Below are 72,089 nucleotides of genomic sequence, written 5' to 3' on the forward strand. Positions count from 1 at the left end.
AAGGACAGTCTCTTTTAGCAAATGGTGCTGGGGAAACTGGATCTGCACATGCAGAAGTATGAAACTAGAACCCTACCTTACATTGTACACAAAAATCCACTCAAAATGGATCTGATACCACCAAATTACTAGAGAATATTGAGAAAAATCAGCAAGATATTGGTATAGGAAAACACTTCTTGGAAAAGACCCCAGAAGCATAGGCAATCAAAGTGAAAATCGACAAATGGGATTACATTAAGCTGAGAAGCTTTTGCACTGCAAAAGAAACACTTATAAGGGGCCGGTGTTGTGGCATATTGGCTGAAGTCATCGCCTGCAGTGCCGGCATCCCATGTGGGCAACAGTTCAAGTCCTGGCTGCTCCTCTTCCGATCTAGCTCTCTGCTATGGCCCAGGAAGGCAGTGGAAGATGGCTCGAGTCAATGAGCCCCTGCACTGCATAGGAGACCTGGAAGAAGCTCCTGGATCCTGGCTTTGGATCGGCCCAACTCCGGCCGTTGTGGCCATTTTGGGAGTGAACCAGCAAATGGAATGCCTCTGTCTCTCTGCATCTGCCTCATTCTAATTCTCCCTTTCAAATAAGTAAATAAATTAAAAAAAAAACAGCAAAGTGAAGAGGCAACAAACAGAATGGGAAAAATTATTTGCAAAATATAAAACTGATAAAGAATTAAAAACTAGAGGATATAAAGAGTCAAGAAACTCAAAAATAACAAAACAACCCAGTTAAGTAATAGGCAAAGCACTTAAACAGGCATATGAAACTATCTGTATAAAAGGTAATATCAGAGTTCAGAAATACCATCCCTCACTACAAGTATAGGAGGAGAATGGCAGAAGAAAGAAAAGACTTGCAAAAATTAAGTTTTATAAAATTGAGCAAACGCAAGATTCTTAATTTAGAATATGTGGAAATAATTCAAAATAGTGGTCTTATAAATTTAATTGTTATCAAAATTTATCAAAGAAGGGACACCAAATATTATAAATTATTTGTTTGCCATTCCAGCCAGTCTGCTTGGTTTTTAACTTCCATTTGCATGGAATATCTTTTTCATCCTTTAACTTTCAGACTGTATACCCTTATTGCTGTAGTGTGTTTCTTGTAGGCAGTATACATGGACCCTGGTTTTTTTTAAATTGAGATTTTATTTATTTTTATAACAGAATTACATTTTAATTTTTTTACCTTTTATTTTATTATTTTATAATACCATGTATTAATAATTCCACAGAAAAATTAATAAACATATTAATAAAGTATAAAGACCTTCAATCAAGAAGAGAATTCTCTAACCTTGACAACATGCCCACAAAGGGAGAAAACTTATTTTTGCCAGTAAGGTAAACTCTAGAGACCTGAGATCTAACTGAAGATCACTAACTCCCAACAAGAACTCATTCAAAATGTTCTAACATTTATTGGGTCACTTGGAACCTGAATATTTTCAAATGTTTTTAAGTGTCCATCTATTGAACATAGAGTACTGAAAATCCTGGGCTCAAGTGTCAAAATTAAATAGAGCAGATCTTCAAATTCCATTGCAGATGTTTTTTTTTTTTATTCTTTTCATTGAGTTTCATTTATTTATGAGTGGGGACTGGTTCTGTGGCTCAGCAGGTTAAGCTATCACTTACTGTACTGGCATCCCTTAGCACAGCACCAATTCAAGCTCTCTGCTCCACTTCTGACCAGATTCTGCTAACATGCCTCAGACTGCAGCAAAAGATAGCACAAGTTCTTGGACCACCACCACTGCCATCAGCCTAGCCCAGATACAGCTCTTAGCACCATTTGGGGAGTGAACCATGGAATGAATGATGGAACTATTTATCCCTCCCTCTCACCATCTCTCCTTCCTGCCACACCCATTCTCTTTGTCACTCTGCCTTTCAAATAAATAATCTTCATTTTTTAAAAAAATGAAGAGAGAGAGAGAGATCATACAGGTGCTGGTTCACTCCTCCCAATGACTGCAACAGCCATCCTGCAGGTTTGGGTACAGGCTTCGGGTGGATGGGGAGCACTGTGCTGAGGCTGCACAGAGTAGGTGGCTGAGTCCACAGCATGGGCAGCTGCGATGTGCAGGGAGAGGTGTTTGTCCTTCTTATTCATGAAGACAGTGAAGCTTTTCTCTTCTTTCTTGTCCATACTTGAGAAAATATTTAAAAGCAACTGGAGGCCTGCTCCAGGTTCTTGCTTATACCAATAGAAGTAGTTGAAGGTGCTGTCTGTGTAAGTGCAGTTGATAACACAGCTGTCTCCCTCCTGAACGCTCAGGAAAGAAGGACTCTGCTCTACCGTCTCTCCTCTACGCACACCTGTGCCAAAGAAGAAGTCAGACACGATCATCAAGTCATCATTTCCCAAAATTTTTTTCCACAATGATTTCAGGCAGCCTAGAAAATGCCAGCCTCCACTCAGACTTCTAATGAACATTTGCTAATCGCCCTGATCTCCCAAAGCTCCAAACTCACAATGCAGCTGCAGCCACAAGAATAGGAGGAAAGGTCCAGCAAGAGTCCTCATGGTTCCACCAATCAGGAACTGAAATCTCCAGCCAGGAAAGCTACATCGATTATCAGTTATCTCTTCCTGTCTTCCTAAGACCAGTCGTTTTTCAAACTGGCTAGCAGCAACCTGCTTCTGTCTTTAACCTGCTCTTAGAGAACCCAAGCAAAAAGAGCCAGTCCCACATCGTGCTGCCCTCTTCTGGACAGATCCTCAACTGTTAAACCACTTACCGGATCCTCTCACCCTGATAGGCATCTTTGGAGAACAAGGGAAACAGCAATGAGTCACATAAACCAAGGTCCAAGTGTGTCCCCAATCAGAAATGATGAAGTTTGGCAGAAAGAAACGTGATGAAAATGTGGGGTTCAGGATTCCACTTCATCTTCTCAGCACACTTCGGAGACATTTTAAATGAACTTGAGGGTACTGGTTTGTCAGCAACAGGATTAGTCTACTTGATCAGGAAAATGCTGGCATCCACTGACTACTTCAGAAATAAAGTCCTCCCTCCTCTTACCACTCCTACTTCTTAAACTGGACACAGAATCCCTCAGACAAAACAACCATCTTGATTCAGTCTAATAGGAAATCTCTTTCTACAGGTCACATATGTACGCACAAAGATTGTAATAAAATAGAGAGCTTTGCTAAATATCTCAGATGCACCCCACTGCACTCTCTGCTCCTCCAAGTCTGGCATTGCTCTGACCTTGCCATTCCTAGGAAATAATTCCATGGATCAAAACAGGAAACTTTCCTCATTAAAAATGACTAAATTGTAAAGTAAAAGATTGAACAGAAGGAAAGCTTCCATGAGTAAATTGTATTAGTGTAACCAATGGGAAAAGTATACCTTGTAGACTGTGAGGAGAAACCTGAAGTGGATGTTAGGATTCTTTCTTCTGGAAGAACAGATTGCGTGGGTTATGGATATGTGTTTATCTATTGGCAAGAATTGACAGAAAAGAGTAGAAACCCTCAGAAACATCAAGCTACAGGTAGTTATAATGGGAACAAGCGTACGTCTCTCCCAGGTGTGCTTACACATGATAATGTCAGTGTGAGTGGTCCCGCTTCAAAACTGATTACTGAATAATCTGCAGTAGAATTACTCCCTTCCTGTTGCCTTGACCATTGACAACTCAGGCTTCCCTAGATTTTATTGTCAGTGTCTCAAATCATGGCTTAGAATTTCAACTTATGATTACATCCTTCACTGCTTTAAATTCTCTCCCCAAACTGGGTCTCATTTGTGTTAAAATCTTGGATCTTTGGGTTCATTCCAGCAGGAATAAATCTGGGCAAGTATAAGTCAATGCCTATTAGTGGAACAGACACGTGGGAATGTGACCATGAGAAATCTGCTCTCAAGAGAACCTAATCTCACTCAGTGTTAGAAGCAACAGATCCTCTCCTGTGATTTGAGTCCATACAACTCCTGTAAATATAGGAAATTAATATTATTTCTCATCCACACTATATAGTTTATGTGTCCCAAGATGCTGACTATGCGGAGTCACATTCCTAATATAGAAAGAAATGTATGTGTTTCAAAGTATATGCAGAGGTATATACCAGAAATGCACTTAACAAAATTCCATTGATTAATTGTAATTCAGGATGTGCATTGTGGGACAGCAGTTAAGCTGCTGCTTGAGACATCCCATTTCAGAATGCTTGGGATACAGTCACGTCTCCACTTTCAGTCACTTCCTGCTGATGCACAAACCGGGAGCCTGCAGGCTTGGGTCTCTGTCACCCATGTGGGGGACCAGGATAGAATTCCTGGCTCTTGGTTTTGACCTGCTCCAGCTCTAACTGTTGCGTGTATTTGGAAAATGACCAGAGGATGGAAGATGTCTCTTTCTACCTCCCTTTCTCTGTTGCTCAATCTTTCAAATAAACAATAAAAAATAAAATTATGATTCTTTCACTCATTCTTTTTTTTTAAGATTTATTTATTACTTGAAAGAGTAACACAGAGAGGAGGTTAAATGTTTCTATGATGACATCATTTCTATAATATTAAATCGGGAGGTGGAAGTAGTGAATTTCTTACATCTTGTGTTTTGAGAAGATAGTTTGGATCTGGATATGATGACAAACAGAATCCAAGAACATAGCTACGAGTAGAAAATAGCTCACGAGAGAGAACTGCAGAGTTACAGGGCTTCTTTCAAGTATTCAAGGAGCATGCATGAGGAAGGCCAAACTAATGCCATCCAAAAGAGTTAGAGGAAGCAGAGCATAGCTGGTGCTCACACGGTGGAATGACTAGGCAGGTCCTACTAGCCATACTATAAAAACTTAAAGTTCATGGATAAGTAGGTGGGTAAGCTGAAAGTTCTTGCTGAGAAGCAGGAGATAATTAGCCTAGAAGCAGACCAATGCATAGAGATATATATGTGTTAGGAAAACCAATATGGAAGAAAGATCTAATGGTAGAATACCAGGTATTATCTATTAGGATGAAGACACACAAATAAATTCATTAAATGTAAAGAGTGAACCCAAATGGGAAAAGTTAAACAAAACAAACAAACAAAAAACAGAAGAAATAATGGGGAAATGCTATCTGAAGATCGCATAGTATGAAACATCATTGAACTTTTGTAACAAAACCTAAGCCATAATAGAAAAGACTGGAAAATATGCATACATATTTTTTTAAAATATGCAGAAAAACATTCTCAACAACAAACTAGGTAATCAAATCCAACAACACATCAGAAAGATCACTCACACCACACCACTTGCAAGTTTATCCCTGGTATGCAAGTTTGGCTCAACAAATACATATCAATAAATGTGATACATCACATTACAAATTAAAGAATAAAGGCCAGGATATTATCTCAGTAGATGCAGAAAAAGCATTTGATTAAATACAACATTCTTTCATTGTAAAAACCTAAAGCAAATTGGATATTGAAGGAACATTCTCAGTGCAATCAAGCCAATATATGACAACCGAGGACAGCTTCATAATGAATGGGAGAAGGTTGGAAGCATTTCCACTGAGTTCTGAAATCCAACAAGGATACTCTCTTTCCCCATTGCTATCCATATAGTTCTGGAAGTTTTTTCCAGAGCCATTAGGTAAAAAAAAGAAGTCAAAGGGATACAAATTAGAAAAGAAGAAGTCAAACTGTCCGTGTTTACAGATGACATAACCATGTAGATAGTAGATCCAAAAGGCTCCACTAAGACCATATTGGACTCGTAAGAGAATTTAATAAAGTTGCAGAATATAAAATCAATACACAAAAATCGATAGCCTTTGTATACACAGGCAATGCCATGGCTGAGAAAGAACTTGTAAGATCAGTCCCATTAACAATAGGTACAAAAAATTTAAATACCTGGAATACATTTAACTAAGGATGTGAAATATCTCTACAATAAAAATTTTAAATCTTTAAGAATGAAATAAAAGAAGACACAAAAAATGGAAAAATATTCCATGTTCATAATTGGAAGAATTAATATCATCAAAATGTCCATATTACTGAAAGTAGTTTGTAGATTCAACGTAATCCCAATCAAACTACAAACAACATTCTTCTCATATCTAGAAAAATATGATGCTAAAATTCCTATGGATACAAAACAGACCACAAATAGCTAATACAATCTAAAACAACAAAAAATTTAAAAAAAAAAAAAGAGGCACCACAATACCAGATCTCAAGACATCTTACAGGACAGTTATAATCAAAATAGCCTGGTAATGGCACATAAATAGACTGCAGAACAATTAAACAGATTAGAAACCCCAGAAATTAATCTGCATATCTACAACCAGCTAATCTTTGACAAAGGAGCTAACATCAATCCCTGGAGAAAGGACAGCATCTTCAACAAATGGAGTTGCAAAAACTGGAACTACGCATGCAGAAGTATGATAAAGACCTCTACATACTCCTTTTCAAAAATCAACCCACAATGTGTCAAGAATCTAAATCTTACCTGATGCCATCAAACTACTAGAGGAAAACCTCAGGGAACCCTACAAGACATTTGCATAAACAAAGACTTCTTGGAAAAGACCCCAGAACCACAGGAAATCAAAGCAAAAATAGACAAATGGGATTACATCAAGCTGAGAAGCTTCTGTTAGCAAAGGAAGTACTCAACAAAGTGAAGAGGTCACCAGCAGAATAGGATAAAATATTTGCAAACAATGTAACTGATAAAGGTTGAATATCCAGGATCTACAAAGAGTTCAAGAGGCTCAACAACAACAACAACAACAACAAAAACAATCCAGTTAAGGAATGTACCAAGGACATGAATAGGCATTGTTCTTTTTCCTTTCCTTTTTTAAAGATTTATTTATATATATGAAAGTCAGAGTTACACAGAGAGAGAGAGAGACGGGCAGAGAGAGAGTTCTTCCATTTGGGGGATCACTCCCCAGTTGGCCACAATGGAGAGAGCTGCGCCGACCCGAAGTGGGAGCTAGGAGCTTCTTCCAGGTCTCCCATGCTGGTGCAGGGGATCATGCACTTTAGACATCCTCTACTGCTTTTCCAGGCCATAGCACAGAGCTGGATTGGAAGTGGAGCACTCAGTACTGGAACTCCCAACAATGGGATATCAGCACTGCAGGCAGCAGCTTTACACCACAGCCCCACCCTACTTAATGGTACATTTATATTCAACTTCCAGATTCACAAGTAGATGGGTGTTTGCTTAAGCACAACTACTGAATGGGCTCCTTGGACTAAAATAGGAGATTATTTTCGTGTAATGAGGGTGCCCTCTGAGACCCCATATCTTTGATGCCTACACACTTCTTTTCTGCAAGAGAGATTCCCCCTGCAGTTGAAAGAACAGAACAAGGCACAATATAATTAAAAGAATATGTTCCTTGAGTCAGCACTGTGGTGCACGTGTTAAAGCTACGGTTTGCAGTGCTGGCATCATATATGGGTGCTCGTTCAAGCTCTGCCTGCTCCACTTCCAATCCAGCTCTTGGCTGTGGCCTGAGAAAGCAGTAGAAGATGGCCCAAGTACTTGGGCACCTGCACCAACATGGGAGACCCAGAGGAAGTTCCTGGCTCCTGGCTTCAGCACAGCTCTGGCCATTTTGACCATCTGGGAGTGAACCAGTGAATGGAAGACCACTCGCTCTCACTCTCACTGTCTCTGCCTCTGCCTATCTGTAGCTCTGCCTTTCAAATAAATAAATAAATCATTTTTAAAAAAGAATATGCAGGCCGGCGCCGTGGCTTAACAGGCTAATCCTCCGCCTTGCGGCGCCGGCACACCGGGTTCTAGTCCCGGTCGGGGCGCCAGATTCTATCCCGGTTGCCCCTCTTCCAGGCCAGCTCTCTGCTATGGCCCAGGAAGGCAGTGGAGGATGTCCCAAGTCTTTGGGCCCTGCACCCGCATGGGAGACCAGGAGAAGCACCTGGCTTCTGGCTTCGGATCAGCACGATGTGCCTGCCGCAGCGGCCATTGGAGGGTGAACCAACGGCAAAAAGGAAGACCTTCCTCTCTGTCTCTCTCTCTCACTATCCACTCTGCCTGTCAAAAAATAAATAAATAAATAAAAGAATATGCTCCTAAAAAAAGGAAGAACAAGCTTGAAACCAAAATACCTTTCACCCACAAACAATAAGTTCAGTCGCAGCACAAACCCCAGGGTCATACCCCCACCCACAGCTGGCTTGGGTCTCACACAGAGACAAGGGAAGCTTCCCCTCACAATCTTTCCTGACTGGGCTATTGTCTGTTGTGCCGGGGAGAAGATGGAAAGATTCCTGCAAAGGAAAATCTGGAGAGGAAATGAAGGTCCTGGGATCTGGGGAAAGAGTTTGTGTAGCTCGGGCTGTGAGTAGGGCGACTTGCACCAATGCTGACCTCAATTGGATTGCATCCCTAGTATCCAATTTAATTCATCTTATATTTAGCAAAAATGATGAGATCCTTGCAGATCTCCCAGACTGAGAGATGAGGAGATCTCAGGAGAGACCAGATCCACATTTCTCTTGGCAGAGGAGCCACTGAAAACTTCAGCAGACACCAGGGAACATCTTCAACCTGCTGGAACACTAGAGGCACCTTTACTAAAAGCAGGATCCTCTCAGATAACTGGAACTCGCCTGTTCATCAGATTTCCTCTTCCCACTCCTAGTCTCACTTACTCCAGGGTGCCCGAGCCCTGAGACATCAAAGCTGGAATCTGTTCCTTCCCTGCGAGTGTCCCCAGACACATGATGACGTTGGAGGGAAACCTAGCTCTCCCCTCCCGGGGCTGCCACCCCCAGCCCCAGCTGCACGCCTCTGGGTTTGTGCTCGGCTCCCCCTGTGGTTCCTCTCACTGTGTCTCCCACAGCACAGTAGTACACAGCTGAGTCTGATAACTGCAGTGAGGATTTGTGCAGGTGGAAGGAGTAGTCCTTGTTGACAAGAGTGGCGTGAAAACCTTCATGCTCCATTCTCTGGTTTTCTGCTCCACTTTTCAACAGAAGCTGAGGACCTTGATTGAGATACTGGACGTACCAGAAAAGGACATCCAAATAGTTGGCTTGGTAGTTGCAGTTCAGGGTCAGAGATGAGCCCTCAGAGAGGATAACTGGTCCCTCTGTCTGTGTAACTGAGTATCCATTCGTCCTTCCTAAAATAAGTAAGATGTGTTATTTAGGAATATGTCAACAGGACAGTCCCGGGAGGAAGTGGGGCTAGAGATCTTCACCAAGATCTAGGAACAGAAAATAATTTTAAAAAAACAAACATCACTTACTCACAGTTATCAGCAAGACCACCACAGTCACTGAACAAGACACCAAGAGCATGGCTGGTGAGCTAGGAGTAAGACAAAGTCCTTGGATGCACCCCGGATGTCAGGGTGACTCCAGTTTTAGAACCTGGATTCTGAGAGGATCTCCTGGGAAATCCTTGCTCCTTGGAAAGACAGCCTTCCTGCCCTGCAGCAGTTGCAATAATGAAGAGGGAACAAAATATGCACCTGTCAAACCACTTAGGTCATGTGGAAAATAAGCCTCATCTGAAGAAAGATGCGCCCTCTTGTGGTTAGTCCAAGCATTGGCAGTTTGCATCATGGCTCTCACATTTGACTCCTTTTCTCAGGATATTTAAAGTTAAAAGAGAAGATTTTGAAGTTTTTACCTCAAAGAAATCTTAAACTTTTGATGTGATTGTTGCACTAAGTATACTGCATTATAACATGGAGTACAGCTTTTTTAAAAATTACATTGTATTTTATAAATTTGTATACATGTGTCATTTATAAATAAAATTAAACTCAACTAATAAAAGTAATAGTAAATATAGGCAGAGGCATGAACATCGGGTTTGTGATAAGGGATGAGATTGCAGGCAGGAGTCCTCAGGCTTCCCAAGGCCACTCTGCATGGGATCTGCTTGGCCTGTCATTACCTGTGTTACCAAGATGCCACCCAGTTTATGTTCTCAGATCTCCACACCATGATGCTAGTTCATCCCACAACTATCTGCAACCCAGACAGTTACCTTGGTCTTCTAAACAGGACTTTTGCATGCTCTCCAGTGGACAAAGGGAGCAAGGGGTATCCTGACCTCCTCATCCTTTTCCATCACTGCCTCTTTGAAGGCTGGTGAAGTTGCAACAGGAGGGCACCCCACACACATCAGAGTCAGTGTGAGCAGGATATAATGCCCTCTTTGTTAATTCACAGAGATTTTGTGGTTTATTTATTACTGGAGTATGGTGTAGAGTCATGCTAATTAATAATGCAGAGAGCTGTCTTAGATGCCTGAAGGGACCAGATTCTTCCAGCTGTTCTCTCAGGCATAGAGAGCCAAGCACCCTAGCCAGGTAGTAAACCGTATTGTGACGTTTCACAAACATACAACAATTGTGAATGTGTCCTAAGAAAACTGAAACCACTCATCCAAGACTATATAGCTGATCAGTGACTGAGTCAGGATTTTACACAGAAGTGCTGGCACTGTGGCACAGTGGGTTAAAGTCCTGGTCTGCAGTGCCAGCAACCCATATGGGCACCGGTTTGAGTCTCAGTTGCTCCACTTCCAATCCAGCTCTCTGATATGCCTGGGAAAGCAGTAGAAGATGGCCCCCAAGTCCTTGGTACCCTGCACCCATGTGGGAGACCTAGAAAAACTCCTGGCTCCTGGTTTCAGTTTGGCGCAGCTCTAATTGTTGCAGCCATTTGAGGAGTGAACCAGTGGATAGAAGACCTCTCTCTCTCTCTCTCTCTTTCTCTCTCTGCCTCTGCCTCTTTGTAACTCTGCCTTTACAAATAAATAAAATAAACCTTTAAAATAGAAGAAGTGCTGGACTCTTGGGCCCATCCCCTTGAATGTGTACTGCCAGGTGGTGATTACCTCCCCCCATTTGTTACCAACACAAAAACACTAGCTCCTCCCTGGGAAGTTATTTATTGTAAATTCTGCTACACCCAGTCATGTCTTGGCTCCCTCCTCATCCTCTCCCTGGGTTGTTGATCAATGCCCTGCCATCCTCTCAGTGCCTTTCTTCACGTGACTCTTACCCAGACTCAGATTATCAGCATCTTTCACAGTGCACTGACTCTTGAAAAATGTGATGAAACTCCTGAATGATACCCACACTCTAATAACACAGCAAAGCAGGCTGTCTCAGGGAGTTTATGAACTTAAGAAGCCCATCCACAGTTACCACTGGGCCTCCCCGTATCCCCTTCTGATTGACATGTCCCAGGGCCAGTGACCAGAGTCCATCATTCCCTGATCCCAAATTTCTCTGCTGTGCTGATTGTGATTAGAGTACGGCATTTGCGTGTCCAAATACTGACGGAGTCTATGGTCACAAAAGGCTTCCATAGCCTTGGCAGCCCATGGCAAGAGCCTTGTGTGATCACTGACGTCATAAATAAGAGTGTTAGGCCTCAGAATCAGCCCTTAAGGCATTTGGATCTGGCTGAAGAGGATATGAGAGTATTTTAGGCATGGAAAGCCAAGACACTCTGGGAAAAAAAAAAAAGAAAAGATGAAGAAGAAGACCTAAATGAAGGATCTCTGCGAGTGAGATCCCAGTGGAAAGAACGAGGCCATCAAAGAAGGAGGTACCTTTCTCTGAAGGGAGGAGAGAACTTCCACTTTGACTATGACCCTGTCAGAATAAGATCGAAGTCGGCGAACCCTAAAGGCTTCCATAGCCTCGGCAACTCATGACTAGAGCCTAGGGAGATTACTGACGCCATAAACAAGAGTGTTAAATTGTTAAATCAACATCAAGAGTCACTGTGTACTTACGTCCCATGTGGGATCTGTCCTTAATGGGTTATCCAATGTGAAGTAATGCTATAACTAGTACTGAAACAGTATTTTTACACTTTGTGTTTCTGTGTGGGTGCAAACTGATGAAATCTTTACTTAATATATACTGAATCGATCTTCTGTATATAAAGATAATTGAAAATGAAAAAAAACACCTTGGTGTTAAATTGGAAATTACATAGAAAATTAATCATTTTTTAAAAAAATATCATGCAGGATCTCTGTCATTAATGTGCTGTACACTGTTATTTAATGCTATAACTAGTACTCCAACAGTATTTTTTCACTTTGTGTTGCTATGTGAGGGCAAACTGTTGAAATCTTTATATATACTAAACTGATTTTCTGTATATAAAGAGAATTGAAAATGAATCTTGATGTGAATGGAAAGGGAGAGCGAGTGGGAAAGGGGAGGGTTGCGGGTGGGAGGGAAGTTATGGGGGGAGCCATTGTAATCCATAAGCTGTACTTTGGAAATTTATATTCATTAAATAAAAGATTAAATAAATAAATAAATAAGAGTGTTAATTGTTAAAGGGAGAACAGAAGTCGCTGTGCACTTACTCCCCATGTAGGACCTCCATCCCTAATGAATTGTACTATAAGAATCGACTGCAAATTTTGTTTCGCAAACTGTGCTCTATATGTTGTGTGTGTGTGTGGGTGCAAACTGTTGAAATCTATGCTTAACATGGAATTGGTCTTCTGTATATAAAATCAAGCTAAAAATGAACCATAATAAAGAAGGAAATCAGAAAGGGAGAGGGAGGTAGGATGGGAGTTGGGGTGGGAAGGTGGGTATGGGGGAAAGAACCACTATATTCCTAAAATCTATAAAAATGCATTCATTAAATAAAAACTTTTTAAAAATAAATAAGTCATAAAAAATAAAGTAATACATTTGGACTGGGAGTCCCTAAGACATATAGAGCCCTCAAATTCTCTTGTCTCGTTGTCTAAATTTCTTCCCCTTTCTTCCCACAAACGTTTTCTGTGTACTGCTCCCAAGCCTCAAATATAAGCAGCATAGTGATCGTATCACCACTGGGGCAGTGACTCTACGTGGCATGGAACAAGGAGACACCAACACTAGCCCCAGATGAAGTCAGCCAAAACCCACAGATTCTGCCATTAGGAACCAAACATGCTATGACATGAGGGATCTCTCCTTCTTGATAACAATCGAAAGTCAGTTAAGAAAGGAAGTAATACACAGATAAATGAAATTGATAGAAATGAGTGTTGCTGTGGCAAAAAAAAAAAAGGAAATGACCTAAATGAAAGATCTCTGCAAGTGAGATCCCAGTGGAAAGAACAGGTCATCAAAGAAGGAGGTACCTTTCTCTGAAGGGAGGAGAGAACTTCCACTTTGACTATGACCTTGTCTAAATATGATCAGAGTCGGTGAACTCAAAAGGTCTCCATAGCCTTGGCAACAATGACTGGAGCCTAAGGTGATTACTGATGCCATAAACAAGAGTGTCAATTTGTTGTCAACAACAGGAGTCACTGTTCACCTACTCCTCATGTAGGATCTCTGCCCTTAATGTGCGGTACATCGTGATTTAATGCTATAACTAGTACTCAAACAGCATTTTTCACTTTCTGTTTCTGTGTGCATGCAAACTGTTGAACGGTTTACTTAATATATGATAAATTGATCTTCTGTATATAAAGATAATTGAAAATGAATCTTGATGTTTATGGAAAGGGAGAAGGAGTGGGAGAGGGGACAGTTGCAGGTGGGAGGGAAGTTATGGGGGGGGGAAGCCATTGTAATCCATAAGCTGTACTTTGGAAATTTATATTCATTAAATAAAAGTTAAAAAAACAGGCATCTGAATGACAAAAAAAAAAGAAATGACAGTGTTGGCTACATAATAATAATAAAGATGTCCTCAGCTCACAACATATGCCTGGCATCAATAGCTGTAAGTTCCTGTTTTTAAAATCAGTTACAAAGGGATGCACTCATTGAATCCCACACAGAGAGTAATAAGGGTGTAAATCCATCCTTGTGATACCACTGACTTACAGTATGTAAGTAGCCAGTGCAGAATGATCATCTAGTTACAAGATGAGAAATTATAAAGAAAACAGGTAAGTGTTTATCCCTATCATCATCATCATCATCATCATCATCATTTTTAAAAATATTTTATCAACACAAAGAGAACAGATTTCATGTATTTCATATGTACAATTCCAATAAGATCAGCACTGTGGCTTAGTGGGTTAAGACGCCACCAGTGGTGCCAGCACATTATACAAGCACAAGTTCGTGCCCTCTTCCAATCCAGCTCTCAGCTTATGGCCTGGGAAAGCAGTAGAAGACACACAAGTGCTTGGCCCCTGCTCCCATGTGATAGACACACAAAAATCTCCTGACGCCAGACTTTGGATCAGCTCAGCTCCCTACATTGTGGCTGTTTGGGAAGTGAACCAGAAGATAGAAGACTTCTCTGTCTCTGTCTCTCTCTCTCTGTCTCTCTCTCTCTCTCTCTCTCTCTCTCTGTAACTTTACCTCTCAAATAAATAAATAAAATCTTTTTTAAAAAAATAGTTGGATAGATAGAAGTCACAGGTCCCAGTGTTACATAGCACAGTGTGGCAATTTTTCTCATGGTTATGTGTAATATTCTGTATAAAGAATGAAGAGGGGGCTCCAAAATGGCGGAATAGGGAGGGAGCTCACTGAGAGTCCAGGAAAAGATAGTTTAATAAAAGTGGAGATAGTGAAGTCTCAGGGTTGAGTTTGGGAAAAAACTGCACAGGGAACTGTTCCGGAATTAGAGGGACCTGGTGGATCAACGTGGAGGCCATGGGCACCCATGGCTCAGGAGCCCTGCTGCTGAGAGTCTCCTCCACACCAGCACTGGAAAGAGAAGTGAGGCGGAACCACAGCAGCCTGAGACACTGGCAGAAAAGCAGCAGGAAGAGCCTAGAGGGAACGAGGCTTGAAGCCAGTGGGTAAAGTACACCACATTAACTACAGGAGAGAAAAAAAAATAAAAGGCAAGATATGGAGGATTCTCTCACTCATACACCTTACAAAGGCATGCAAGACAATAGAGCAGGTGCCATTTTAGACATATGTAACAGCTGTGCCAGCTCGGGGCTGCACCCACCCTCAGCCAAATAGAAACACCTGACTCTGGTGGGGAGTAATAACAGGACCTAGTGAATGTGTGGAGCTTATGACCTGGGACTCTAAAAAAAAAAAATGAGGGCGTGTGGGAGAACTCACAGTATGGCTGAGAGGTGAGTAGTCTCGGTGGGAGGCTCACAAACTTGAGTGTCCTTGGCTACCCAGTGAGAGACATTGCAGGGGAATCTGAGCTTACACTGAAAACTGCACAGATCCTTTGTGTGGTCCTTGGGACAGAGCAGATGAATATTATACCCAAAGGGGCTAGCGCTCGGGCACTGATTGCCATCGAGGAGAAGAGCTCAGCTGAGCAGAATTACTACCCTTCTGAATAAAAAGAGAGAGAGAGAGAGAGAGAAGAATTACCACGCCAAACATGGGTGTGTCACCTTTGGCACACGCTTAACCCTGAAGAACTGAACAGAGCTATCTGGCCACACCCACCACAAGCCTCTAGAGATTCACCAAAAGCAGAGAGTCCACTTAATCTAGAGTAATAGTATAATGAGAAAAGTCACCACAACGGGGAAAAAAAAAAAAAGAAGAAACCAAATGATATCACCACAATGCCAAACAACAAACACAAAAACTGAGCAAACAAGAACAAGGAAGACAACATGATGCTCCCAAATGAACAAGACACTCCAATACAAGATTATGAAGATGATGAGATAGAAGAAATGCAAGGTATGGAATTCAAAAAAATTTATGATAAGAACAATTAAAAGTAATCAAAAACAAATGTATGAAGTACAGAAATCCATAAAGGACAGGACAGAAAATCTCTCTCATAAAAATGAAATAAGAAGAAGAAATCAAAATGAAATGAGGAATTTAGTAGAACATGAAATTGAGATATTGAAGAGAAATCAAAATGAAATGAAGAATTCAGTTGAAAGCCTTAAAAACAGAATCAGTGAGGCAGAAGAGAGAATATTGGACTTAGAAGACAGAGAACAGGAAAGGAAACAGGCAAACCAAAGACAAGAAGAGGAAATTAGAAATCTAAAAAATATTGTCGGGAATCTACAGGATACTGTTAAAAAAAACCAACATTTGGGTTCTAGGAGTTCCTGAAGGCATGGAGAGGGAGAAAGGATTAGAAGGCCTTTTTAGTGACATACTAGCAGAAAATTTCCCAGGTTTGGAGAAGGACAGAGACATCCAAGTACAGGAAGCTTATAGAACCCCTAATAAAAATGACCAAAAGAGATCCTCACAACGACACGTCATAATTAAACACACCACAGTGAAACATAAAGAAAAGATCTTAAAATGTGCAAGAGAGAAATGTCAGATTACTCTCAGAGGATCTCCAATTAGACTCACAGCAGACTTCTCATCAGAAACCCTACAAGCTAGAAGGGACTGGTGAGATATAGCCCAGGTACTAAGAGAGAAAAACTGCCAGCCCAGAATATTATATGCAAAGCTCTCATTTATGAATGAAGGTGAAGAAAGACCTTTCACAGCAAACAGAAACTGAAAGAATTTGTCGCCACTCTTCCAGCCCTGCAAAAGATGCTTAAAGATGTGTTACATACAGAAACACAGAAACACGGTAACCAATATGAAAGAAGGTAAAGGAAGAAAACCACACAGCAAAAGATCACAGGAATCTCAAACCATATATTAGAAAAAATCTTTGGCAAATGGCAGGGCAAAGTTACTACTTATCAATAGTCACATTGAATGTTAATGGCTTGAACTATCCAGTTAAAAGACACCGATTGGCTGATTGGGTTAAGGAACAAAACCCATCTATTTGCTGCTTAAAAGAAACACAGCTTTCCAAAAAAGATACATACAGACTGAAAGTGAAAGGCTGGGAAAAGATATACCATGCCAACAGAAATGAAAAAAGAGCTGGCATAGCCATCTTAATATCGGACAACATAAACTTTACCACAAAAACTGATAAGAGAGACAAAGAGGGGCACTATTTAATGATTAAGGGATCAATGCAACAGGAAGATATAATGATTATCAATGTATATGCACCTAATTACAGGGCACGGGTTTATTTAAAAGATTTGTAAAGGGACTTAAAGGGAGACCTAGACCCCAATACAATAGTACTGGGGGACTTCAACACTCCACTCTCAGAGATAGACAGATCAACTGGACAGAAGATTAACAAGGAGACAGAAGACTTAAATGAAACTATAGCCCAAATGGATCTAACAGATATCTACAGAACTTTTCATCCTACACATAAAGCATTTACATTCTTCTCAGCAGTAGATGGAACCTTCTCTAGGATTGACCACATACTAGGCCATAAAGCAAGTCTCAGCAAATTCAAAAGAATTAGAATCATATGATGCAGCTTCTCAGACCATAAAAGAATGAAGTTGGAAATTAGCAACTTGGGAATCCCTAGAGCGCATGCAAACACATGGAGATTGAACAACATGCTCCTGAATGAACAGTGGGTCATAGAAGAAATTAAAAGAGAAATCAAAAATTTTCTGGAAGTAAATGAGGATAACAGCACATGATACCAAAACCTATGGGATACAGCAAAAGCAGGGTTAAGAGGAAAGTTTATAGCTATATAGGTGCCTACATCAAGAAATTGGAAAGGCACCAAATAGATGAGCTTTCAATTCATCTCAAGGATCTAGAAAATCTGCAGCAAACCAGACCCAAATCTAGTAGGAGAAGAGAAATAATTAAAATCAAAGAAGAATTCAACAGGACTGAATTCAAAAAAAACATTACAAAAAATCAGCCAAACAAGGAGCTGTTTTTTTGAAAAAATAAACAAAATTGACACCCCATTGGCCCAACTGATTAAAAAAAGAAAAGACCCAAATCAATAAAATCAGAGATGAAAAAGGAAACGTAACAACAGACACCACAGAAATAAAAAGAATCATCAGAAATTACTATAAGGACTTGTATGCCAGCAAACAGGGAAATTATCAGAAATGGATAGATTCCTGGACACATACAACCTACCTAAATTGAACCATGAAGACATAGAAAACCTAAACAGACCAATAACTGATACAGAAATTGAAACAGTAATAAAGGACCTCCCAACAAAGAAAATCCCAGGACCAGATGGATACACTGCTGTATTCTACCAGACATTTAGAGAAGAACTAACTCCAATTCTTCTCAAACTATTCAGAACAATTGAAAAAGAAGGAATCCTCCCAAATTCTTTCTATGTAGCCAGCATCACCTTAATTCCTAAACATGAAAAAGATGCAGCACTGAAAGAGAATTACAGCAATTTCCCTGATGAACATAGATGCAAAAATCCTCAAAAAAAATTCTGGCCAATAGAATGCAACAACACATCAGAGATCATCCACCCAGACCAAGTGGGATTTATCCCTGGTATGCGTGATTGTTCAATGTTCGCAAAACAATCAACATGATACACTACATTAACAGACTGCAGAAGAAAAACCATATGATTCTCTCAATAGATGCAGAGAAAGCATTTGATAAAATACAACACCCTTTCATGATGAAAACTCTAAGCAAACTGGGTATGGAAGGAACATTCCTCAATACAATCAAAGCAATTATGAAAAACCCAAGGCCAACATCCTTTTGAATGGGGAAAAGTTGGAAGCATTTCCACTGAGATCTGGTACCAGACAGGGATGCCCACTCTCATCACTGCTATTCAATATATGTCTCGAAGTTTTAGCCAGAGCTATTAGGCAAGAAAAAGAAATTAAAGGGATACAAATTGGGAAGGAAGAACTCAAACTATCCCACTTTACAGACGATATGATTCTCTATTTAGAGGATCCAAAGAACTCTACTAAGAGACTATTGGAACTCATAGAAGAGTTTGGCAAAGTTGCAGGATATAAAATCAATGCACAAAAATCAACAGCCTTTGTATATACAGGCAATGCCACGGCTGAGGAAGAACTTCTAAGATCAGTCACATTCACAATAGCTACAAACACAATCAAATACCTTGGAATAAACTTAACCAAAGATGTCAAAGATCTCTACGATGAAAATTACAAAACCTTACAGAAAGAAATAGAAGAGGATACCAAAAAATGGAAAAATCTTCCATGCTCATGGATTGGAAGAATCAATATCATCAAAATGTCCATTCTCCCAAAAGCAATTTATACATTCAATGCAATACCAATGAAGATACCAAAGACATTCTTCTCAGATCTGGAAAAAATGATGCTGAAATTCATATGGAGACAAAGGAGACCTCGAATAGCTAAAGCAATCTTGTACAACAAAAACAAAGCGGAGGCAACACAATAACAGATTTCAGGACATACTACAGGGCAGTTGTTATCAAAACAGCATGGTACTGGACAGAAACAGATGGATAGACCAATGGAACAGAATAGAAACACCAGAAATCAATCCAAACATCTACAGCCAACTCATATTTGATCAAGGATCCAAAACCACTCCCTGGAGTAAGGACAGTCTATTCAATAAATGGTGCTGGGAAAACTGGATTTCCACATGCAGAAGCATGAAGCAACACGCCTACCTTTCACCTTACACAAAAATTCACTCAACATCGATTAAAGACTTAAATCTATGACCCAACACCACCAAATTATTAGAGAGCATTGGAGAAACCCTGCAAGATATAGGCACAGGTAAAGACTTCTTGGAAAATACCCCAGGAACAAAGGCAGTCAAAGAAAAATTAACATTTGGGATTGCATCAAATTGAGAAGTTTCTGTACTTCAAAAGAAACAGTCAGGAAAGTGAAGAGGCAACCGAAAGAATGGGAAAAAAATATTTGCAAATTATGCAACAGATAAAGGGTTGATAACCAGAATCTACAAAGAAATCAAGAAACTCCACAACAACAAAACAAACAACCCACTTAAGAGATGGGCCAAGGACCTCAAGAGACATTTTTCGAAAGAGGAAATCCAAATGGCCAACAGACACATGAAAAAATGTTCAAGATCACTAGCAATCAGGGAAATGCAAATCAAAACCACAATGAGGTTTCACCTCACCCCGGTGAGAATGGCTCACATTCAGAAATCTACCAACAATAGATGCTGGAGACGATGTGGGGAGAAAGGGACACTAACCCACTGTTGGTGGGAATGCAAACTGGTAAATCCACTATGGAAGTCAGTCTGGAGATTCCTCAGAAACCTGAATATAACCCTACCATACAACCCAGCCATACCACTCCTTGGAATTTACCCAAAGGAAATTAATTTGGCAAACAAAAAAGCCATCTGCACCTTAATGTTTATTGAGCTCAATTCACAATAGCTAAGACCTGGAACCAACCCAAATGCCCATCAACAGAAGACTGGATAAAGAAATTATGGGACATGTACTCTATAGAATACTATACAGCAGTCAAAACAATGAAATCCAGTCATTTGCAACAAGATGGAGGAATCTGGAAAACACTATACTGAGTGAATTAAGCCAGTCCCAAAGGGACAAATATCATATGTTCTCCCTCATCAGTGACAACGAACCGAGCACCAAAGGGGAAACCTGTTGAAGTGAAATGGACACTATGAGAAACAGTGACTTGATCAGCTCTTGTCTTGACTGTTGATGTACAATGTAATACTTTATCTATTTTAGCATAATATTGTTCTAGTGTAGTGTTCTAGTATAGTACTAGTGGTTGAACTCTGTAATTAACACACAATTATTCTTGGGTGTTTAAATTTTAGCTGAAGAGTGATCCCTGTTAAATATAATAGTGGGAATAAGAGAGGGAGAAGATGTATAATTTGGGACATGCTCAATCAGACTTGCCAAATGGTGGAGTTAGAAACGTGACAGGGGATTCCAATTCAATCCCATCAAGGTTGCATTTACCAATGCCATCTCACTAGTCCAAGTGATCAATTTCAGTTCACCACTGATCATTTTGATAGGTCTAAGAGTCAAAGGGATCACACAAACAAGACTAGTGTCTGTTAATACTAACTGATAGTATAAAAAAAGGGAGAGAACGATCCAACATGGGAAGCAGGATACACAGCAGACTCATAGAATGGTAGATGTCCTAAATAGCACTCTGGCCTAAGAATCAGCCCTTAAGACATTCAGATCTGGCTGAAGAGCCCATGAGAGTATTTTAGGCATGGGAAGCCAAGACACCCTGGAAGAAAAAAAAGAAGACCTAAATGAAAGATCTCTGCGAGTGAGATCCCAGTGGAAAGAACGGGGCCATCAAAGAAGGAGGTACCTTTCTCCGAAGGGAGGAGAGAACTTCCACTTTGACTATGACCCTGACGGAATAAGATCGAAGTTGGTGATCTCAAAAGCCTTCCATAGCCTTGGCAACTCATGACTAGAGCCTAGGGAGATTACTTACACCATAAACAAGGGTGTCAAATTGTTAAGTCAACAACAGGAGTCACTGTGTACTTACTTCTCATGTGGGATCTGTCCTTAATGTGTTGTCCAATGTGAAGTAATGCTATAACTAGTACTGAAACAGTATTTTTACACTTTGTGTTTCTGTGTGGGTGCAAACTGATGGAATCTTTACTTAATATATACTAAATCGATCTTCTGTATATAAAGATAATTGAAAATGAATCTTGATGTGAATGCAATGGGAGAGGGAGCATGAGATGGGGAGTGCAGGTGGGAGGGAAATTATGGGGGGGAAGCCATTGTAATCCATAAAATGTACTTTGGAAGTTTATATTTACTAAATCAAAAAAAATCAAAAAAGAGAGGGAGGAAATGCTCAGTTTGGCACATGCTTACTTGGACTTACCTCTAATAGTAGAGCTAGAAACATGCCAGGGAATTCCAATTCATACCATCAAGGGGGCTTGCACCAATGCCATCTCCCTAGTCCAAGTGATCATTTCAGTTCATAATTGATCATAATGATAGGATTAAGAGTCAAAGGGATCACACAAACAAGACTAGTGTCTGCTAAAGCTAAGTGATAGAATTAAAAAGGAGAAAACAATCCAACATGGGAAGTGGATACAAAGCAGGTTCATAGAATGGCAAGTGCATTAAACAGCACTCTGGCCTCAGAATCAGCCCTTAAGGCATTCAGATATGGCTGAAGAGCCATGAGAGTATTTCAGGCATGGAAAGCCAAGACGCTCTGGCAAAAAAAAAAATGACCTAAATGAAAGATCTCTATCAGTGTGATCCCAGCAGTAAGAACTAGCCATTCAAGAAGGAGGTACCTTTCTCTGAAGGGAGGACAGAACTTCCACTTTCACTATGGCCTTGTCTAAATAAGATCAGAGTTGGCGAACTCAAGAGGCTTCCATAGCCTTGGCAGTTCATGACAAGAGCCTCAGGTGATTACTGACGCCATAAATAAGAGTGTCAGTTGTTAAATCAACATCAAGGGTCACTGTGCACTTACTACCCATTTAGGATCTCTGTCCTTAATGTGTTGTACTATGTGAATTAATGACATAACTAGTACTGAAACATTACTTTATATTTTGTGTTTCTGTGTGGGTGCAAATTGTTGAAATCTTTACTTAGTATATACTAAGTTGATCTTCTGTATATAAAGATAATTAAAAATGAATCTTGATGAAGAATGGGATGGGAGAGGGAGTGGGAGATGGGATGGTTGCAGCTGGGAGGGAGAATATGAGGGGAAAAAGTCACTATAGTCCAAAAGTTGTACTTTGGAAATTTATATTTATTAAATAAAAGTTAAAAAATGAAAAAAGAATGAAGAAGAACTGGTAGTCTCCAAACACAAAGAAATTATAAGAAAATGTTCTCTTTTAAAGCAATGTGTTAAAGTAATCTATTATGTTCTCTTGAGATCTGTTAAATTCTAATTGTTCAAAAACAGCTGAATTTTTATTAAGAATTATGGTTTATTTATTTTCAAAGATTTGAATAATCACCTTGTAACAATGATCAAATTTGGTCTTTCAAAAACACTGTGAAGTAAGCAAGTGCCTCTTGTTGGCTGATGAGTTTATTATTTTAAACATAGCAACTTAAAGACTTTTGTCATCCACAGATATATATGATTTGCTGCTCATAAAACTAAAGCATTGTTGGTTCTGTGTTTAGCTGTCCTCCTATAGGTTCCTATGGACTTTTTCCAGCCACTTCTATTGTATTCAGTAGTTTGGGATGGCTCTGTAAACAGATGAAGCCAATAATGTATTAACAGTACCAACTGAGAGAAAGTATGGTTAACTGAGGTTACTAAAAAAACAAAAAGCAATTCAAATCAATTGGCAATTTACAAAAAGAGTTAAAGATTTCAAAAGCTATTATTAAAATTGCTATATTGGTCTATTATGTTATATGTGTGCACATATTGTATGTCCACATGGGAAAATTTTATTAAGAGTTTTATTTTAATTGGCTTATAGATAGGATTGTCCATAAATTTAAGCTGCTAAAATTAATCAAAGATACGTTTTAATTTGTGGGACCTGAATCTCTGTATCATATGTTTTATAGTTGTTGGTAGAAAGAAACTAAAAATATTTTATATGTTTGTGCTTAAGTTTACTGGTTAAACAAACTACACCATGTTAGATATTTAAGAGGTGTTTCCAAATATGATTCTTAAAATTTATAGAAGGTATTGGACCTTCTGGTAAATGTGTTCTTAAGTTGTTATCTAATGGTTGAAACTGTTTGCTAAGTATTCATGTAATATTGCTATTGTCAGTAAGCAATCTAGGACTTGCTCCCTCATTTCTCTATTCTAAGCCCAACTTGTTCTTTCATTTCTCTATTCTCTTCAAGGTAGGAAACTAATTCTATTATGAAGGAATCTGTAGAATGCACAATTTAATCTTTAGACCTTATAAAAGAGATGGCTAACATTTTTCTGTAATAGCAGAGCCAAAATAAGGGCTTAAATTATAATTTCATAGCTAGATTTGCTTCACCATCAGCGAAGTATACAGTAAGTAGAAAAAAACCTCCCTTTCAGACCAAAGGAAAAGAAAGTTTTAAAGTGAGAATATAATTTTCCTCATGGGCATTGTCTACCTTAGAAAAAGTACTACAGAACATGCCTGTGACTATAGACTTGTAGTTCAGGCCACCGAAGATTAGAGATGGGACTTGGGCACTCCCTTGACTTGCATCCCCTGGTCTGCTTTAACACAAACCAGGAGGAAAAGAAAGCTCGGCATCAGAAGCAATGGGTGGCAGGCCTATTAATGGCTGATCTGTACAGTGATCTGCCCTCAAGGAGACCCAACAGGCCAGTCCACTGCAGTGGCTTTCAAAGTGGTAAGTCTGGGCTTCAGCAGAAGTCAGCTTGTGAAGAGCCCTGGCAGCTCTGCCAAGAGTTGGATCACTGGAAATGGACCTGCCCTGGAGTCGAAGGATGCCCAAGTCAGAGCCACAGATCTTATTGGCTCTAAGCTAAAAAGCCCTTCACTCAGCCCAACTTCCAAAGTGACCACCGCAGCTAAGGGGACAGCCAAGTAGGGTCAGCAACATTGCAGGCAGAACTGTAAATTTCTTGTTAGAGATGCCACCTGCCTTTAGCTGGCCAGCTCTCCTCCCAGGCCAGCCAAGTAATGAAAGTCAACAGGGTGACTTCCCCCAGGAGGTTCACACCTCCCTTAGGATGTACCCCATGTGAAGAGATAGATAGGTCTGGGCCTCTTAACTTACCAGGCCCCTTCTGTCAGGTTCTATTTGCCTCTAAATCAGAAAACTTAATTGTAGCTTAGACAGCACCTTTCTTTAGCTCCTCTAATTATCACTCTGTCCTTTGTTCTAGACCCTGTCTAGTGCACTTGGGCCTCATTCCTTTATAATCATAACCTCTACTCTACCATCAATGGCTCTACTCCCAACCTGTGTGTACTGATGGTCCTCTTCCCCACTTAATGCTGTATAATTGTTCAAACCTGGTAAATGCCACTCTTAGGATCATTGTTACTATCCTCACCCTGTCTTTTATGACCTTGTCTAAATATGATCAGAGTTGGTGAACTCAAAAGGCTTCTGTAGCCTTGGCAACTCATGATGGGAGCCTAGGGTGGTTACAGGTGCCATAAACTAGAGTGTCAATTTGTTGGGTCAACAACAGGAGTCACTGTGCAGTTGCTCCTCATGCGGGATCTCTGTCCTTAATGTGCTATACATTGTGATTTCATGATATAACTAGTACTCAAACAGTATGTTTCACTTTGTGTTTCTGTGTGGGTGCAAACTGTTGAAATCTTTACTTAATATATACTAAATTGATCTTCTGTATATAAAGAGAATTGAAAATGAATCTTGATGTGAATGGACGGGGAGAGGGAGCAGGAGAGGGGAGGGTTGCGGGTGGGAGGGAAGTTATGGGGGGGAAAAGCCACTATAATCCATAAGCTGTACATTGGAAATTTATATTCATTAAATAAAAGTTTAAAAAAAGAAATGATAAGAAAATGGAAGTGCTAGTTGCATGGGTTGATTGGCTTATACTGTGCATATGTATTGAAATATTTTAGTATACCCCATAAATTTACAGGTATTAATGTTAATCAAAGGAAACAATACAATCATTTAAATGAGTATTTTTAGATTACTAAATCATGTCTTTTAATTACTTCCAAAGTGGCTAACATGTGTACCCTCCCACCAGAGTTTGCCACCATCACTACATGCTTTGCAAATTTCTCTTTTTTAATTTGAGAAGCAGAAAGACAGACGTGGGGGGGGGGGGAGAAAGACACTATCCACTGAGTCCTCAGATGCCTCCTATGGCTGGAGCTGGGCCAGAACCTAAGCCAGGAACCAGGAACTCGTGAATAGCAGGGACCAAGCTGCTTGAGCCAATATGGTTGACACCCACTCTGCATTAACAGGAAGTTGGACTCAGGAGCCAGAGATGGGCATCAAGCACAGACAGCTAAACCTACGGACTAACCACTCGGCCGACTACACCAAGCTCCCTTGTTTCAAACTAGCATTGCAGGGATTCCTAAAACAGGTTTGAAAGATATTTATATACATTTTTGTCAACATCAATAGCTGTAAGAATTTTCCATGTCTTTGTGAGCGATGTGGCTTTTCAAATTGCCTCATCATACCATATAAACATTTATCTGTCTGGATATTCACGTTCATTTTCATCTATGAAAATAAAATTATTTAGGAAAATCACAAACCAATTGTCAAATTACTGACAAAATAAAAATTAACAGTCATTTTGATGTAATTTAGGTATTTATCTCAAAATGATTTTGCTCTTAACATTTAGATATGGAACCTTTTAATTTTCTCTGAATTTCTTCCATTGTTTTTAAGCTCACAAATCCTTCCCTGTTCAGTTACTTAATTAATACACATTAACCTTTTTACTAAGAACTTCAAGATTTAATTAGTTTGATTGATCCAAAATCAAGTGAGGTACTTGATTTACTTGTTTACCACAATTTATTTTTTATTCATTGGTGATTTCACAACCAGTCAACTTTTTCTCAAATATTCAACTTTGTGATACTCACACTGGAGTGTTTTTTTAGAATGTCCTTATATTATACTACAGAAAATCCCCATCGCCAACAGCAACAACAGATGAGATATCTTCAGCCCTCACTGCGGGTTTGGGTAGAGGCTGCAGGTGCCTGGGGAGCACTGTGTACCAGCTGCACAGAAGTAGGTGGCTGAGTCTGCAGGACGGGCAGCTCCAATGCGCAGGGAGAGACGCTTGTCTTTCTTGCTCATGAGGACAGTGAGCCTTTGCTCTTCTTTCTTATCCGCATTTGAGAGAATATTTATAAGGAACTGGAGACCTGCTCCAGGTTCTTGCTTATACCAATAGAAGTAGGAGGTGGCACTGTCTGTGTAAGTGCAGTTCATAACACAGCTGTCTCCCTCCCGGACACTCAGGAAAGAAGGACTCTGCTCCACCGTCTCTCCTCCACTCACACCTGTGCCAAAGGAGAAGTCAGACATGATTGTTGGGTCATCACTCCCCGAAGATTGCATTATTTTTCCTCAAGGTGATTTCAGACAGCCTAGAAAATGCCAGCCTCCTCCTCAGACTTCTAATGAACATTTACTAAGTTCCCTTGTCCCCAAAAAGCTTCCAACTCACAGTGCAGCTGCAGCCACAGGAACAGGAAGAAAGGTCCTGCAAGCGTCCTCATGGTTCTGCCCATCAGGACCTGCGATCTCCAGCCAGGAAAGCTACGTCTATCACAGAGGTCTCCTCCTTTGCTCCAAGGCACAGCGGATTTCAAACTGCACAGGCATCTGCTTCTGTAGAAGTCAACCAAAAAGAGCCTGTCCTATACAGGGGTCTGCAGAGACGCTCTGCCCTCTTGTGGTCAGACACTCAACTGCTAAACCACTAAATAGATTTCTTTCATCCTGATGGATATCTTTGAGAAAATACAGAAATCAGCATAGGCCATGAAGCAAGTTCCAAGTTTGTCTCCAATCAGAAGTTATGTAGATTAGCAGAAAGTTAACATAATGAAAACGTAGGGTCCAGAATTTCACTTCATCTTCTCAGTACACTACGGAGTCATTTTAAAAGAATTTGAGGAAGCCAGCACTATAGCACAGCAGGTTAAAGCCCTGGTTGGCCTCCCATAAAACGGGTAATATTTCAAGTCCTGGCTGCTCCTCTTCTGAGCCAGATCCCTGCTAATGTGCCTGGGAAAGCAGTAGAATATGGCCCAAGTCCTTGGGCTCCTGCACCCAGATGGAAGACCCAGAAGAAGATCCTGACTGCTGGCTTCAGATTGGCCCAGCTCCAGCTGTTGTGGCCATTTTGGGAGTGAACCACTGGATGGAAGACCTCTCTCTCTCTCTTTCTCTCTCTCTCTGTATGTGTGTGTGTGTTTGTGTGTGTGTAACTCTTTCAAATAAAAAATATACATCTTAAAAAATATAGAAAAACATGTACACATTTCAAAAATGTAGGTATATATGTATATACATTAAATGCACTTTAGAAATTTTTATTTTGAAATTATAATCAGATGGGGTTGTGGGACAGTAGCTAAGTTGCTGCTAGAACAACCAAAACTTATGTCAGAGTGCCTGGAATCTAGTCACATCTTTGATTCTAACCACTTCCTGCTAATGTGCATGCTGGGAGTCAGCAGATGAAGGCTCAAGTACTTGGATCCAATATGGAAGGAACAGATGGAATCCTGGACCCTGGTTTGATCTAGTCCAGTCCTGGTTGTTACAGCCATTTGGAAAGTGAAACAGGGGTTGGAAGATTCTCTTTCTCTCTCTCATTAAAAAATAAAAATAAGAAAACATTTTAAAAAACAAATTGTGGGAAACAACCACAGCAGATAAGAGCTGGAATAGGTGGCAGCTTGGAGATGCAGGTGAGACCGGACTGCAGCAAACCACAGTGATATAGCCAGAGGGAGAGCATGGCAAGAGTCTGGACTGGTGCCCTGGGTGCCAGCAGTTGTTAAGGGTTGCCCATGGACCCAATGGAAGTATAGGAGGCACATTTTTCTCACCCCCACTTCCCCACAACATCAACCATTTGCCAGCTGAGAATGGGCAGGTGCCATTTTGGGTTTGGGCAGGGCTGCAGAAGACTTTGTACGAGTGCGTAGCAATTGGCTGAGACAAGATGCAATCTTCTTGACATTACTGGCAGCAGTGGCAGTGAGAGAACAACATTCAGCCAGTGGCTCTTGTGAATGCATGTGATCCAGAGATTCTAGCAGAGGGAACAATCCACAGCAGGTAGGAAGTAAGTGGGCAACCATGCCCAAGGCTCCCGAGATCAAGATGCCTAGGCAGAGCTATCTTGGGGAATATCTGTCTCTGTTGACTGGACAGTCCAGTAGGGCAGAGAGAAACCTTTGCACCCAGTGAATGTGGGAGACTTGTGTAATGAGTCCATGAGGACTCAGTGGTTACATGAGAAGGTACAGGGTGTAGCTGGGTCTCTGAGCAGTCACTGGGTGTGGCTCCACACATTCAAAGCTCTTTGGTTACCTAAAGCAAATCATTCCTTTGGGAACTGTGTTCACAGTGAGGATTGTACAAACCATTTGTGCGGTTCACATGGTGGAGCGGATGACTGCAGATTAAGGACTAACACCCAACATTACTCACCTTGGAAGAGAGAAGGTGAGGGGGTGATCACACCAACATTCCCCCCCTCCACTTCTGTTTACAAGAGATCAACCATACCCAACCATACCCTGGATACTTGCCCCACCCTAGAGCACTAACCAGAGCTCACTGGCCACAACCACCACACCTCTCTTGGTATTCACTGAAAGTGAAGATATTCCATCAAGCCACAGAGGCATAGCTCAAAGATAAAAGCCATCAGAGGAAAAAAGCAACCATCAAATGCACAAATGCCTAAAAACAAATGTAGAAGTTCATGAAACAAGAATAAGAAAGACAATATGAGGCCCACAAAAGAATGCATTTCAATATTAGAATGTGAAGATGAAGAGATGGAGGATAGGCCAGAAATGGAATTCAAAACTTAGTCATAGGGTTACTCAAAAGCAATCAGAAGCAAATCCACAAACTAAAGAAATCAATATATGACATGAATGAAAATTTTTCCCATGAAATTAAGATTTTAAAGAAAAATCAAAATGAAACAGTAGAAATGAACAATCCAGTAGATCAAATAAAAAATGTGATAGAGAGCCTTACCAGAAGATTTGGGGAGGCAGAAGAAAGAAAATCCGAACTAGAAGACAAATCTTTGGAAATCTTACAGTCAGAAATAAAATAAAAACAACAAGAAGAAGATAGGGAAAAAAAGTATTAGAGATTTATGGGATACTATCAAATGAACCAACATACCGTCTTAGGAGTTCCTGAAGGAAAGGGAAGAGAGAATGGACTAGAAGGCATATTTAGGGAAATAATTACAGAAAATGTCCCTCATTTGGAGAAAGAAAAGAACGTCAAAATAGAGGAAGCATATAAAACTCCTAATAGACATGACTAGAAAAGATCTTCACCACTACACATTGTAGTCAAACTTTCTACAGTAAGACATAAAAAAAAAGATTCTAAAATGTGCATGAGAGAAATGCCAGATTACTTTCAGAGGATCTCCAATTAGACTCAAGTTGACTTTTCATCAGAAACCCTATAGGCTAGAGGAAAATATCAAGATATAGTCTAAGTCTAAATAGAAAAAAAACTGTCAAAAATGAATACTGTAGGAGGGCCTGTGCTGTGGCTCACTAAGTTAATCCTCCACCTGCAGTGCCGGCATGCCATATGGGCACCAGGTTCTAGTCCCGGTGGCTCCTCTTCCAGTCCAGCTCTCTGCTGTGGCCCGGGAGGGAAGTAGAGGATGGCCCAGGTGCTTGGGCTCCTGCACCTGCTTGGGAGACCAGGAGGAGGCACCTGGCTCCTAGCTTCAGATCAGTGCAGTGCACCAGCAGCGGCCAATTTGGGAGTGAGCCAATGGAAGGAAGACTTTTCTGTCTGTCTCTCTCTCTCTTCTCTCTCTCTCTCTCTCTCTCTCTCTCTCTCTCTCTCTCTCTCTCAATGTCTAACTCTACCTGTCAAGTAAAAAAAAGTTTAAAAACAAAATAAGAATACTGTACCCTGCAAAGCACTCATTTATGAATGAAGGTGAAATAAAGACCTTCCACAACAAACAGAAATTGAAAGAATTTGTCATCACAAATACAACATTACATACATGCTTAAGGACATGCTACACATCAAGTGTCTGGTAATAATAATAGACAGAACAAAAAAGAGGGAATGTCCAAATGGGAAGCAGTCCACACAGCAGACTTATAGAATAACAATCACTTTAAGTAACACTCTGACCTCGGAATCAGCCCTTAAGACATCTGGATGTGGCTGAAAAGCCCATGAGAGCATTTCAGGCATGGAAAGCCAAGACACTGTGGCAAAAAATATCCTACACCAAAGATCTCTGTGACAGAGATCCCAGTACAAAGAAGGGGCCGTCAAAGAAGGAGGTACTTTTCTCTGAAGGGAGGGCAGAATTTCCACTTTGCTTATGGCCTTGTCTAAATACTGATGGAGTTTGTGGTCACAAAAGGCTTCCATAGACTTGGCAGCTCATGTCAAGAGCCTAGGGTGATCACTGATGTCATAAATAAGAGTGTTCATTATTAAATTAACAACAGGAGTCACTGTGCACTTACTCCCCATGTAAGACCTCTGTCCTTATGAGTTGTACTATGAGAATTAACTGCAAAACTTGTTCTCAAACAGTACTTTCTAAGTTGTGTGTGTGTTGTGGGCTGCAAACTGTTGAAATCTAGCTTAGTATAGAGTTGGTCTGCTGTATATGAAGTTAATTAAAAATGAATCTTAATGAAGAATAGGATGGGAGAGGGAGTAGGAGGTGGGATGGGAGTGGTGGTGGAAGGGTGGATATGGGGGAAGAACCACTATATTCCTATAGTTGTACTTACAAAATTTGCATTTATTAAATAAAAGCTTTTAAAAAAGACATGCTACAAACAAAAACACAGAAAGATATCCATCATTATGAAAGGATGTGAAGACAGGATATCCCCCAGTAAAAGCACAAAAGAAATCCAAAGTAAACAATAGGAATATTTATGGAAAAATGGCAGGGCCAAGTGGTTACTTATCAATAGTCACCTTGATGGTAATTGACCTCAACTCTCCATTTAAAAGATACAGACTGGCTGAATGGACTAAAAAACAAACTCATCTATTTGCTGCCTACCAGAAACACATTTGTCCAACAAAAATACACACAGACTGAAACTGAAAGGATGGAAAAAGGTATTCCAAGCTAATGGAAAGCAAAAAAGGGCAGGTGTTGCCATCCTAATATCAGACAAAATAGACGTTAACATAAAAACTATCAAAAGAGATGAAAAAGGGCACTATATAATGATTAAGGGATCAATTCAACAGGAAGATATGACTATAATAAATGTATATGCACAGAATTACAGAGTGGCTGACTACTTAAAATAAATGTTAATGGATCTCAAGTGAGACATAAACTCCAATATAATATAAGTGGGGGACTTCAACACCCCATTTTCATCAATGGACAGATCAACTAGCCAGAAAATCAACAAAGAAAGAACAGAGCTAATCAACACTATGGACCAAATGGACCTAACTGATATCCACAGAACTCTTCACTCCACAATAGCAGAATACACATTCTTCTCATCAGTGCATGGAACTTTCTGTAGAATAGACCGTATGCTAGGCCATAAGCAAGTGTCAACAAATTCAAAAAAACCAAAATCATCCCATGCATCTTCTTTGACCACAATGGAATGAAGCTAGAAATCAACAATTCAAGAAATCTATAGATCAGATGCAAACAAATGGAGACTCTTCAACATGTTCCTGAATAAACAGTGAGTCATAGAAGAAATTAAAGATATATCAAAAAATTTCTGGAAATGAATGAAGATGACAATACCTCATATCAAAATTATGGGATACAACACAAGCAGTGTGAAGAGGGAAGTTTAGAGCAATCGCTACCTAAATCAAGATATTGGAAAGGTACCAATAAATGAGCTATCAATGCATCTCAACAATAAAACAAACACCAAATTAGTAGGAGGAAAGAAAAAATTAAAATTAGAGAACAAACAAACAAAATTGAAACAAAAAACAACACAAAAGATCAGTTAAATGAAGAGCTGTTTTTTGAAAAAATTCACAATATTAAAAAAAATACATAATATTGATACACCATTGGCCCAACTAACAAAAAAAAAAAAACACCCAAATCAATAAAATCAGAGGCAAAAAAGGAATTGAAACATCAGATACCACAGAAATAAAAAGAATAATCAGGAATTACTATGAACATAGAATAAATATATAGATTCCTAGACACATACAATCTACCAAAACTGAGTCATGAAGACATAGAAAACATTAACAGGAGCTGGCACTGTGCCATGGCAGGTAAAGTCACCACCTTCAGTGCCGGCATAAATATGGGCACTGGTTCAGTCCCAGCTGCTCCACTTCCAATCCAGTTCTCTCCTGTGGCCTGGGAAAGCAATAGAAGATGGTCTAAGTCCTTGGACCCTGCATCTGTGTGGGAGACCCAGAGAAGGCTCCTGGCTCCTTGCTTTGGATCAGCACAGCTCCAGCCATTGCGGCCAACTGGGGAGTGAACCATAGGATTACATTAAGCTGAGAAGCTTTTGCACTGCAAAAGAAACACTTATAAGGGGCCGGTGTTGTGGCATATTGGCTGAAGACATCGCCTGCAGTGCCGGCATCCCATGTGGGCAACAGTTCAAGTCCTGGCTGCTCTTCTTCTGATCTAGCTCTCTGCTATGGCCCAAGAAGGCAGTGGAAGATGGCCCAAGTCCTTGAGCCCCTGCACTGCATAGGAGACCTGGAAGAAGCTCCTGGATTCTGGCTTTGGATCAGCCCAAATCTAGCCATTGTGGCCATTTGTGGAGTGAACCAACAGATGGAAGACCTCTCTCTCTCTGCATCTGCCTCTCTCTAATTATCCCTTTCAAATAAGTAAATAAATCTTTTAAAAAAAAAAGCACTCAGCAAAGTGAAGAGGAAACAAACAGAATGGGAAAAATTATTTGCAAAATATAAAACTGATAAAGAATTAAAAACTAGAGGATATAGAGTCAAGAAACTCAACAATAACAAAACAACCCAGTTAAGAAATAGGCAAAGCACTTAAACAGGCATATGAAACTATCTGTATAAAAGGTAATATCAGAGTTCAGAAATACCATCCCTCACCACAAGTATAGGAGGAGAATGGCAGAAGAAAGAAAAGAGTGACTTGCGGCCGGCGCCGTGGCTCAACAGGCTAATCCTCCGCCTTGCGGCGCCGGCACACCGGGTTCTAGTCCCGGTCGGGGCACCGATCCTGTCCCGGTTGCCCCTCTTCCAGGCCAGCTCTCTGCTGTGGCCAGGGAGTGCAGTGGAGGATGGCCCAAGTGTTTGGGCTCTGCACCCCAGGGGAGACCAGGAGAAGCACCTGGCTCCTGCCATCGGAACAGCGCGGTGCGCCGGCCGCAGCGCGCTACCGCGGCGGCCATTGGAGGGTGAACCAACGGCAAAAGGAAGACCTTTCTCTCTGTCTCTCTCTCACTGTCGACTCTGCCTGTCAAAAAAAAAAATAAATAAATAAAAATTAAAATTAAAAAAAAAAGAAAAGAGTGACTTGCAAAAATTAAGTTTCACATGATTGAGCAAATGCAAGATTCTCAATTTAGAATATGTGGAAATAATTCAAAGTAGTGGTCTTGTGAAATTTAATAGCTATCAAAATTTATCAAAGAAGGGACACCAAATATTATAAATGATTTATTTGTCATTCCAGCCAGTCTGCTTGGTTTTTAACTTCCATTTGCATGGAGATCTTTTTCATCCTTTAACTTTCAGACTGTGCACCCTTATCGGTGTAGTGTGTTTCTTGTAGGCAGTATATACATGGGCCCTGGTTTTTTTTTTAAATCCAGATTTTATTTATTTTTATGACAGAATTACATTTTAATTTTTACCTTGTATTTTACTATTTTCTCATACCATGTATTAATAATTTCACAGAAAAGTCAATAAACATACTAAAAAAGTATGAAGACATTTCAATCAAGAAGAGAATTCTCTAACCTTGACAACATGCCCACAAAGGGAGAAAACTTATTTTTGCCAGTAAGGTAAACCCTAGAGCCTGAGATCTAACTGAAGATCACTAACTCCCAACAAGAAATCATTCAAAATGTTCTAACATTTATTGGGTCACTTGGAACCTGAATTTCTTTCAAATGTTTTTAAGTGTCAATCTATTGAAGATATAGTGCTGAAAATCCTGGGCTCAAGTGTCAAAATTAAATAGAGCAGATCTTCAAATTCCATTGCAGATGTTCTTTTTTTATTCTTTTCATTGAGTTTTATTTATTTATGAGTGGGGACTGGTTCTGTTGCTCAGCAGGTTAAGCTACCACTTATTGTACTGGCATCCCTTAGCACAGCACCAATTCAAGCTCTCTGCTCCACTTCTGACCAGATTCTGCTAACATGCCTCAGACTGCAGCAAAAGATAGCACAAGTTCTTGGACCACCACTGCCATCAGCCTAGCCCAGATACAGCTCTTAGCACCATTTGGGGAGTGAACCATGGAATGAATGATGGAACTATTTATCCCTCCCTCTCACCATCTCTCCCTCCTTCCCTCACCCATTCTCTTTGTCACTCTGCCTTTCAAATAAATAATCTTCATTTTTTAAAAAAATGAAGAGAGAGAGAGAGATCATAGAGGTGCTGGTTCACTCCTCCCAATGACTGCAACAGCCATCCTGCAGGTTTGGGTACAGGCTTCGGGTGCCTGGGGAGCACTGTGCTGAGGCTGCACAGAAGTAGGTGGCTGAGTCCACAGCATGGGCAGCTGCGATGTGCAGGGAGAGATGTTTGTCCTTCTTATTCATGAAGACAGTGAAGCTTTTCTCTTCTTTCTTGTCCATACTTGAGAAAATATTTAAAAGCAACTGGAGGCCTGCTCCAGGTTCTTGCTTATACCAATAGAAGGAGTTGAAGGTGCTGTCTGTGTAAGTGCAGCTGATAACACAGCCGTCTCCCTCCCAGACACTCAGGAAAGAAGGACTCTGCTCCACCATCTGTCCTCTACGCACACCTGTGCCAAAGGAGAAGTCAGACACGATCATCAAGGCATCATTTCCCAAAATTTTTTTTCCACAATGATTTCAGGCAGCCTAGAAAATGCCAGCCTCCACTCAGACTTCTAATGAACATTTGCTAATCGCCCTGATCTCCCAAAGCTCCAAACTCACAATGCAGCTGCAGCCACAAGAATAGGAGGAAAGGTCCAGCAAGAGTCCTCATGGTTCCACCAATCAGGACCCGCAATCTCCAGCCAGGAGAGCTACATCGATTATCAGTTATCTCTTCCTGTTCTCCTAACACCAGCCATTTTTCAAACTGGCTACGCAGGAACCTGCTTCTGTCTTTAACCTGCTCTTAGAGAAGCCAAGCAAAAAGAGCCAGTCCCACATCGTGCTGCCCTCTTCTGGACAGATCCTCAACTGTTAAACCACTTACCAGATCCTCTCACCCTGATAGGCATCTTTGGAGAACAAGGGAAACAGCAATGAGTCACATAAACCAAGGTCCAAGTGTGTCCCCAATCAGAAATGATGAAGTTTGGCAGAAAGAAACGTGATGAAAATGTGGGGTTCAGGATTCCACTTCATCTTCTCAGCACACTTCTGAGACATTTTAAATGAACTTGAGGGTACTGGTTTGTCAGCAACAGGCTTAGTCTACTTGATCAGGAAAATGCTGGCATCCACTGACTACTTCAGAAATAAAGTCCTCCCTCCTCTTACCCCTTCTACTTATTAAACTGGACACAGAATCCCTCAGACAAAACAACCATCTTGATTCAGTCTAATAGGAAATCTCTTTCTACAGGTCACATATGTACCCACAAAGATTGTAATAAAATTGAGAGCTTTGCTAAATATCTCAGATGCAGTCTCTGCTCCTCCAAGTCTGGCATTGCTCTGACCTTGCCATTCCTAGGAAATAATTCCATGGATCAAAACAGGAAACTTTCCTCATTAAAAATGACTAAATTGTAAAGTAAAAGATTGAACAGAAGGAAAGCTTGCATGAGTAAATTGTATTAGTGTAACCAATGGGAAAAGTATACCTTGTAGACTGTGAGGAGAAACCTGAAGTGGATGTTAGGATTCTTTCTTCTGGAAGAACAGATTGTGTGGGTTATGGATATGTGTTTATCTATTGGCAAGAATTGACAGAAAAGAGTAGAAACCCTCAGAAACATCAAGCTACAGGTAGTTATAATGGGAACAAATGTACGTCTCTCCCAGGTGTGCTTACATTTGATAATGTCAGTGTGAGTGGTCCCGCTTCAAAACTGATTACTGAATAATCTGCAGTAGAATTACTCCCTTCCTGTTGCCTTGACCACTGACCACTCAGGCTTCCCTAGATTTTATTGTCAGTGTCTCAAATCATGGCTTAGAATTTCAACTTATGATTTCAGCCTTCACTCCTTTAAATTCTCTCCCCAAACTGGGTCTCATTTGTGTTAAAATCTTGGATCTTTGGGTTCATTCCAGCAGGAATAAATCTGGGCAAGTATAAGTCAGTGGAACAGACACGTGGGAATGTGACCATGAGAAATCTGCTCTCAAGAGAACCTAATCTCACTCAGTGTTAGAAGCAACAGATCCTCTCCTGTGATTTGAGTCCATACAACTCCAGGAAATATAGGAAATTAATATTATTTCTCATCCACACTGTATAGTTTATGTATCCCAGATGCTGACTATGCAGAATCACATTCCTAATATAGAAAGAAATGTACATATTTCAAAATATATGCAGAGCCTTAATGTTTATTGCAGCTCAATTCACAATAGCTAAGACCTGGAACCAACCCAAATGCCCATCAACAGTACACTGGATAAAGAAATTATGAGATATGTACTCTATAGAATACTGCACAGCAGGAAAAAAAGAACAATGAAATCCAGTCATTTGCAACAAAATGGAGGAATCTGGAAAACATAATGCTGAGTGAATTAAGTCAGTCCCAAAGGGACAAATATCATATGTTCTCCCTGATCGGTAACAACTAACTGAGCACCAAAAAGGAAACCTGTTTAAGTGAAATGGACACTATCAGAAATGGTGACTTGATCAGTCCTTGCCCTGACTGTTGGTGAACAACTTAATACTTTATCCCTTTTAGTATTTTTTTTTGTTCTACTTAATACTATTGGTTGAACTCTGTAATTAATACACATTATCCTTAAGTGTTGAAACTTAACTGAAAGGTGATCCCTGTTAAATATAAGAGTGGGAATAAGAAAGGGAAGAGATGTACAATTTGGGACATGCTCAATCGGACTTGCCCCAAGTGGCAGAGTTGAAATGTGCCAGGATGTTGCAATTCAACCCCATCAAGGTGGCATGTACCAATGCCATCTCACTAGTCCAAGTGATCAATTTCTGTTCGCAATTGATCATAAAGATAGGACTAAGAGTCAAAGGGATCACATAAACAAGACTAGTGTCTGCAAATACTAACTGATAGAATAAAAAAGGGAGAGAAGGATCCAACATGGGAAGCAGGATACACAGCAGACTCATAGAATGGCAGATGTCCTAAACAGCACTCTGGCCTCAGAATCAGCCCTTAAGGCATTCGGATCCAGCTGAAAAGCCCATGAGAGTATTTCAGGCATGGAAAGCCAAGAGACTCTGGCAAAAAATATGTAATGACCTAAATGAAAGATCTCTGTGAATGAGATCCCAATAGAAAAACGGGCCATCAAAGAAGGAGGTACCTTTCTCTGAAGACAGGAGAGAACTTCCACTTTGACTATGACCTTGTCTAAATATGATCAGAGTCGGCAAACTCAAAAGGCCTCCATAGCCTTGGCAACTCATGACTAGAGCCTGGGGTGATTACTGACGCCATAAACAAGAGTGTCAATTTGTTAAGTCAACAACAGGAGTCACTGTCCTTACTCCTCATGTAAGATCTCTGTACTTAATATGCTGTACATTGTGATTTAATGATATAACTAGTACTCAACAGTATTTTTCACTTTGTGTTTCTGTATGGGTGCAAACTGTTGAAAGCTTTACTTAATATATGCTAAATTGATCTTCTGTATGTAAAGATAATTGAAAATGAATTTTGATGTGAATGGAAGGGGAGAGAGAACGGGAGAGGGGAGGGTTGTGAGTGGGAGGGAAGTTGGGGGGGAAGCCATTGTAATCCATAAGCTGTATTTTGGAAATTTTTATTCATTAAATAAAAGTTAAAAAAATTAAACATCAAAAAATACATATGCAGAGGTATATACCATAAATGCACTCCACAAAATTTCATTATTAATTGTAATTCAGGATGTGCATTGTGGGACAGCAGTTAAACTGCTGCTTTGGACATCCCATTTCAGAGTGCTTGGGATACAATCACGTCTCCACTTCCAGTCACTTCCTGCTGTTACATAACCTGGGAGACTGCAGGCTTGGGTCTCTGTCACCCATGTGAGGGACCTGGATGGAATTCCTGGCTCTTGGTTTTGACCTGCTCCAGCTCTAATTGTTGTGCGTATTTGGAGAATGACCAGAGGATAGAAGATCTCTCTTTCTACCTCCTTCTCTCTGTTGCTCAATCTTTCAAGTAAACATTTAAAAATAAAATTATGATTATTTCACTCATTCTTTTTTTAAGATTTATTTATTTATTTGAAAGTCAGAGTTACACACAGAGAGGAGAGGCAGAGAGAGAGAGATCTTCCATCTGCTGGTTCACTCCCCAGAAGCTGCAATGGCCTGAACTGTGCTGATCAAAAACAAGGAGCCAAGAGCTTCTTCCAGGTCTCCCAAGTGGGTTCCGGGGCCCAAGGACTTGGGCCACCTTCTACTGCTTTCCCAGGCCATAGCAGAGAGCTGGATCAGAAGTGGAGCAACAGGGATTGGAACCGGTGCCCACATGGGATGCCAGCACTGCAGGCAGCGGCTTTACCCCCTATGCCACAGTTCCAGCCTCTCTTTCATTTGTTCTTATTAGATGATAATTGTCAAGTGTTTTATCCTGATCTATCACTGTTCCATTTTTCTTGCAGACTTCGACCTTTGAATTTTTAACAGCAATAAATGTCCATACTTATGGGAGACAATATAATATTCTACACATGTATATAGCAGGTACTGATCAAGAGTAATTAGCATGTATATCTCTCCACTTATTTTTCTCTGTAGCATTTACAATCTCTCTTCTAGTACTCATGAAATATGTATTTCATTATGGGAAACTAGTCACCCCGCTGTGCCATGGAACAACAAAACTCATTCCTTCTATCTGAATGTGTTTTGTTACATGTTGTCCAACTTCTCACTGTCTTCTTTCCCTTACCTTGCTAGCCTCTAGTAATAATCAATTCATATTTTCTTAGGGCTGGCACTGTGGCATAGTAGGTTAAGCCTCCACCAGCATTGTTGGCATCTTATATGGATGCCAGTTTGTGTCCCAGCTATTCTTCTTCTGATCCAGCTCATTGCTAATGGCCTGGGAAAATGGTAAAAGATGGCCCAAGTGCTTGGGCCCCTGCACCCATGTGGGAAACCCAGAAGAAGCTCCTGGCTATGGTCTCATATCAGCCCAGCTCTGGCCACTGCAGCCATTTAAGAAGTAAACCAGCAGATTAAAGAACTTTCTGTCTCTCCCTCTCTCTGTAAATAACTCAACCTCTGAAATAAATAAATAAAATCTTCTAAAAAATAACTAATCCATATCTTCTTAAAGGTGACCTGTTTTAGCTAGCACATCATAGCAATAGCATGTAGTATTTGCTTTTCTGTGTCTCTTACTTCATGTAATATAATGTCCTCCACTTCCATCTATTTTGTTGCAAATGAGAAAATATTATTCTTTTTATGGCTGAATAACATTTAGAGTCATAGTACAATGATAAAAGCTGCCACAACAAGAAGAAGAAGGAAGATGAGGAGGAGCAGAAGGAGGAAGTGGAGGAGGAGGAGGAGAAACCAACAGGTATCTCCACAAATGCCAAACAACAAATGCACCAATCCAAGAAACAAGAATAAGAAAGACATGACACCCCCAAAAGAACACAACACTTCAATACTAGATTGTGAAGATGATGAGATAGAAGAAATGCAAGAAATGCAACTCAAAAACTTGATCATAAGATTAGATAGAAGTAATCAAAAGCAAATGCACGAACTACTGAAATCTGTGCAGGACATGAAAGAAAAATTTTTCCATGAAACTGAGATCCTAAAGAGGAATCAAATTGAAATGAAGAATTCAACAGAAAAATAAAAAATAGAGTGGAAAGCCTTAAAAATAGAATTGGTGAAGCAGAAGAGAGAATATTGGACTTAGAAAACAAAGCACAGGAAAATATACAGTCAAACCAAAGACAAGAAGAGGAAATTAGAAAACTAAAAAACACCACTGGGAATCTAAAGGATGCTAAAAAAAAAAAAAAAAAAAAAAAAAAAAAAAAAAAAAAAAAAAAAAAAAACCAATATCCGGGTTCTAGGAGTTCCTGAAGGCATGGAGAGAAAGGATTAGAAGGCCTTTTTAGTGAAACAACAGCAGAAAAGTTCCCAGGTTTGGAGAAAGAAAGAGACATCCAAGTACAGGAAGTACACAGAACTCCCAATAAACATGACCAGAAAAGATCATCGCCATGACACACTGTAATCAAACTCACCACAGTGAAACATAAAGAGAAGATTCTAAAATATGCATGAGATAAATGCCAGGTTACTCTCAGAGGATATCCAATTAGACTCACAGAAGACTTCTCATCAGAAACCCTATAGGCTAGTAGAGAATGGTGAGATATAGTCCAAGACTTAAGAGAAAAAAAAAACTGTCATCCCAGAATATTATACCCTGCAAAGCTCTCATTTGTAAATGAAGGTGAGGTAAAGACCTTTCATAACAATCAGAAATTGAAATAATTTGTCACCACCTATCCAGCCCTGCAAAAGATGCTTAAGGATGTGTTACACAAAGAAACACAGAAACATGGTCATCATTACCAAAGAAGGTAAAGGAAGAAAATCAGCAAAAAATCAAAGGAAATTCAAAGTGTAAATTGGGAATATTTTTGGAAAAATGGCAGGGCAAAGTCATTACTTATCAATAGCCACCTTGAATGTAAATGGCCTCAACTCCTCAGTTAAAAGACATAGGCTGGCTGAATGGATTAAAAAATAAAACCCTGCCTTTCCATGCTACCCGGCGAGGGGTCCATATAGCATTGTTTTTTATTCCCGGCATAACTTAAGGGGAAGCTGTCACAATGTCCGGAGCCCTTGATATCCTGAAAATGAAGGAGGAGGATGTCCTTAAGTTCCTTGTAGCAGCAACTCACCTAGGTAGCACCAACCTTGACTTACAGATGGAACAGTACATTTACAAAAGAAAAGTGATGGCATCTACATCATCAATCTGAAGAGGACCTGGGAGAAGCTTCTGTTGGCGGCTCATGCTATTGTGGCCATTGAAAACCCTGCTGATGCCAGTGTGATGTCCTCCAGGAACACTGGCCAGAGGGCTGTGCTGAAGTTTGCTGCTACCACTGGAGCTACTCCCATTGCTGGCTGCTTCACACCTGGAACCTTCATTAACCAGATCCAGGCAGCCTTCTGGGAACCACGGCTTCTGGTGGTTACTGATCCTCGGGCTGACCACCAGCCTCTCACGGAGGCATCTTACATGAACCTACCTACCATTGCTCTGTGTAACACAGACTCTCCTCTGCACTACGTAGACATTGCCATCCCATGCAACAAGGGAGCCCACTCGGTCTGATGTGGTGGATGCTGGCCCGGGAGGTTCTGTGCATGCATAATACCATCTCCTATGGACACCCCTGGAAGGTCATGCCTCATCTCTACTTCTACAGAGATCCTGAAGAGACTGAAAAAGAAGAGCAGGTCACCACTGAAAAAGCTGTGACCAAGGAGGAGTTTCAGGGTGAATGGACGGCCCCAGCACTTGAGTTCACTGCTACTCAGCCTGAGGTTGCTGACTGTCTGAAGGCATGCGGGTGCCCTCTGTGCCCATTGAGCAGTTCCCCACTGAGGACTGGACTGCAGTGCCCACTGCTCAGGCCACCGAGTGGGTGGGAACAACCACTGAGTGGTCTTAAGCTGCTTGTCACAGTCTCTGAAGCAAACATGGAAATGAGGTTGACGGAAAATAAACACCAGCTTCTACAAAAATAAAAATAAATAAAACCCATCTGTTTCCACCCTACAAGAAACACATCTCACCAACAGAGACACATGCAGACTGAAAGTGCAAGGATGGGAAAAGATATTCCACGCCAACAGTAACCAAAAAAGAGCTGGTGTAGTCATCTTAATATCAGACAAAATAAACTTTTTTTGTTTTTTTTTTTCATTTTCAATTCTCTTTATATACAGAAAATCAGTTTAGTATATATAAAGATTTCAACAGTTTGCCCTCACATAGCAACACAAAGTGAAAAAATACTGTTGGAGTACTAGTTATAGCATTAAATAACAGTGTACATCACATTAATGACAGAGATCCTGCATGATTTTTTTTAAAAGATTGATTAATTTTCTATGTAATTTCCAATTTAACACCAAGGTGTTTTTTTTCATTTTCAATTATCTTTATATACAGAAGATCGATTCAGTATATATTAAGTAAATGTTTCATCAGTTTGCACCCACACAGAAACACAAAGTGTAAAAATACTGTTTCAGTACTAGTTATAGCATTACTTCACATTGGACAACCCATTCAGGACAGATCCCAAATGGGATGTAAGTACACAGTGACTCTTGATGTTGAAGACAAAATAAACTTTAACACAAAAACTGTTAAAAGAGACAAAGCAGGGCACTATATAATGATTAAGGGATAAATTCAACAGGAAGATGTAACTATTATAAATGTATATGCAACTAATTACAGGGCACCTGGCTATTTAAAGCAATGCTAAGGAATTCAAAAGGAGACTTGGACTCTAATAAATAGTATTGGGGGACTTTAATACTCCACTTTTAGCAATGGACAGATCAACCAGACAGAAAATCAACAAGGAAACAGCAAAATTAATCGACACTATACATTTTTTATTTTGTAGGTATGGCAAGAGGGAAGCCCTTGGCTGGGTGATGGATTTTGAGAATCTCTTCTCAAAGCCCCCCAGCCAAGCCCTTAGCAAAAAACAGACCTCAGATTCTGATGAAAGAACTGATGATGAAATAGATGGTTCAGATGTTGAAGAAACACAAGAGGAGAAAATAAAATGGGCAGTAAAACTGGAGAGTGAACAAGTCTCAAAAAAAAGCTCAGCACTTTGGAAACTATGTCACCTACAAAGAATTTGCTACATAGAAAATCAAGAAGTAAGGACTATGATGTATACAGTGACAGTGATATCTGTAATCAGGAATCAGCAGTCCATACAAGCTAAAGAGATGGCAAATGCCACCCAACCCTTACCATTTCCTGAAGAATCAATGAGAAAGAGGAAGCAAAAGATGCCCAGCAAGATGCTAAACAGAAAAATAAAAATTTTAAAACTGGTCAAAAGAATGGAAAACAGAAGAAAATGAAGAGAAAATGGCCTAGCACTGGAAACAAAGGATCCAATACTTTACCAAAGAAAAAGGGCTCACAGGAAGAGGATGGTAAACCTAAAGAGAAGCAGCAGCATGTGATAATGAGCCAAGGATTCATCAACCAACATACTGTAGAACACAAAGGAAAACAGATCTGTAAATATTTTCTTGAAAGGAAATGCATTAAGGGAAACCAATGTAAATTTGACCATGATGCTGAAATCGAGAAGAAAATGTGTAAATTTTATGTACAAGGATATTTGCAGGGTCTTAGTCCACCCGAACGAGGATGGACTGGGTCTGAAGAAAGGTAAGTGCGCCTCTCACCCATTCCCCAGCCTCCCCATCCGGGAGACAGTCAGACGCAGTGGGGAGTCAAGTCAAGCAAGGAAGAACTCAGTTTATTCCCAGGCCAGCTAAGTAATGAAAGTCAACAGGGTGCCTTCCCCCAGGAGGTTCACACCTCCCTTAGGATGTACCCCACGTGAAGAGATAGATAGGTCTGGGCCTCTTAACTTACAAGGCCTAAAGCCCAACAGATTATTACCAGGTCCCTTCTGTCAGGTTCTATTTGCCTCTCAATCAGAAAACTTAATTGTAGCTTAGACAGCACCTTTCTTAGTTCCTCTAATAATGACTCTGTCCTTTGTTCTAGACCCTGTCTAGCACACTTGGGCCTCATTCCTTTGTAATCATAACCTCTACTCTACCACCAATGGCTCTACTCCCAACCTGTGTGCACTGATGGTCCTCTTCCCCACTTAATGCTGTATAATTGTTCAAACCTGGTAAATACCACTCTTAGGATCATTGGTTACTATCCTCACCCTGTCTTTTATGACCTTGTCTAAATATGATCAGAGTCAGCGAACTTGGAAGGCTTCCATAACCTTGACAACTCATGACGAGAGCCTAGGATGGTTACTGGCGCCATAAACTAGAGTGTCAATTTGTTGGGTCAACAACAGGAGTCACTGTGCACTTGCTCCTCATGTGGGATCTCTGTCCTTAATGTGCTGTACATTGTGATTTAATGCTATAACTAGTACTCAAACAGTATGTTTCACTTTGTGTTTCTATGTGGGTGCAAACTGTTGAAATCTTTACTTAATATAAACTAAATTGATCTTCTGTATATAAAGAGAATTGAAAATGAATCTTGATGTGAATGGAAGGGGAGCGAGAGAGGGAGAGGGGAGGGTTGCGAGTGGGAGGGAAGTTATGGGAGGGGGGAGCCATTGTAATCCATAAGCTGTACATTGGAAATTTATATTCATTAAATAAAAGTTAAAAAAAATAAACCTCAAAAAAAAAAAAGAACTCAGTTTATTGCATGCATAGCAAAGCCTTTTAAAGCACAAGACTGCAGGATTACTGGGGCAGGGCATAAGGACCAACCAATTACTTAAAAGGTCATTTTACAGGGCGACTTTTTACAGGACCAGCCATATGTCTGTACACTCGTCATCAGTTGTTGTCACCTCCCCTGATGCTGCACAGCTTTGGTGGTAAACGACTTTTGGTACAGCCCTCCTTACTTTCTTTGGGCACCATCTTTAATTGCCATGTGTGCCTAATTTCCCTGCAGGCACCATCTTTGAATTGCCTCCTGTGCCTAATTTCCCCACAGATATTGTACCAGAAGTGAAAACTGTCTGTACTTGCATAATGAACATCCTTGTAAGTTTTACCATACAGAAACAAAATGTTAGCAGGGTAAGCACAGCAAGTTTTCACATGCTCCACTGACTGAGGAGACACAAGAACTGCTGGCTCAAGTTTTGAATACTGAAAAGAAATAATGTAAATAAAATAGACATGAAACGCTTTATAGAGATGAAGAGTGCTGATGCCTGTCTCAGAACTTTTCAAGACTGGTGATTTGGAGTACTTTACGAGATTGCTCAGGTAAAGCTCCCTGTTGTGCCATTGTGATGCTATGCAGTTTCTTTAATGGATGATGCAGAGGGACGCAAGCCACTGTACGGTGATGGGGTTGGTCATCACCAAGGCAGCCATTGGAACATGGGTGGCAGAGATGCTGGTGGGTGAGTAAATGTGGTGTAAATGAGATAAGTCTCTTGACTGGCTTTCCTCAATAAAACAGGAAGGGAGGTTAGGCTGAGTGAGGATGGGTGAGGCAGTGTATATTTGAGGAGAGAGAGAGAACTGCTAGGAAGACATAGGAATAGTATAAAAGAGAGCTGGATCTCTTCATGTCGTTAAATAAATTCACCTGATTGCTAGTCTCAGCAAATTCAAAAAAATCAAAATCATACCATGCATCTACTCGGACGACAATGGTATGAAGCTGAAAATCAGCAACTCAGGAATTTTTTTTTTTTTGACAGGCAGAGTGGACAGTGAGAGAGAGAGAGAGACAGAGAGAAAGGTCTTCCTTTTGCCATTGGTTCACCTTCCAATGGCCGCCACGGCCGGCGCGCTGCGGCCAGCGCACCGCACTGATCCGATGACAGGAGCCAGGTGCTTCTCCTGGTCTCCCATGCGGGTGCAGGGCCAAGCACTTGGGCCATCCTCCACTGCACTCCCGGGCCACAGCAGAGAGCTGGCCTGGAAGAGGGGTAACCGGGACAGAATCCGGTGCCCCGACCGGAACTAGAACCCGGTGTGCCGGTGCCGCAAGATGGAGGATTAGCCTAGTGAGCCACAGCGCCAGCTCAGCAACTTAGGAATCTTAAGAGCATATGCCAACACATGGAGACTGAACAACATGTTCCTGATTGAACAGTGGGTCATAGGAGAAATCAAAACTTTCTGGAAACAAATGAAGATGACAACACAACATATCAAAATTTATGGGATACAGCAAAAGCAGTGTTAAGAGGAAGTTTATAGCAATAGGTGCCTACATCAAGAAATTGGAAAGGCACCAAATAAATGAGCTATTAATGCATCTCAAGGACCTAGAAAAACAACAGCAAACCAAACCCAAAACTAATAGAAAATAAATAATTAAAATTAGATAAGAAATCAACAAAATTTAATTTAAAAAACAATGCAAAAGGTCAGCTAAATGAAGAGCTTTTTAAAAAAAAAAAAAGAGAGAGAGAGAGAAAGAGATGGGGCCAGTGCTGTGGTGTAGCTAGTAAAGCCGCCACCTGCAGTGCCGGCAACCCCTTTGTGTGCTGGATCAAGACCTGGCTGCTCCACTTCTGATCCAGCTCTCTGCTATGGCCTGGGAAAGCAGTAGAAGATGACCCAAGTGCTTGGGCCCCTGCATCTGCATGAGAGAGCTGGAAGAGGCTCCTGGTTCCTGGATTTGGATCAGCGCAGCTCCACTCTAAGGTCAAGCAAAGGGCTTTGTCTTCAGTGAGCTTTATGGATTTGGATCCAGTTTATAAAATCAGTCAACTCCTCACTTAAACAATGATTGCTGCAACCCAGAAATTCAACCCAATATTCAAGTTAAACCCAGTATTCAGTATGTCAGACATTATTATCCCCACTGGCAATAAAAAGTCAGATGGCGTATTGTAAATTGCTACATCAGGCAGTGTCTACAAATAATGGGAAGGGGTAAAGAGGACTATTTCCCACAATTCATTGTTTCACACATAATGTGTTAGCCAGAAGGGCATGTTCAAGTCTGATCATTCTTGGAGATGCCAAGTTCAAACTCACAGACACAAGCAGTAACCAAAAGAACACTAAAGTTAGCCTGAGAAGTGCATGTGATCATGTTTTTGATAAAGTCCTTGCCCTGGGACATCACTGATAGTCACATAGCACTTACTGATAACAAATTTCCACAGGGAAATGTCAATGCTGGGGCCATGCTTACACTGCTTTTTCAGTTTCTAAGACCCAGGTGTATTTGAAGGAGTCCTTTCCAATATCAGCAGCCTCCATCTAAAATTTTTCAATGGTTCTTTTGTGGATCCCATCACATTTGTGGCTGAGATGCTCCATAGTGGTGGATTTGCCAGAATCTATGTGTCCAATAGTGACAATGTCTCCCTTTCCAATTTTGGCTTCAATTTAGTTGTGGTTCTCAGGACACTTGTATTCTGGTATCAAACCAGATTGGAATAAATATCCAGCCAATTTTATGGCCAATTTTACATATGAAAAATCTGCTTTATTTGTATATTTCTTGTATTATCTCCATTTGCAAAGCAAAGTATTTGTATCACACACAGACTCTCCACAACTAATGAATGGATAAACAAAAATGTCAGTGGAACATCAGTCAGTCTTTAAAATGAATGAAATTATCATAGGCACTAAGACACAAAACCATGAAAATATTGCAAATGGAGATAAACAAGACACAAAAGAACAAATATTTTGTGATTTCACTTGTGAGATATCAAGAATATGCAAATTAATTCATTCTGTTTGCCAGTAATAATAAGAGCCACAATTACAATGACAGAGAAAGCATGAGTTGGCTTAACAGCAATCATTCTGTATAAGACATTTAGAAAGTCAACATCTGTTTCTCCTATAAAATCAATTTAGAACTTCCGACTTTTGACAAGCTGTTTATGTAAAAGGTAATATCTAAATCCAGAAATACTCTTTGACTACAAATATTAAGAAGATAATGGTAGGAGAAATAAAATAGTGACTTGTAAAAGTTAGATTTTATGGTTAACGTTGTGGTACAGCATGTTAAGCCACTTGTTATAATGCTGGCGTCCTATATCAGAGTGGCAGTTTAATTCAGGATACAACACTTCTGGTGCAATTACCTCCTAATGTTCCTGGGGTGGGAATGAAAGATGGCCCGAAATGCTTGGGTCCTGCCACCATGTGGGAGAACCAAATGGAGTTACTGGCTCCCAGCTTCCGTCTAGCCTAGATCTGGATATTGCACCGACTGGGGAGAGAATCAACAGATTAAAGTTACCTCTGTATGAGTGTGTCTCTTCCACTCTGTTGCTCTTTATTCAAATACAAAAATAATTGTCTTAAAAGAAAAGAGGGCCGGCGCCACGGCTCAATAGGCTAATCCTCCGCCTTGCGGTGCTGGCACACCGGGTTCTAGTTCCGGTCAGGGCACCAGATTCTGTCCCGGTTGCCCCTCTTCCAGTCCAGCTCTCTGCTGTGGCCCGGGAAGGCAGTGGAGGATGGCCCAAGTGCTTGGGCCCTGCACCGGCATGGGAGACCAGGAGGAAGCACCTAGCTCCTGGCTTCGGATCAGCGCGGTGCACCGGCCGCAGCGCGCCAGCCGCAGCGGGCATTCATTGGAGGGTGAACCAACGGCAAAAGGAAGACCTTTCTCTCTGTCTCTCTCTCTCTCACTGTCCACTCTGCCTGTCAAAAATAAAAAAAAGAGAGAGAGAGAGAGAGACAAGGGCCAGCGCTGTGGCGCAGTGGGTTAATGCCCTGGCCTAAAGTGCCGGCATCCCATATGGGCGCTGGTTCGAGACCCAGCTGCTCTACTTCCAATCCAGCTCTCTGCTATGGCCTGGGATAGCAGAAGAAGATGGTCCAAGTCCTTGGGCCCTTGCACCCATGTGGGAGACCCAGAAGAAGCTCTTGGCTCCTGGATTCAGATTGGCACAGGTCCGGCCATTGTGGCCATCTGGGGAGTGAACCATCAGATGGAAGACCTCTCTCTCTCTCTGCCTCTCCTTCTCTCTCTATGTAACTCTTTCAAGGAAAATAAATAAAAAATCTTTATAAAAAGAAAAGAGACAGAGTGATACAGAAAGGGACAGAGACAAACAGAGATATCATTCATCTCCTGGTTCCCTCCCCAAATGACTGAAACAGCCCTTCTGCAGGTTTGGGTACAGGCTGCAGGTGCCTGAGCAGGGCTGTGCTAATGCTGCGCAGAAGTACACAGCAGAGTCTGCAACACGGGCAACTCTGATGCGCAGGGAAAGATGTTTGTCTTTCTCATTCATGAGGACAGTAAGTCTTTGCTCTTCTTTCTTATCCATACTTGAGAGAATATTTATAAGGAACTGGAGACCTGCTCCAGGTTCTTGCTTATACCAAAAGAAGTAGGTGGAGGCACTGTCTGTGTAAGTGCAGTTGATAACACAGCTGTCTCCCTCCCGGACACTCAGGAAAGAAGGACTCTGCTCCACCGTCTCTCCTCCTCTCACACCTGCACAACAGAAGTCAGAAAAATCATCAGGCCAGTATTCCCTAGAGATAACATTATTTCCTCACATTATTTCAGGCAAGCTGGAAGAGGCCAGCCTCATCCTCAGACTTCTTTTTTTTTTTTTTCATTTATTAAACTTTTATTTAATGAATATAAATTTCCAAAGTATAGCTTATGGGTTACAATGGCTTCCCCCCTCGCATAACTTCCCTCCCGCCCGCAACCCTCCCCTTTCCCGCTCCCTTTCCCCTTCCATTCGTGTAAAGATTCATTTTCAATTCTCTTTATATACAGAAGATCAGTTTAGTATACATTAGGTAAAGATTTCAACATTTTGCCCATATAGCAACATCAAGTGAAAAAACTACCATTGGATTACTAATTATAGCATTAAATAGTAATGTACAGCACATTAAAGACAGAGATCCTACATAATTTTTTTCAAATTAATTAATTTTCTATGCCATTTCCATTTTAACACCAGGTTGTTTTTTTTTTCCTTTCCAATTCTCTTTATATACAGAAGATCACTTCAGTCTATAATTAGCAAAGACCTCATCAGTCTGCGCCCACACAGAAACGCAAAGTATAAAAATACTGTTTCAGTACCAGTCATAGCATCACTTGGCTTTAGACGACACATTAGGGACAGCCCATGAGAGTATAGCAGGCATGGAAAGCCAAGATATCATGGGAAAAAAAAAAAAAAAGACCTGAATGAAAGTTCTCTGTGAGTGAGATCCCAGTGGAAAGAACGGGGCCATCAAAGAAGGAGGTGCCCTTCTCCGAAGGGAGGAGAGAGCCTCCACTTTGACTATGACCCTATCGGAATAAGATCAAAGTCAGCGAACTCTAAAGGCTTCCATAGCCCTGGCAACTCATGACTAGAGCCTAGGGAGATTACTGACGCCATGAACAGGAGTGTCAAATTGTTAAGTCAGCAACAGGAGTCACTGTGTACTTACACCCCATGTGGCATCCTCAGACTTCTAATGAACATTTTCCAAGCACCCGCTTCCCCTAAAGCTCCCAACTCACAGTGCAGCTGCAGCCACAAGAACAGGAAGAAAAGTCCTGCAAGTGTCCTCAAGGTTCTGCCCATCGGGACCTGCGAGCTCCGGCCGGGTGAGCTACGGCTATCACAGAGGTCTCCTCCTTCCCTCCAAAGCACAGGAGTTTCTTAAACTATCTGCACAGGCATCTGCTGCTGTTTTGAGCCTGCTCTTTCAGAAGTCAGCCAAAACCAGCCAGTCCTATATTGTGCAACAGCAGAAACACTCTGCCCTCTTGTGGTCAGATCCCCAACCGCTAAACCGCCTACCAGATCCTCTTTCATCCTGATGGGTAGCTTTGGGAGATTACACAAATCAGCAATGGGTCATAAAGTAAGTTCCAAGTGTTCCTCCAATCAGAAATGATGTTTATTATTAAAAAGCAAACATAGTGAAAATGTGAGCTTCAGAATTCCACTTCTTCTCAGCACAATCAGAAGACATTTTAAATGTATTTGAAGTGGCAAGTCTTCCATATTTATACAACAGGATATTATACAAGAGGATTAACCTATTTGAAACTAAGAAAGTGCTGTGATTGTTTCTGCTGAGTAATTGAAACGTAAAACCCTTCCACTTCTTCTTCGTCTACATTTTTTTTTTATTTGTTTAGGAGACAGAGTGACAGAGGTCAAGAGGAAGAAAGAGAAAAAGAGATCCTCCATAGGCTGACTCACTCCTCAAATGTCCACAACAGCCAGGGTTGGGCCAGACCAAAGCCAGGAAGCTCTGGATCTCCTACATGGTGGCAGAAACCGAACTACTAAGGCGATCATCTGCTTCCACTCAGGTGTGTGAACAGGGATCTGCATCGCAAGCAGAAGCAGGACTCAAGCCCAGGCAATCACTATGGGGTATGGGTCTCCTAAGCAGCGGTTTAGACCAATAAGCCACGTTGTCTGTTCCTATTTTTTTAATGTTATATATTTTAATTATGTTTATAAATTGAAGAAAGTATTTCTGGTATAAAATAAGATGATTTGGGATATGTATACATAGCTAAATTGAGCTAATTATCATGCATCACCTTACACTGTTATCATTTATTGAGGTAACAGCATTTAAAATCAACTCTCTTAGCCTTTTTCTTTAAAAAAAAAAAAAGATTTATTTATTTGTTTGAAAGGCAGAGTTACAGAGAGGCAGAGGCAGAGAGAGATATCTTCCATCCACTGGTTCACTCCCCAGATCACCGAAACAGCTGCAGCTGAGCCAATCTGAAGCCAGGAGCCAGGAGAAAAGCTGCTTCTTCCTGGTCTCCCATGCGGATGCAGGGGCCCACTCACTTGGACCATCCTCCACTGCCCTCCCAGGCCATAGCATAGAGCAGGATGGGAAGTGGGGCAGCTGGGACTTGAACCGGTGCCCATATGGGATGCTGGCACTGCAGGCAGTGGCTTTACCTGCTCTGCCACAGTGACGGCCCTGCCTTTTTCAGATATACAATATGTTCTTATATGGCGTCATCACTATGTTTCACAACAGATCTTTTTAACACATTTTTTCATACCTATCTGAATTTTATATCAGTTGAAAACAAAATTTTCTTTTTTAAAAAGATTTATTTCTGTTTATTTGAAAGGCAGAATTCAAAGAAATGAACCAGCTTGTGTTTGGGCAGCAAGCAACCATGAGACAGGAGAAGTCTGAGACTGGCTGGCAGAACTGACAGGAAGCTGGCCACTTATGACTGTGGGAGCCTTGTGTGCTGGGAGTATGAAGACACTCAAACCTCTTCTCTGATAAAGAGAGACAGAGACAGAGACAGAGAGACAGAAAAAGAGATAGAGATATTGATTCACTATGCCAAATTTGAGTGTCACCTTGGACACTCCCCTCACCCTTGAGCACCGAATAGAGCTCCATGGCCACACCCAGCACACACCTCTGGGTATTCACTGAAAGAACAGACATTCCACTAAGTCACAGAGGCATAGTCCAAAGAAAAAAGCCATCACACGGGGAAAAAAGCATCTCCACAAATGCCTAAAAATAAATGCAGCAATTCAAGAAACAAGAATAAGGCAGACAACATGATGATGCCAGAACAGCACAACACTTCAACACTAGAATGTGAAGATGAAGTGATTGAAGAAATACTGGAAACAAATAAAATAACTGATCATAGGACTTGTTAGAAGTAATCAGAAGCAAATTCATGAATTAAAGAAATTCATACATGACATGAATGAAAATTTTTCCCATGAAATTAAGATTTTAAAGAGAAATAAAAATGAAATATTAGAAATAAAGAATTTAATAGATCAAATAAAAAATGCAGCAGAAAGCCTTAACAACAGACTTGGTTGGAGAGAAGAAAGAATATCCAAGACAATTCGTTTGAAATTTTAAAATCAGACCAAGAAAAAGAAGAAATTAGAACACTTAAAAACAGTGTTGGAAATTTATGGGATACTATCAAATGACCTTTTGCACCTGAAGGGATAGAAAGAGAATGGATTAGATGACTTTGTAGTAAAATAGTTACAGAAAACATCCCCAATTTGGACAAAGAAAGGGACATGCAAGTAAGAAAGAACATAGAACTCCTAGTAGACATGACAAGAAAAGATCTTCACCAGAACACATTGTACTCAAACTTTCCACAGTAAAACACACACAAAAAAAAAAAAATTCTAAAATGTGCATGAGATATATGCCAGATTACTTTCAGAGGATCTCCAATAAGACTCACAGCTGACTTCTCATAAGAAATCCTACAGGCTAGAAGGGAATGGCAAGATACAGTCCAAGTCTTAAGAGAAAAAAAAATGTCAGCAAAGAATACTGCATCCTGCAAAGCTCACATTTGTGAATGAAGGTGAAATAAACACCTTCCATAACAAAAAGAAATTGAAAGAATTTGTCACCATTCCTACAATCTTATAAAGGACACTTAAGGATGTGCTACACACAGAAACACAGAAACATAGTCATCACTATGAAAGATGAAGGCAGAAAATCTCCCAGTAAAAGAACAAAGGAAATCCAAAGTAAACAATAGGAATATTTATAGAAAAATGGCTGGGCCAAGTTATTACTTATCAATATTTACCTTGAATGCAAATGGACTCAACTCTCAAGTTAATGGAGAGTTGAATGGATTAATGAAAGTCAACAGAGTGCCTTCCCCTAGGAGGTTCACACCTCCCTTAGGATATACCCCATGTGAAGAGATAGATAGGTCTGGGCCTCTTAACTTACAAGGCCTAAAGCCCAACAGATTATTATCAAGCCCCTTCTATCAGGTTCTATTTGCCTCTCAATCAGAAAAATTACTTGTAGCTTAGACAGCACCTTTCTTAGCTCCTCTAATAATGACTCTGTCCTTTGTTCTAGACCCTGTCTAGTCCACTTGGGCCTCATTCCTTTGTAATCATAACCTCTACTCTACCACCAATGGCTCTACTCCCAACCTGTGTGTACTGATGGTCCTCTTCCCCACTTAATGCTGTATAATTGTTCAGACCTGGTTAAGGCCACTCTTAGGATCATTGGTTACTATCCTCACTCTGTCTTTTATGACCTTGTCTAAATATGATCAGAGTCGGGGAACTTGGAAGGCTTCCATAGCCTTGGCAACTCATGACGACAGCCTAGGGTGGTTACTGGCGCCATAAACTAGAGTGTCAATTTGTTGGGTCAACAACAGGAGCCACTGTGCGCTTGCTCCTGATGTGGGATCTCTGTCCTTAATGTACTGTACATTTTGATTTAATGCTATAACTAGTACTCAAACAGTATGTTTCACTTTGTGTTTCTATGTGGATGCAAACTGTTGAAGTATTTATACTAAATTGATCTTCTGTATATAAATAGAATTGAAAATGAATCTTGATGTGAATGGAAAGGGAGAGGGAGCGGGAGAGGGGAGGGTTGCGGGTGGGAGGGAAATTATGGGAAGGGGAAGCCATTGTAATCCATAAGCTGTATACTGGAAATTTATATTCATTAAATAAAAGTTAAAAAAAATAATAATTTATAAAAAAAAAAAACTAAAACTGGGGCCATTGCCATGGCACACTAGGTTAATACTCTGCCTGTGGCACTGGCATCCCATATGGGTGCTGGTTCTAGTCCCGGCTGCTCCTCTTCCAATCCAGCTCTCTGCTATGGCCTGGGAAGGTAGTAGAAGATGGCCCAAGTGCTTGGACCCCTGCACCCACATGGGAGACCAGGAAGAAGCACCTGGCTCCTAGTTTCAGATCAGCACAGCTCCATCTGTTGCTGCCATTTGGGGAGTGAACCAATGGAAGAAAGACTTTTTTCTCTGTCTCTCCCTCTGTCTGTAACTCTACCTCTCAAATAAATAAATAAATCTTAAAAAAAAAAAACCCTACCTATTTGCTGCCTACAGGAAACACATCTCACCAAAAAAGATACACACAGACTGAAGCTGAAGGATTTGGGGATGGGGCTGTGGCATAGTGGGTAAGGACACTATCTGCAGTGCCAGCATCCCATATGAGCACCAGTTCAAGTCCCAGCTGCTCTACTTCTAATCCAGCTCTCTTCTATGGCCTGGGAAAGCAGTACAAGATGGCTGAAGTCCTTGGGCTTCTGCACCCGTGAGGAAAGACTTAGAAGAGGCTCTTGGCTCCTGGCTTCATATCAGTGCAGCTCCAGCCATTATAGCCAGTTGGAAGCAAACAAGCAGATGGAAGACCTCTCTTTCTCTCTATGTGTAATTGACTTTCAAATAAATAAATCTTTAAAAATAAAAAGTGAAAGGATGGAAAAAGATATTCCATGCTAACAGAAACTAAGAAAGAGCTTGTGTAGCCATCCAAATACCAGACAAAACAGACTTCAACACAAAAACTGTTAAAAGAGACAGAGAAGGGCACTATGTAATGATTAAGGTATCAATTCAACAGGAAGATGTGACTATTATAAATGTATATGCACCTAGTTACTGGGTATCTGGCTATTTGAAGAAATGTTAATGGATCTAAAGGGAGACATAGACTCCAATAAAATAGTAATGGTGGACTTCAATACTTCACTTTCAGCAATGGAAATATCAACCAGACAGAAAATCAGAAAAGAAACAACAGAGTTAATTGACATGATAGTTCAAATCGACCTAAAGGATATCCACAGAACTTTGCATCCTAAAGATGCAGAACACACTTTCTTCTCACCAGTGCACAGAACTTTCTCTAGGATTGACCACATGCTAGGACATAAACCAAGTCCCAGCAAATTTAAAAAAAATTGAAATCATACAATGCATCTTCTCTGACCACAATGGAATGAAGCTTGAAATCAACAAATCAAGAAACAATAAAACATATGTAAACACATGGAAATTAAATAACAAGCACCTGAATGAACTGTCAGTAATGAAAGACTCAAAAGAGAAATCAAACTATTTCTGGAAATGAATAAAGACAACAATACAACATATCAAAAATTATGGGATATAGCAAAAGCAGTGTTAAGAGGAAAATTTGTAGCAATTTGTGCCTACACCAAGAAATTGGTAATGCACCAATAAATGAGCAATCAATACATCTCAAGGACCTAGAAAAACAACAGAAACCAAACCCAAAATTAGTAGGATAAAACCAAAAATTAAAATTACAGAAGAAATAAACAAAATTGAAACCAAACAAAATTGAAACCAATTTTGTGTATTATTTGAAATAGTACGCAATATTGCCACACCATTGGCCCAACTAACCAAACAAAAGGAGGAAGAAACATACAACATTTCAATACTAGATTGTGAAGATGAAGAGTTTGAAAAAATGCAAGAAATGGAATTCAAAAATTGGTAAGATTACATAGAAGTTATCAGAAGCAAATGTACAACTAATGAGATCTGTATATGACATTAAAGAAAATTTCTCCCAAGAAATTGAGATCTTAAACAGAAAGCAAAATGAAATCTTGGAATTGAAGAATTCAATAGAACAATTAAAAATGGAGTGGAAAGCCTCAGCAACAGAATCAGTGAAGCAGAAGAAAGAATATCTGAGTTAGAAGACAAATCTCTAGAAGTTTTATGGTCAGACAAAAAACAAGAAGAGGAAATTAGAAAACTAAAAAACACTGCTGGGAATCTACAAGATGCTATCAAACAACCCAACATATGGAATCTAGGAGTTCCTAAAGGCATGGAAAGAGAGAATGCATTGGAAGGCCTGTTTAGTGGAATAATTACAGAAAATTTCCTCAATTTGGAGAAAGGGACATCTAAGAACAAGAAGCACATAGAACTCCTAATAGACATGACCAGAAAATATCTTCTCTACAGTACATTGTAATCAAACTCTCCACAGTAAAACATAAAGAAAACATTCTAAAATGTGCATGAAAGAAATGCCAGATTACTTTCAGAGGATATCCAATTAGATTTACAGCTGACTTCTCATCAGAAACCCTAAAAGCTAGGAGAAAATGGTGAGATATAATCCAAGTCTTAAGAGAAAAAAACTTTCAACCAGAATTATGTACCCCCAAAAGTTCTCATATATGAATGAAGGTGAAATAAACATCTTCTGTAACAAACAGAAATTGAAAGAATTTGTCACAACCTGTCCAGCCCTGTAGAAGATGCTTAAGAATGTGCTACATACAGAGACACAGAAACATAATCATCATTAGAAAAGAAGGTAAAGGAAGAAAACTGCCCAATAAAGATAAAAATGAAATCCAAAGTAAAAAATAGGAATATTTCTGGGAAAATGGCAGTGCAAAGTAGTTGCTTATCAATAGTCACTTTGAATGTAAATGGCCTCAACTCTCCAGTTAAAATACACAAACTGGATGAATGGATGATAAAATAAAACCCATCTATTTGCTGCCTACAAGACACACATCTCAACAACAAAGATGCAGGCAGACTGAAAATGAAAGATTGTAAAAAAATATTCTATTCCAACAGAAACCAAAAAAGATCTGGCATAGCCATCTTAATATCAGACAAAATAAACTTCAACACAAAAACTGTTAAGAGACAAAGAAAGGCACTATGTAAAGATTAAGGGATCAATTCAACAGGAAGATATAAGTATTATAAATGCCTATGCACCTAATTACAGGGCACCAGGTTATTTAAAAGAAATGTGAATTGATTTAATGGGAGACATAGACCTAACAGATATCTCAGAACTTTCCATTCTACATTTGCAGAATACACATTCTTCTCACCAGTGCATGAAACTTTCTCTAGGATTGACCATTTGCTAGGCCATAAAGCAAGTCTCAGAGAATTAAAAAAAAATCAAAATCATATCATGCATCTTCTTGGACCACATGGAATTAAGCTGGAAATCAGCAACTGAAGGATCTCTAGAACATATGGAAACACATGGAGACTGAACAACATGCTCCTGAGTGAATAGTGGGTCATAGAAGAAATCAAAGAATTTCTGAAAACAAATGAAGATGACAATACAACATATCAAATCTATGGGAAACAGCAAAAGCAGTGTTAAGATGGAAGTTTATAGCAATTGGTGCCTATATCAAGAAATTGGAAAGGCACCAAATAAATGTGCTATCAATGCATCTCAAGGATCTAGAAAAGCAACAGCAAACCAAACCCAAATCTAGTAGGAGAAAATAAATAGTATTACAGAATAAATCAACAAAATTGAAATCAAAAAAACAAAACAAATTATCAGCTAAACAAAGAGCTGGTTTTTGAAAAAATAAATAAAATTGACACATCATTGTCCCAACTAACAAAAAAAGGAGAGAGAAGACCCAAATTAATAAAATTGGATATGAAAAAGGAAATGTAACAGACACCACAGAAATTTTAAAAATCATCAGAAATTACTACAAATAGTTGTATGCTAACAATCTGGGAAACCTAGACAAAATGGATAGATTCCTGGACACGTATAACCTACCTAAATTGAGCCATGAAGACACAGAACCTAAACAGACCCATAACCAAGAGGGAAATTGAATCTGTAATAAAGACCCTCCCAACAAAGAAAAGCCCAGGACTGAAGGACCCTTATGGGGGAGAGGGACAAGAAACTAGGCCTGGGCAAATATCAGGGGCTTCTTAAGAGGTTAGATGTTCCCCAGAGTCCAGCGGGCAGGACGTTCTCTGGGAAGGAAAAGTCAATCCCCTTCAGAGAATCTCTAGGCACGCCCAGAGCAGAACTGCCCCTCCCCTCCGGGAAACCTCTGGGCGCGCCCAGAGCAGAGCTGCCCCTCCCCTTCAGAGAGTCTCTAGGCGCGCACTTATGATGTCACTGCAACCGGCCAATCCTGTAACACCTCAGCACTCTCCCTCAGCATTCTCCGGTATGCTAATTGTCCCTCTGAACCAGCCAATCCCGTGCCACCTCTGCATTTTACACCAGCACTCTCCACCAGCATTTTTCGCCAGCATTCTCCCATATGCTAATGTCCCTCTGAACTGACCAATCCTACACATGCGCATTAGGAATATGCTAATTCGTTGCCTATATAACCTGTGTGAAACTGCCGCTCAGGGCTCCTCACTGCCTGAGGTGGGGGCCCGTTTGCGCAAACGTTCAATAAAAAACCTCGTGCTTTTTGCATCAACTGGTCTGGAGTCTGGATCTTTGGGCGTCCTCCCGAGCAAGTGGGCATCTCTGCAACTGAGAGGTCCAACATTTTGGTGGCCCGTACGGGGATTTTAGGTCACCCTCAGACCCATTCCCTGAGGACCAGTTGGAGGTACGATTAAGTGTTTTCTGTTTGTTGTTCTTCGTCTTGAGTGTTCTGACTGGCCAGTACCTGACTGTGAGACCAGTGGGGGAGGCAGGCGTGCCCAGCAACCCCTGGTCCGTTCCCCGGAGGACGCTCCGGTTTGTGAGACCAGAAGGGGAAACCCTCGGTCCATTCCCCCGGAAGACGCTCCCGGGGTGGTCTGGAGGTGGGTCAGAGACCAAGTCTCCCTCCTTCCCGGGGAGGGCTGGTCAGGCAGCCGCTCCCAAAAATAGCGCAATAGCGTTCGATTTGTCCTAGATCTGGTGCCATGTGGTTTGTCTTGTTTGTTTTATGTGTCTGTGCATTGGCTATTCTTTTTGAATGGGCTGAAATCCTTGCACCCATGGGTCAACAAATAACCACCCCTTTAAGTCTCACTCTAGATCACTGGAAGGACGTTCAAGAACGCGCGCGCCACCTCTCAGTGGAGGTTAAAAGGAAACAATGGGCAAAATTCTGTTCCTCAGAGTGGCCGGCCTTCGAGGTCGGCTGGCCAAGGAACGGCACTTTTAACCTCGATATTATTTTACAGATTAAGGCACGAGTCTTTCAGCCAGGATCCAATGGACACCCTGATCAGGTGCTCTACATTACCACGTGGGAGGATCTTTCACGTAACCCCCCTCCCTGGATAAAACCCTTCTCCTTCCCGACGGAGCCCATACGGACCCCGTTACCCCTTCCTCGGCCATCCCCAACTCCTTTAATACCTTCCTCCCTGATACCCCCTCCTCCTATCCCGGTTGTGCCAACCTCCTCCCTATACCCTCTGAAGGAGATTCGAGATCCAAAACCTGACAAGCCACCGGTTCTTCCGGCTGATCAGGACTTTCTGCTCTTTGACTCTCCCCCACCCTATCTTCCCGGCCAGCCTGCTCCCCCGCAGGAACCCCCACAACAACCAGAGCGGGATGTGCAACCTTCTGCACCATCCCCTGATTCCATGAGGGCAGGGGAAGAAGTCTCAGCGCCTTCCCCGCCCTCCAGCCACCTGCGCCTCCGTCGGGGGCAGGCAGGGGGCTCGGGAAGCGTCTGGACTTCACAGACCTTTCCTCTTCGTTCGGTGGCTGGCCAGATGCAGTACTGGCCATTTTCTGCTTCCGATCTTTACAATTGGAAAACCCATAACCCCTCTTTCTCTCAGGACCCCCAGGCTCTGACTGGGCTGATCGAGTCAATTTTATTGACTCATCAGCCCACCTGGGATGATTGTAGGCAGCTTCTGCAGACCCTCCTCACTACTGAGGAAAAGCAGCGTGTCTACCTTGAGGCACGGAAAAACGTCCCTGGAGCAGATGGCCGACCGACCCTACTGCCAAACGAAATCGAGGAGGCGTTTCCCTTAACCCGTCCTGATTGGGACTACACCACCGTTGCTGGTAGGGAGTGACTTCGTCTTTACCGCCAGATTCTCCTTGCAGGTCTCAGAGGGGCTGGAAAGCGCCCCACCAATTTGGCCAAGGTACGTGCAGTAGTGCAGGGGGCTGAGGAAACGCCGGCAGGCTTCCTAGAAAGATTAATGGAAGCCTACCGTATGTACACCCCGTTTGACCCCCTGGCAGAGGACCAGCAGGGAGATGTAATCATGTCCTTTATAGGACAGTCAGCGTCGGACATTCGCAATAAATTGCAGCGGCTAGAGGGGCTTCAGGGGTATACTATACAAGATTTAATGAAGGAGGCAGAAAAGATTTACAACAAAAGGGAGACCCGAGAGGAGAAGGAGGAAAGGATCCGCAAGGAGCAGGAGGAAAGGGAAGACAAAAGAGACAAAAGACGTAATCGAAAGCTTAGTAGAATTTTGGCCACCATAGTGCAGGATACAGAAAGGAGTAGACCAGGACAGAATAGGGACTTGGGAGACAAACGAAAGCCTCGGGTGGAAAGAGATCAATGTGCCTATTGTAAAGAAAAAGGACACTGGGTCAAAGACTGCCCGAAGAAACCACAGGGACCAAAGAAGAGACCAGTTCCAATCCTGTCCCTGGAAGAAGACGATTAGGTGAGTCAGGGCCAGGAGCCCCCCCCCCCCCCGAGCCCAGGATAACCCTTGAAGTGGGGGGCAGACCGGTAACCTTCCTGATTGACACAGGAGCCCAGCACTCGGTACTGACTTCAGAAAAAGGGCCTTTAAGCTCCAAGACTTCCTGGGTTCAGGGGGCAACTGGAGGGAAGTTATATCGCTGGACAACCAATCGAGAGGTCCAGTTGAGTACAGGACTTGTGACACACTCATTCTTACTAGTGCCAGACTGCCCCTACCCCCTCCTGGGCAGGGACCTACTCTCGAAGGTAGGAGCCCAAATTCACTTCCATGAGAAAGGAGCTACCATCACAGACTCAGGAGGGCGGCCCCTCCAGGTATTAACACTACGCTTGGAGGACGAACACCGATTATTCGAGAGGCCCCCGTCCACCATGGCTCCCCTGGACCCCAAGTGGCTCACAGATTTTCCTCAGGCCTGGGCAGAGACTGCGGGAATAGGGCTGGCCGTCAACCAGCCTCCCTTGATCATAGATCTGAAGCCCACGGCCATTCCCGTGTCAGTTCGTCAATATCCGATGGGCAAGGAAGCTAAGGAAGGTATCCGGCCACATATCCAGAGACTGTTACACCTAGGCATTTTAAAACCTTGTCGTTCACCTTGGAACACCCCCCTACTACCAGTAAAGAAGCCCGGTACGGGTGACTACCGCCCGGTACAGGACTTGCAGGAGGTTAACAGGAGAACGGAGGATATGCATCCCACAGTGCCCAACCCCTACAATCTGCTAAGTACCTTGCCTCCGACCCACGTATGGTACACTGTGTTAGATCTAAAAGATGCATTCTTTTGTTTAAGACTGAGCCCTCAGAGCCAATCCATCTTTGCTTTTGAGTGGAAAGACCCAGAGACCGGGTTTTCAGGACAACTCACCTGGACAAGGTTGCCCCAAGGATTTAAAAACTCGCCTACCTTGTTTGACGAAGCTCTGCACCTAGATTTGGCCGACTTCCGAGTCAACCATCCGGACCTGGTCCTCCTGCAATATGTGGACGACCTCCTCCTTGCCGCTGAAACTGAGCAGAACTGCCTAAAAGGTACCAGGGCCCTGCTACAGAGACTGGGGGAATTGGGCTATCGAGCCTCCGCGAAAAAGGCCCAAATATGCCAGAAACAGGTGGCCTACCTAGGCTACCTCCTAGAAGGAGGGCAACGGTGGCTGACGGAGAGCCGAAAAAGGGTGGTTGCTCTAATTCCACCCCCCACCGATGCCAGAAAGATGCGGGAATTCCTCGGGAGTGCGGGATTCTGCCGCCTTTGGATTCCTGGGTTTGCGGAGCTGGCAGCCCCATTGTACCCCCTCACGAAGTCCAATGCTCCCTTTCAATGGAGAGAAGAGCAACAGCGGGCGTTTGACAACATAAAAAAGGCCCTATTGTCAGCCCCAGCCCTGAGCCTCCCTGATATGACCAAGCCCTTCACATTATACGTGGATGAGAACAAGGGAGTGGCGAAGGGAGTGCTAACACAAATGCTTGGACCCTGGAAAAAGCCGGTGGCATACTTTTCAAAAAAACTAGACAATGTAGCGGCCGGCTGGCCTCCGTGCCTCCGCATGATAGCGGCCGTGGCAGTTCTGGTGAAAGACTCGGACAAACTGACTCTAGGCCAACCTCTCACCGTAGTGGCACCTCATGCTGTGGAAACAGTTATCCGACAGCCACCAGATCGGTGGCTCTCAAATGCTCGGATAACTCATTACCAGACTATGTTATTAAACTCAGAGCGGGTCCGGTTTGGGACTGCCACCTCTTTAAACCCAGCCACCCTGCTCCCAGAACTGGGGCCCCAGGCCCAGGTAATCCATAACTGTCACCAAATCCTGGCTGAGGCCCACGGCACCCGAAAAGACCTAACCGACCAGCCTCTGCCGGATGCCGAAATGACCTGGTTCACGGATGGGAGCAGCTTTCTACAGAACGGTGAGCGGAGGGCTGGGGCAGCGGTGGTGGATGGAAAAACTGTTATCTGGTCAAGTGCCTTAAAGCCTGGAACTTCTGCTCAAAAAGCCGAGCTCATAGCCTTAACTCAAGCTTTAAAACTGGCACAAGACAAAAAGGTCAACATTTACACAGACAGTCGGTATGCATTCGCCACTGCCCAGGTACATGGGGAGATATACCGGCTAAGGGGCCTCTTAACCTCGGCAGGCAAGGACATTAAAAATAAGCAGGAAATCCTAGATCTTCTACAGGCCCTGTTCCTGCCCAAAATGTTGAGTATAATCCATTGCCCCGGGCACCAACGAGGAGACGACCCCGTAGCAAGGGGAAACAGGATGGCAGACGAGGCCGCTAGGGCGGCAGCCCTGAGCCAACAGGTGCTCCCGTTAAAGACAACTGAGCCCACCCAAGTATCGAGGGAACCACCTTTCCTCTATTCGGACCAAGACTTAGATACGATCCAGCGGCTCGGTGCAGAGTATGATGAACAAATAAGGGTTTGGAGGCTCGGAGAGAAAATAGTCCTGCCACACCAATTGGCTAAAGAAATAATTACCAACCTCCATCAATGGACTCATTTGGGACACAAAAAGCTAAAAGCAGCCTTACAGGAAGATAGGCAGTCTTATTACATCCCCGGACTTGACTCTTTAGTCCAGCAGGTGACTGAATCCTGTGTTCCGTGTGCCAAGGTAAATGCCAGACACCTCAAGCTCCCGGAAGGAGCTAGGTTAAGAGGAGACTGACCAGGGATCAACTGGGAGGTCGATTTCACTGAGATAAGGCCGGGCAGTTATGGGAATAAGTATCTTCTAGTTTTTGTAGACACCTTCTCCGGATGGACTGAGGCATTCCCCACAAAACGGGAAACCGCCCGGGTGGTCGTCAAGAAGATCATAGAGGAGATCTTCCCCCGGTTCGGCTTGCCTAAGGTAATCAGGTCCGACAACGGCCCAGCGTTTGTCTCCCAGGTAAGTCAGTTGGTGGCCAAAGCATTAGGCATAAATTGGAAATTGCACTGTGCCTATAGACCCCAAAGTTCAGGACAGGTAGAAAGAATGAACAGAACAATTAAAGAGACCTTGACCAAATTAGCGTTGGAGACTGGCGTTAAAGACTGGGTCCAACTCCTCCCTATGGTGTTGTTCCGGGTCCGAAACACGCCCTCTCATTGCGGGCTGACGCCATACGAAATCCTTTATGGAGGGCCCCCACCAGTAGCAGGCTTGCTTGACCTTGCCAGTGACTCCGTTGCCGATGCCCCTAAATTACAGGCCCGGTTGAGAGCGCTCCAGATCATCCAGAACCAGGTCTGGAAACCTCTTGCAGCAGCCTACCAACCCAAGATGACAACCATCCCACATCCTTTCCAAATCGGAGACGCTGTGTATGTCCGAAGGCACCAATCTAAGACTCTAGAGCCCCGGTGGAAAGGCCCCTTCACTGTGCTGTTGACAACTCCGACCGCTCTCAAGGTCGACGGAATCGCTGCTTGGGTCCACGCCTCACACGTGAAGCGAGCACCACCCCCCCAGGGCCCCGAGGATCCGGATAGACCAGCCAAATGGAAGCTCCAGCGCACTCAGAACCCACTCAAGCTAAGACTTTCAAAAACTGTTTAATATTTGTGATGTTCCTGGCCTTTCCCCATTGTTTTTCCAATCCCCATGCTCCACAATTGTTAACATGGGACCCAACCCAGTCCAGCAAGAACAGAGTTCCCTCCCTCCAGTGAGGCAGGCTCTCCCCAGGCCACCCCTCCCACCAGCCACCCTTTCGCCTAGCTTGGCAAGTTTAACTCCAAACGCTTCAAGCCCCCATACAACCGGACAGCAGCTGTTTAACCTTTTGACAGGGGCCTTTCTGGCCCTCAACCAGACCAATCCAGAGCTGACCGAGTCCTGCTGGCTATGCCTAGCCCCAGGTCCACCTTATTACGAGGGCCTCGCGGTCCCCAGGACCTGGAATGGCACTACAGAGGCAAATAATTGCCTCTTGCCCCTTCAGCCGCGTCTCACTCTTACAGAGGTGTCGGGACAAGGTACTTGTGTAGGAAATCCTCCCTTGTCCCACCGACACTTGTGCAATGTCACCCACAATGTTACTATACGAGACGGCCCATGTATTCTTAACAGGTTGCTCCAGTTTATCCGCGAGAGGCTTTTCCTTGTCCAAACCCTGGTGCTGACTCAACAGTACCAGTGTCAAGCTTCAAAGACCTCCGAGGTCCAATAGATTTTAGGATTAAAATCTGTGCAAAAAGAAAAGGAGGGAATGAAGGACCCTTATGGGGGAGAGGGACAAGAAACTAGGCCTGGGCAAATATCAGGGGCTTCTTAAGAGGTTAGATGTTCCCCAGAGTCCAGCGGGCAGGACGTTCTCTGGGAAGGAAAAGTCAATCCCCTTCAGAGAATCTCTAGGCACGCCCAGAGCAGAACTGCCCCTCCCCTCCGGGAAACCTCTGGGCGCGCCCAGAGCAGAGCTGCCCCTCCCCTTCAGAGAGTCTCTAGGCGCGCACTTATGATGTCACTGCAACCGGCCAATCCTGTAACACCTCAGCACTCTCCCTCAGCATTCTCCGGTATGCTAATTGTCCCTCTGAACCAGCCAATCCCGTGCCACCTCTGCATTTTACACCAGCACTCTCCACCAGCATTTTTCGCCAGCATTCTCCCATATGCTAATGTCCCTCTGAACTGACCAATCCTACACATGCGCATTAGGAATATGCTAATTCGTTGCCTATATAACCTGTGTGAAACTGCCGCTCAGGGCTCCTCACTGCCTGAGGTGGGGGCCCGTTTGCGCAAACGTTCAATAAAAAACCTCGTGCTTTTTGCATCAACTGGTCTGGAGTCTGGATCTTTGGGCATCCTCCCGAGCAAGTGGGCATCTCTGCAACTGAGAGGTCCAACAGGACCAGATGGCTTCATTGCTGAATTTTACCAAACATTTAAAGAACTAACTTCAATTTTCTCAAGCTAATCAAAACAATCGAAACAGAGCGAAACCTCCCAAATTCTTTCTATGAAGCTAGCATCACTTTAACTCCTAAACTTGAAAAAGACACAACTATGAAAGAGAACTACAGACCAATTTCCCTGATGAACATAGACCAAAAAATCCTCAACAAAATTCTAGTCAATCGAATCCAACAGTTCATCAGAAAGATCATTCACCCAGACCAACTGTGATTTATCCTTGTTACGCAGGGATGGTTCAACATTTGCAAATCAACTAATGTGATACATCACATTAACAAACTGAAGAGCAAAGGCCATATGATTATCTCAATAGATGCAGAGAAAGCATTTGATAAAACACACACCCTTTCATGATGAAAACACTAAGCAAATTGGGTATAGAAGAAACATTGCTCAACACAATAAAGGCAATTTATGACAAACCCACAGCCAGTGTCCTATTATATAGGGAAAAGTTGGAAACATTCTCACTGAGATCCAGAACCAGACAAGGATGCCCACTCTCACTACTGCTATTCAATATAGTCCTGGAAGTTTTAGAGCCAATAAGCAAGAAAAAAAAATCAAAGGGATACAAATAGGGAAGGAGGAAGTCAAACTATGCCTATTTGCAGACGATATGATTCTATATACAGGAGATCCAAAAGAATCCACTAAGAGACTACTGGAACTCAGTAAAGTTGAAGAATATATGTTTTTTCAGTTTTTTCTCTTCATAATATTTGTTGAACTCTTTACTTAACATAGAGTTAATTATAAACGTATAAAGTCAATTGAAGTGGCTGGCACTGTGGCACAGTGGGTTAAAGCTGTGGCCTGCAGCACCAGCATGCCATATGGGCGCTGGTTCGAGTCCCGGCTGCTCCGCTTCCGATCCAGCTCTCTACTATGGCCTGGGAAAGCAATGGAAGATGGCCCATGTGCTTGGGCCCCTGCACCCATGTGGGAGACCCAGAAGAAGCTCCTAGCTGCGGATTGGCTAAGCTCTGGCCACTGCGGTCATTTGGGGAGTGAACCAGCAGATAGAAAACCTCTCTCTCTCTCTCTCTCTCCCTCTCTCCCTCTCTCCCTCTCCATCCCTCTCTCCATCCTTTCCTCTTCTGTAATTCTGACCTTCAGATAAATAAAGTAAATCTTTAAAAAAGTCAATTGAGGGTGGATCTCAGTAAGAAATAAGAGAGGGAGGAGGAAGTTTGTTACTGTAAAGCTATATAGTTCTTCATACATTCCGAAGGACTCATTTCTAAGGGCACAGTTTAAAAACTTGTCATGGGACCCAAACCCCATTAAGCTGGGTGGTAAAAATGTCATCTTAAGTGTTAAAGTGACCATATTAAGTGTTAAAGTGAACCTATAGATAGGATCAAGTGTTAAAATGACCATATGAATAGGATCAAGTGTGGAATAATTATAGTAGATAGAATTAAAAAGGAGAGACTGTTCCAGCATGGGTAGCAGCCCACACAGCAGACTCATAGAATGACAAATGCCCTAAACAGTACTCTGACCTCAGAATCAGCCCTTAAGACTTCCTGGTCTGGCTGAAAAGCCCATGACATTTCAGGCATGGAAAGCCAAGACACTGTGGCAAAAATATATTCTAAATGAAGGATCTCTGTGAGTGAGATCCCAACAGAAAGAAGTGTCCATTAAAGAAGGATGTATTTTTCTCTAAAGGGAGGAGAGAACTTCCACTTTGCTTATGGCCTGATCTAAATACTGATGAAGTTTGTGGATTCAAAAGGCTTCCATAATCTTGACAGCTCATGTCAAGAGCCTAGGGTGGTCACTGACATCATAAATAAGAGTGTTCATTGTTAAGTTAACAACAGGAGCCACTGTGTACTAACTCCCCATGCATGACCTCTGTCCTCAGTGAGTTGTATTATGAGAGTTAACTGTGGGGCCAGTGCTGTGGCATAGTGGGTAAAGCCGCCACCTCCAGTGCTGGCATCCCATATGGGCGTCGGTTCAAGTCCCAGCTGCTCCACTTCTGATCCAGCTATCTGCTGTGGCCTGGGAAAGCAGTAGAAGATGGTCCAAGTCCTTGGGCCTCTGCACCCACATGGGAGACCTGGAAGAAGCTCCTGACTCCTGGCTTCAGATCGGTGCAGCTCCAGTCGTTGTGGCCCATTGGGGAGTGAACCAGCAGATGGAAGACCTCTCCTTCTCTCTCTGTGTAACTCTTTCAAATAAATAAATAAATCTTTTTTTAAAAAGAGAGAGTTAAATGTGATACTGCGATACATTTTCTCAGTTTTTGTGTGTTTCTGTGTGTGTGTGCGTGTATGCGCAAATTGTTGAAATCTTTACTTAGTATAGAGGTGGTTTTCTTTGTACAAAGTTAATTGGACATTAATCTTAATGGAGAATGGGACTTGGGTCAGAGGGAGGAGAAAAAGGGGGTGGGAGTGGAGGTGGGAAAACCGGTATGCTGGGAAGAATAACTATATTCCTAAAATTATACATATGAAATTTATATTCCTTAAAATTTTTTAAAAATAAAAATGACATAAAATCATCTACCTTCCATTTACTGATTTTACATATGCTTCAGTTAATAATTTCATAATCAGAAAATGCGGTAAGTAGCACTATGAAAATATAAGGGCCTTTCCATTAAGAATAGCATTCTCTGAAATTGACCTCTAGGTGTCCCTGGGAAGGGAGATATCTGAATAGGACCAGTAAATCAACTCTAAGGCTATAACTAAAAAAAAAAAAACTAACATTCAGCAAGACCTCATTCAAAATGTTTTGACACTTAATGGATCATCTGGAAGCTGCCTGTCATGAAAGATATTTTAGAATGGCCACATGTATAAATGAAACATAGAAAAATCCATAACTCAAAGGTCAAAATAAATGAGCATCTCTTCAGCCCCCATTGCAGGTTTGGGTAGAGGCTGCAGATGTTTGGGGAGCACTGTGCTCCTGCTGCACAGAAGTAGGTGGCTGAGTCTGCAGGATGAGCAGCTCTAATGTGCAGGGAGAGAAGTTTGTCCTTCTTATTCAGGAACACAGTGAATCTCTGATCTTCTTGCATGTCCATACTTGAGAAAATACTTATAAGAAACTGGAGGCCTGCTCCAGGTTCTTGCTTATACCAATAGAAGGAGGTGGAGGTACTGGTTGTGTAAGTGCAGTTGATAACACAGCCGTCTCCCTCCCGGACGCTCAGGAAAGAAGGACTCTGCTCCACTGTCTCTCCTCTACGCACACCTGTGCCAAAGGAGAAGTCAGAGAAGATCACCAGGTCATCATTCCCAGAGTTTGCATTGTTGTTCCACAGTTATTTCAGGCAAAACTGAAGAGGCCAGTGTCCTCCTCAGACTTCTAATACCCTCTTCCCCAAAAGCTCCCAACTCACAGTGCAGCTGCAGCCACAAGAACAGGAAGAAAAGTCCTGCAAATGTCCTCATGGTTCTGCCCATCGGGACCTGCGAGCTCCAGCCAGGTGAGCTACGTCTATTGTCAGTTGTCTCCTCCTTTCCTCCAAAGTACAGGGGTTTCCTAAACTGTGAGCACAGGAATCTGCTTCTATGTTAAACCTGCACTTATAGAAGTCAAAAAAAAAAAAAAAAAAAAAAAAAAAAAGCCTGTACCATATTGTGCATCAGCAGAGATGCTCTGCCCCCTGGTGGTCAGGTCCTCTTTCGTCCTGATGGGTATCTTTGGTATAATATTGAAATCTGCAGTAAGTTAAGTAAACCACCTACCAGATCCCCAGATCCCCTTCCAACCTATTGGGTAGGAAATCAGCAATAAGCCATAAAGTAAATTCTAAGTGTGTCTCCAAACAGAAATGATATAGAATAACAGAAATAAACCGCGTAAAAATGTAGGGTTCGGAATTCAACTTCATCTTCTCAGAACACTACTGAGAATGTTTAATTGGATTTGCAGTTATGGTTTGTAAAGTTTATTCAGCAACAAAATTAGTTGCATGAAATCAAGAAAATTCGATCACTAAGTAGTTGGAAATTAAAATCCTTCCACATCTTAACTCTCCCACTTTTTAAATTGCCCAGAAAATATCTCAAATCAACCAGCTTGGTTCAAGTGTAACACAGAAAAGCTCTTTCCACAGGTGATATTTACTCAGAAAGACTGAAATACAAGAAAGTACTTTGCTACATATATCAAGATTTACTCCTCCAAATCTTGCCTTGCTCCTGAATTAACTAAACCCAGGAAATAGGTAGTGACATGGATCAAAACAAGACTACTCCCTTAGTACAAATGTCTAATTTATGGAATAACCTATTGAAGGCAGGTGGGGGAGTGAGGGGAGCATTCCACAAGTAAATAGTATTAGTGTAACTGTAGGAAAGGATTTACCTTGTAGATTGTGATGAGAAATGTGATGTGCACTGAAATTCTTTCTTCTGAAAGAACAGATTATCTAGAGTTGTGTAAATGTGGCTTACTGCCATGAATTGACAACAAAGTATGGCAACTATTGGACTTGGGAGTCTTATGCAAAAATTTGTGGCCTATGCCAATGTCTTGAACTATGTTCTCCATGTTTTACTTTAGTGGTTTCAAAGTTTCAAGTCTTATATTGAGCTCATTGGCCCATTTTGAGTAGGTTTTTGTATAGGCCAAAAGGATTAGTCTTTCACATGTGAATATCATGTCTTCCCAGCAAGAAGTTGTTTTTTCTCCAACATATATTTCTGTTGTCTTTGTCAAGACTGATCTGACTGTAGAGGCATGTGTTTATTTCTGTGAATGTTGTTCTTTTTTCATTGGATTATATGTCTGGTTTTCTGCTATAGGAGTTTAGAATAAGATCTATTTCATTTTAGTTCTTCATCTAAGCGTATAACATTGGTCCAGAGATTGTGTCCTTATTTCAAAGATGTGCTACCTCTTTTTTTCATTTTCCATTTTTTTAGGTTTTTACATATTTGAGAGGCAGAGTGGAGCGGGAGACAGAGATAAAGACCTTTCATTTGCTTGTTCACTCCCCAAATGCTCACAACTGCCAGGCTCTGCCAGGGGAGCTCAAAACTCTTTCCTGGTCTCCAACAATGGTGGCAAGAACCCAAGTATATAAGCTCACTTGAATTACATGGAATATCACTGATAGTCACACAGTACTTGCTGGTCTCAAATTCCCACAGGGAGGTGTCAATGGTGAGGCCATCCTTGAGCTCACTTCTCAATATATTCTAAGACAGACAATATATTCTAAGGACAGAGAAAATGTAAGTTAGCTTCACATTGATTCTAAGACATTTCAGATAGTATCTGTTTTTCTATAA

The 72,089-nt window shown here is 41.7% G+C and overlaps 2 pseudogenes and 5 gene segments (V, D, J or C); 2 read left to right on the forward strand and 5 right to left on the reverse strand.

Moving 5' to 3' along the window:
- Positions 1 to 2,532, reverse strand: part of LOC133770509 (T cell receptor alpha variable 5-like) — a 13,371-nt gene extending 10,839 nt beyond the window's left edge. The window contains 2 exon segments of the V gene segment in view: positions 2,031 to 2,324; positions 2,481 to 2,532. Coding sequence covers positions 2,031 to 2,324; positions 2,481 to 2,532 — 346 coding nt within the window.
- Positions 2,533 to 8,759: 6,227 nt separating this feature from the next.
- Positions 8,760 to 9,320, reverse strand: LOC133770510 (T-cell receptor alpha chain V region RL-5-like). The segment is given in 2 exon segments: positions 8,760 to 9,142; positions 9,269 to 9,320. Coding segments are annotated over 2 exon segments (435 nt in total).
- A 17,142-nt stretch (positions 9,321 to 26,462) lies between these two features.
- LOC133770511 (T cell receptor alpha variable 5-like) lies at positions 26,463 to 27,019 on the reverse strand. The segment is given in 2 exon segments: positions 26,463 to 26,800; positions 26,968 to 27,019. Coding segments are annotated over 2 exon segments (390 nt in total).
- Positions 27,020 to 27,140: 121 nt separating this feature from the next.
- On the reverse strand, positions 27,141 to 35,706 carry LOC133770512 (T cell receptor alpha variable 5-like). The segment is given in 3 exon segments: positions 27,141 to 27,253; positions 35,150 to 35,497; positions 35,655 to 35,706. Coding segments are annotated over 3 exon segments (513 nt in total).
- Positions 35,707 to 41,708: 6,002 nt separating this feature from the next.
- On the forward strand, positions 41,709 to 42,560 carry LOC133769454 (small ribosomal subunit protein uS2-like; annotated as a pseudogene).
- A 1,000-nt stretch (positions 42,561 to 43,560) lies between these two features.
- LOC133769455 (zinc finger CCCH domain-containing protein 8-like) lies at positions 43,561 to 45,821 on the forward strand (annotated as a pseudogene).
- A 139-nt stretch (positions 45,822 to 45,960) lies between these two features.
- Positions 45,961 to 51,194, reverse strand: LOC133770513 (T cell receptor alpha variable 5-like). The segment is given in 3 exon segments: positions 45,961 to 46,051; positions 49,774 to 50,092; positions 51,131 to 51,194. Coding segments are annotated over 3 exon segments (474 nt in total).
- Between the last annotated feature and the right edge of the window lie 20,895 nt (positions 51,195 to 72,089).

The sequence above is a fragment of the Lepus europaeus genome, chromosome 11 (genome assembly GCF_033115175.1).
Source record: "Lepus europaeus isolate LE1 chromosome 11, mLepTim1.pri, whole genome shotgun sequence".
Taxonomy (NCBI): Eukaryota; Metazoa; Chordata; class Mammalia; order Lagomorpha; family Leporidae; genus Lepus; species Lepus europaeus.